This window comes from Pholis gunnellus (genome assembly GCF_910591455.1).
Source record: "Pholis gunnellus genome assembly, chromosome: 23".
Lineage (NCBI taxonomy): Eukaryota > Metazoa > Chordata > Actinopteri > Perciformes > Pholidae > Pholis > Pholis gunnellus.
The window spans coordinates 12162798-12226138 of NC_136550.1; the positions used below are offsets into that span (position 1 = coordinate 12162798).

Below are 63341 nucleotides of genomic sequence, written 5' to 3' on the forward strand. Positions count from 1 at the left end.
GGTTAGATTTATAGATGAATGCAATATGGGGACAAATGGTGTGTTCTCACCCACTTTGTCACACACCCCCCCCCCTTACAATGTTACTCCTCAGAGTCACGGGACAGGAAGTCAGCGATGACATTCTTGTGTCCTGGTCTATACCGAATCTGAAAACAGTAAGGCTGGAGAGACAAGTACCATCTGGTAATTCTAGCATTAGTGTCTTTCATTCTGTGGATCCACTGCAATGCACGATGGTCCGACTCAAGCACAAACTCTTTGCCAATCAGGTAGTATTTCAAGGTGTCCAATGCCCATTTAATAGCTAGACCTTCCTTTTCCACTGTTGAATACCTCATTTCCCTTGGGAAGAGTTTCCGGCTGATGTACTGCACAGGCAACTGGTTTCCATCCTGCCCTTGCAATAACACTGCTCCGAGACCTACTCCAGAAGCATCTGTCTGGACAGTAAAGGGAAGAGTGAAATCTGGACACTGCAAAACCGGTTCTTGACACACAGTTTTTCAAGTCCTTGAAAGCATCCTCACTTTCTTGAGTCCATTTAACCTTCATTGGGCTGGATTTGCGAGTCATGTCAGTTAGTACTGCAGATCTTGATGAAAAGTTCGGAATAAGTCTGCGATACCAACCTACTAACCCCAAGAATGATCGTAGCCTCCTCTTGGTGTTAGGTGGTTGTGAAGCTGCAATCGCCTCAACCTTTCCTACCTGAGGACGGATGCCTCCACCTCCAATCACATAACCAAGGTACTGGACCTCTGGCTTAGCAATGTGACACTTCTCAGCATTGATGACCAAACCAGCACTGTGGATGCGGTGAAAGACATCAGCAAGATGTTGAACATGCTCCTCCCAGGTCCGGCTGAAGATAACTATGTCATCAATGTACGCTGCTGCGTAGTCGTCCGCTCCTCTTAAAACTTCATCAACCAATCTTTGAAATGTTGCTGGTGCACCGTGTAAACCAAAGGGCATCATTCTGAATCTGAACAGGCCACTAGGAACCCTGAATGTTGTTAAGTCCTTCGAAGATTCCGTTAAGGGCACTTGCCAGTACCCTTTACACAGGTCAAGGGTTGTTAGGAAGTTGGCATTTCCTAAGCGCTCAATCAGTTCATCAACCCTTGGCATTGGATAGGAATCAAAGGCAGACACAGCATTTAACTTTGAAAAGTTAACACAGAATCTCAGCTTAGGGTCATTTTTCTTTGGAACCAACACCACAGGGCTACACCACTCACTACGCGAAGGCTCGATGATTCCTGTAGCCAGCATCTCCTCCACGTCTTGCTTCAGTCCTGGAACAAGTCTGGCTGGAATGCGGCAGGTGGTGTCCCTGATTGGCTGCTGTTCTGGTGAATGCAGACGAATTTGATGGTCAATGAGGTTTGTACAACCTGGCTTTAGACTGAAGAGCCCTTTTTGCATGTGGGCCTGGAGTTCCCAGCGCTTTTCTGCCGTAAGATGACTCAGATCTGGAAACACTGGAGTGTCAGTTGAAGTGGGAAAATACTGCTCCTGAAGTTCTTCCTCATCAACAACTGTGCGTGCCCACATGGTTAAAGACTGCTCTGATTGGTCTACCCACTCTTTTAGAAGGTTTACGTGAAAGACTTGATGCTTTTTCCGACGGTCTGGCAACAAGAGTTCATACGTAACAGGGCCAGCCTTTTTTGTAATCTTGTACGGCCCCTGCCACTTGGCAAGGAGCCCACTGTCAGACGTTGGCAGCAACAAAAGAACTTTCTGGCCCTCCTGGAAAACTCTCCTCTTAGAAGCTTTATCATAACTCTTCTTTTGTCGCTGCTGTGCTTGAGCCAGATTACCATTGGCAAGCTCCTGAAATTGGTCCAGTTTGTCTCTCATCTTCAGGACATATGAGAGCTCACTGCACTGCTGTCGTGGCATCGGACCCTCCCAGGCATCCTTCAAGACATCCATTGGACCCCTCACTGAATGTCCATAGAGCAGCTGGAAAAGTGAAAACCCTGTAGATGCTTGTGGGACCTCTCTGTATGCAAACAGCAAGAATGGCAGCCATCGGTCCCAGTCTGACCCTGAGTCATTCACAAACTTCTTCAGCATAGACTTGAGGGTTTTGTTAAAGCGCTCCACGAGGCCATCCGTTTGTGGATGGTAGGGGCTGGTCTTTACACCCTGAATTCCCAGCAGGCTGTACACCTCTTTTAGTAGGTGCGAGGTGAAGTTGGTGCCTTGGTCTGTGATGATCTCCTTTGGGATTCCGACTCTGGAAAACAGCTGAATGAGGCAGTTGACAATTTGGCGAGCCTTGATCTTCTTCAAGGGAAAGGCTTCAGGATATCTTGTGGCATAATCGCAGACTACCAGTATGTACTTGTGGCCTGCACTACTCCTTTCTAGAGGACCTACAATGTCCATGGCAATGCGTGAAAAGGGTGCATCAATGATGGGCATGCTAATGAGGGGAGCCCTATCTCCATTCTTGCCTGGAGCAGTTAACTGACACTTTGGACAAGACTGGCAACATTTCACTGTGTCAGCGTACTGCTGGGGCCAATAGAAACGGGTAACCATCCTCGCAAATGTTTTTGCCTGTCCCAGGTGTCCTGCCCATGGGATAGAGTGGCTCAGGTTAAGGATTGTGGGCCTTAAACTCTGGGGAATGACTAACTGGTCACCAATCTGGCTACGGCGATACAACATATCTCCCTTAACCACAAATGCTTCCTTTCCCCTATCCCTCACTTGGGCTGACTCGGGCACACATTTAGCAAACAACGTTGCAAGTGTGGGGTCCTCTCGCTGTAGCTTAGCAATGTCGCTAGGAATAGCAAAATGATCAAATTCTAAAGGCTTCGACACCTGTTCAGCAACTTTTGTTCCCCTTACTCTGTCCCGTCTCCTCTGTCTTTTGCTTTTCCTTTCCTTACACAATTTGGTGCGCTCAACACTAGGCACTTCCTCGTTTGCAAACGGTAACTCCTGCCACTCCGCTGTTGACCTAGCTTGTTCTTGCTTGGTTTTTGACCTAGTGACAGCTAGCAAACTTCCACTGGTGCAGCTAGCTCTAGCCTCACAAGACTGCTTGGCTATCAGTTCAGCAAGGATAGGGAGATCAGAGCCTAACACAACCTGATAGGGCAGTTGTTTAAATACTCCTACTGAAAGCAAGTAGTGTTGACCGTCAACCTGGATAGCTACCTCAGCTATGGGGTAACTTACTTTGTCACCGTGAACACAGAAAATATCAACTGTCCCTCCACAAAAAATGACATCCCTCGGGAGACTGTCCTGTCCGACTAGGGTTCGATCACTTCCTGAATCTAGGAGAGCTACACAGGGTCTGTCTTCAATTAACACAGCCATTGTAAGTTCTTCACATTGACATTCCGAGCCACTATTCCTCTCTAACTCACTGACACGTAACTGGGGAGCAAAACACATGTAATTTTTACTAACACGTACATTAGGACACTCTGCTTTAAAATGACCCTTCTGGCCACATGAATGACATGCTAAGAGGGCTTTGCTTCTCGGCTCGTATGTAGCTGCGTTTGAAGGGACGAAACTATGTCTTGTATTAGCTCTAAATTCATTACCAAACGCCTTACTCGATGGGGTGGGTGGGCGGGACTTGGCTGGAAGGTACTCTTTTGCTGGACGGCGAGCAGCTAAAAAAAACTTCAGCCAGTTCTGCTGCTTCTTTGGAGGTCTTTGGGTTTCGCTCTTTAATCCAGGTACACAGGCCTGGACTCAGGATTTTGAGAAACTGCTCCATGATGACAGTGTCTCCAATTTGTTCCTTTGTCTTAGCTTCAGGAGCCATCCACTTGCCGTACAAGTCCTTAAGGCGGACCTGCAGCTCTTTAGGAGTCTCCTCTTCTCCTGGCACAGTGGAACGGAACCTTATTCGATAGGTCTCCGCACTGATTTCAAATTTCTGCAACACAGCACACTTCACTTTTGCATAGTCCGTGGTGTCATCAATGTCCATAGCTACATAGGCATACCGTGCTTTACCAGTTAGCAATGGAGCTAGGTGAAGAGCCCATTCATCCTGAGGCCACTGACAGGCATGAGCAATTCTTTCGAAGGTGATTAAATAATGTCCTATGTCCTCACCTTCTTTGTAGGGCTGCATTTTGGGGCTTTTCCAGCCAGGAAATCTCACCAGACTGGAATTCTGTCCTCCATTAGCCAACTGCAATAGATCATCTGCAGGCCTGTCTCGGATGACCGGGACTTGAGGTAGATCGGTTGTCAGTTCTATGGAGTGGGTGGATGAGGCTGCTGCACCTTCCTGCGGCGGCTGACGATCCTGACGGTCCTGTGTTACCTCTTGTTGGAGCTGTATAAATTGGTGTTGGATTCGCTTCCATCTCTCCTCCTGTCGCTTACGCTCCTGCTCTGTTCTGCTATCGCGGTCAGCCTGCTGTTCCATCAAGGATCGCATAAGTCTCGACAGTTCAGTCATACTTTCTTGCTCCTCGGGTTGGCCACCTGCTGCCCCCGGTTCGTCACCGACATCTTGGGACTCTTTCTGTTTCCTTGGTCTGGTTAACATTTTTCTTCACTGCCTCCTACTGGCCTGGATCCCACCACTGCCACCAAATGTGGTGAAGCCTGACCGGAGTGGCTTCTGAAGTGGTAGGAGGCAGACACGAGAGACTTTGTTCCAATAACAAAAGGTGTTTTATTTACAAAAAGTGCACTGCTACACGTGTAACCAAACATATATCAAACAAAACAAACGGTTAACTTGGCGGAACTGAATAAACTCAACTCATCATAAACTAACATAATCACGTGCACACAGCTACACACTGATCTTCTCCTCCCCGTTCAGTCACAGTCATCTCCTTTATATAGAGCCTCCTATCAGCAGGATCTAATTCAGTGCAGGTGACACCAATTACCTACACATACTCTACTCCCCCCCCCCCCCCCCATACTTGGTCTGACCCAATGACATCACGGATGACATCATCCAGTGTATAAATAGAGGCAATGGTTGGGTGCCTTCCCCTTTAGCCTCTGGAACACATGGTGGGTATGATAAACAAACAATTGTCAAGCATGGTTAGATTTATAGATGAATGCAATATGGGGACAAATGGTGTGTTCTCACCCACTTTGTCACAACCTGCACAACGGATCAAGAAGACAGAGGGATCAGACCTGGAGTGAATGTGTGTACTACAGCGTGAAGTAGTAGAACTGGACGTATTATATTTGTACTTTTGAGCAAGACAGTGTTTTCTCTTTTAAAGTTTAATGGAGATTTATATCTAAGTTGAACATAAATAGGATTTGATATCGTCTTCGTAGTCTGCAGCCAGTATTAAATCTTTCTATCCTTCACTAATGTGCATGTTTAGGATACTCATGTGTTGTCTGTGTGGTCTGAAGCAGGTTATCTTTAAACCATGTATCTTGTTCATTTTTACAAATAAATGTTTTTTATGTCTTAACCAGTATATTTAGAAGCTCAGATTCACCAACTCTGTAAAAGTGACTCAAATGCTTCTAGCTTTAAGATCAACTTATACTTGTTGTGTTCATCCTCATTGTTGTTTTCTATAACCAAATCACATGTGGGTTTTTGTAAGTGAAATTCATGTCATCAATGATAAAAAATAAACATATTTGACATTTGGAGCATTTTGAGCTTGAAACTATTTGTGTGCACAATTAAGAGGCTTCTTCAAACATGTTTAGCAGAGAATGAGGTTGACCTCACCCACACCAACAAGTTGTGAAACTCAATTGTTCCGGCACAAGAAGGTGTTTCTTGTAGTGACCTAAAAGCATGATGCTGTACTTTATGATCTTAAGTTAGGAATTGGGAGTAATACAGGCTCAGTGAAGTTTTTCCAACTCCAAACTCCAGCAGGTGAAAAGAACCTGCTTTGGTTCCTGAAGGCTCAGACTGTGTTACTGTCAGAGTCCTGTATGATCCCGTAGTTCACCTTGACCATAGATCTGCTGTGGCTTCACAACAGCCCTGTTCTCATTAAACTGTCAAGTGAATTTGAAATGAACTTTTGAAATGATGCAAAAAATAAATGTGAATTAGGCGGATTTCCATCAACTGGTTTGGAGCGATAAACTGGGCTGTGTAGTTTTGTCAACTTGACAAAAATTAAGAGAGGTCCTCAGGAATTACTTTTAATTCCTCAGGTTTGAATCGTCCATGTCGACTGGTGTTGGCCATGTTTCATGTTTGGCGACAAAGACAATATAAATATACATCCATAAAGACGCTGACAGAAGAAACAGCTGTCAGTCATGTGAGTTAATGTTCACGACATCAGAACATATTTGGCAAAGGTGTTTCCATATCTATGTCAGTTTACAGTAAAAGACCTGCTGCCTCTCTGAACGCTGGAGTCAAACAGCAGCTGAAAGACAACACATCATGAAAACTCTCTTGTTCAGTGCTTGTGCAAATATATTTGGGTATCTGGAGTATGAAACAAGACATCCAGTCAGTTTTTTGTCGGCCGTCCAGATCAGAAAACATGTGATTCAACAAGCCATTTAGATTTGGCTCCACCTCCTCTTTAATGTAGCACACAGTACAGTGTTATGTCTCCCTACTGCAGCTTGAAAAGAGAGCTGAGTATATCAGTATAGTATCAAGTATGGATGCTTGGATTGAACTGCTCAAAATACTGTTTTGTTACCTTTCTATTAAACACAGTGATTATAACTGTATATTTTATTCAAATGTAAGTTATCTTTCAGTGATATAAACCGTTATGTTCCTCATATATCTCTAAAGATGTGAACCTGTTGCTCAAAAAACTAATTTGACTCTATAGGTGGCAGTGAGCATGTGATCAAGTCTCCTAAATAGGATGTAGTGTCACTTTTTGCTGGCCAATCAAACAGTCTTGTGAGTGAAACGTGTAGAAGGGATCTACGTTTGTCTCATTCAACACAACAATTTGAACACGATGACATCTCCAAAGTTTGTCTTCTATCTGACATGTTTGTTCTTGGAGAAAATGGGTGAGTTGTGTTTTTTGTGATGCAGTTTGGATCTTTTAAAGTGTGGCCACTCCTCATGGCATTGCTTCTGATGTGTTGATTCATGTTATCATGAAGTGTATTTGCTTCGTCTCTCCTATCACTACAGTTCAGACGACCGATCTGAATTTCTCCTCATCTGTTCATCAAGAGAATAGTTTTCTATCAGTTCAAACTGGGGACAACTTGACGTTGCAATGTTTCTATGAAGACGCTTTTGCAGTAAGTGTTTACTGGTACAAACAGATTATTGGACAGAAACCGCGGCACATTTCTACCTTCTACAAGTACGACACAAAAGGAACTTTTCATGCTGAATTCAAGAATCCACGCTTCACATTTGACGCTGCAGTCGGTAAAAATCACTTGAGGATAACAGATCTGCAAATTTCGGACTCAGCTACTTACTACTGCGCAAGTAGCTATTCAGTCTACATGGATTTCAAGAAGGGCACTTTTGTCAGTGTACAGGGTTCAGGTTTGAACATCCCAACTTTGGTCCACCAATCACCACCTGAGACCATCCAGCCAGGAGGCTCTGTGACTCTGAACTGTACAGTTCAAACTGGGACCTGTGATGGACAACACAGTGTTTACTGGTTCAAAGAGTCTGAAGAATCTCATCCAGGACTCATTTACACTGATGGAGGCAGGAATGATCAGTGTGAGAGGAAACCAGACACACAAACACACACCTGTGTCTACAACCTGCCGATGAAGAGCCTGAATCTGTCTCATGCTGGGACCTACTACTGTGCTGTGGCCTCGTGTGGACACATACTGTTTGGAGACGGGACCAAGCTGGACTTTGAGGGTGAGTGACTTTAGAGGTTTTGATATTTATTCATATTCATACAGTCCGTATGATACTTCCACAGGCAATATACAATATATGTAAAAGTATATATTGTCTTATTGTAAGTAATCAACTCGAGAAGATTCATGTTGATATATCTATTAGTTAACTTTTACACTATTCACCTGTTGAATCTCCCCTTAAGACTTCAGCTCTGTAATGTCACCTGGTGTCTGTCTCTCTACAGATGAGGAGGACTCTCTTGTCTTGGTGTATTTCTTGAGTGGAGCTTTAGCATTCACTATCATCCTGAGTGTCTTACTGCTTTTCTTACTTTGCATGATGAACAAGAGAAACCGCTGTGAATGTACAGGTACTGTAAATACTATTCTTTGTGGCTGACAGTGTGTGCTCACTTAACATGGTTTTATAGTGTGGGGCACTTTTTATTCTTTTACAGAGTCTCATGCAAGATGTTCAGCTCCCACCACAACAAATGCAGAGGTATTATCTACTGTTTTACCATTCAAACATTCAGACACAGCAATGTTTCTGGACACAGTTTTTATATGTCTCTCGAGTACAATATTGTGGTTTATATTTTGTTTCCAGGGTGAACGAAATGAAGAAAACATCCATTACGCGGTTGTAAAGGAACACAAGGTCAACAGATCTAGAAGACAAAGGAACAACAGAGAGACTGAATGCACGTACTCAAGTATAAAGCAGTAGATGTGAACATGCTTCAAAGTGTTTCCAAGCAAGCCCATGAGACACTGAAGTCGTCTTATCATTATGTCTTTCTTGTGACTGTAAGGTGAAGCAGCCAGTGTTACTTCTTTCCTAAAAGATGTGTTTTTAAACTGTTACTTTAGGGCTTTGCTTTGCGTTGGCTTGGACTGAATTAACTGTATTGAACGAGAAAAAGTTTATAATGTTTAGTTCTCCAACAAAGTCATGTTTTAGCAAATTAGATAAATTCACAACATATGCTTCATGTTCATGCTTGTATGAAAGAGAGAACTGTATGAATGCACGCTGTTTCATGAAGGAAAAGAAGAAACAGAAAGGAAAAGACAGAGAGACGTTATGACGGAGAGAGGACATTTACAGGACAAAAATCAGAAAACTGACCAGAGTCAAGGCAATTTAAAGCCTTAACGTCGTCTCATTGGCACAACAACCTTTAAGACAACCTTTTTGTTGCGTAAGTAAACCAAAAGACATTGGATGCATGCAAAGAGCGGAACCTGACACGTCATCCTTGACACGTCCAAAACCGATGCTGGAGGGGTGTCTAGAGTGATTGAGAGAACTTGTTGTCAAGACATTTATCACCAAAATCGAATAGAAAAAAAACTGGACTGCTTCCAACATGCATTGGCTTTAAGATAAACTGAATCTTTAAGTGGATACATTGGCTTCAGCATTTGAAGGCTCTTTTGTTAACCAGCGTGCTGCTATGAGCAGTCGAATCCTCGACAAACTCTGAAAAAGTTACAACAGTTTCAGTTATTTCACATCGTCTGTTCTCTTCTCAGTGGTTTGAAGTGGGCGGGGCTCAGATGGAAAAAAATGATGACACGTATGCAATACTTGAATCAAAATATGATGCAGTTGTGGGCGAATGTGTTCAAACCCCCCCCCCCCCCCCCCCCCCCCCCCCCACACACACACACACACACACACACACACACACACACACACACACACACACACACACACACACACACACACACACTCCCGATGAAGCAGATCAGCTGAGTTTTTTGAGTGTTAAACATGTAAATGATTCTGATGTAAAAATAATTTTGGACATAATGTTACATTATATGAAGAAATGCTGCCAGTTGCTTCAAGTGTGGTGTAATAACTTGTATGAATGTTGTGCAGTGGTAATAAATGCAGATGATTAAAAAGCAAAACTTTCTGCCTGTGAGCCTTACTATATATAAAAGAATTTTTATACACAAAACTTTCTGGGATGTCATGAGGTGATGTCATCTTCTGTATGTGTTGAGAAGAGATGCGGTGCATCCATTGACTGTAGATAAGAGGTGACATCACCCACAGGTTTGAGCTCAGCATTTGGTCATCGCCATCTTGGTTTTTGGCCGTCCCCATCTTGTTGTTTTTAGGAGATCAAAATGTTCCAATTAACTTTCATCAGCTGAAAACACATTATGAAAGGGTTAAAGTTGTAAGACAAAAACACAGACAACACCGTGGTAGCGACCTGTCAATCACAAGGTAGCCATGCCCTAAAGCACACTCTAATTGCTTTGTATTACATCATTTACTGAATGAACATCATGCTGAATTGAAGAAGACTTGAAACTAGAGATTGTGAGAAGTGGAGTCATTTTATCATAGACTTCTATACACTCAGACTTTTTTTGCAACCAGAGGAGCCCTTCCCTGATGGCCATTCGAAAGAATGCAAGTTCAGGGTATTTTCGCAATCGCTTCATGTTTCAGAACCGAAAGGTTGCCGCCTGGGTGCAGCCCTCAACACAACATCCTTAAAACCACAAGACGGCGTCCTGCATTGATTGTTTCCCTGGTTCACTTGTTTTGAAGGAGAAGAAATTCAGAATCCGGAGCCAAATAACAAGCTTCTTCTGTACTGGTCAATGCTCTACACAGGAGTCAGCAAGTTGCGTTCTCTCAACTCCACTTACCTAACTACAGAAATCACATCTCAATCAAAGTAATAATCAGGACACCTGCCATTTTTCTCAGTGTAAGGCTGTAGAGCTGGACATGATTCATTTCTATAAATATTTCTTTGTGAAACGTAATTTAGTTTACACCTGTTACCATGTTGAGAAGTGATGTAGATATTTGTTAAAACAAACACAGTTTTGTCAACATCCATCCATCCATTTTCCTCCGCTTATCCGGGGTCGGGTCGTGGTGGCAGCAGGCCAAGCAGGCTGACCCAGACTTCCCTCTCGCCCGCAACATTTTCCAGCTCATAGGCGTTCCCAGGCCAGCTGGGAGATATAATCCCTCCAGCGTGTTCTGGGTCTTCCCCGGGTCTCCTCCCAGTTGGATGTGGCCAGAAAACCTCCAGTGGGAGGCGTCCAGGAGGCATCCTAATTAGATGCCCGAATCACCTCAGCTGACTCCTTTCGACGCGAAGGAGTAGCGGCTCGACTCCAAGTTCCCTCCTGATGTCCGAGCTCCTTACCCTATCTCTAAGACTGAGCCCGGCCACCCTACGGAGAAAACTCATTTCGGCCGCTTGTACCCACGACCTTGTCCTTTCGGTCACGACCCAGAGTTCGTGACCATAGGTGAGGGTAGGAACGTAGACCGACCGGTAAATTGCGAGCTTTGCCTTCCGGCTCAGCTCTCTCTTCACCAAGATGGTCCGGTGCTTTACTGCTGCAGCCACACCGATCCGCCTGTCGATCTCCCGCTCCATCTTACCCTCACTCGTGAACAAGATCCCGAGATACTTAAACTCCTGCACTTCGTCCCCACCTGGAGGGAGCAATCCACCGGTTTCCGGCAGAGCACCATGGCCTCAGATTTGGAGGTGCTAACTCTCATCCCCGCCGCTTCACACTCGGCTGCAAACTGCCCCAATGAATGCTGGAGGTCACGATCCGAGGAGGCCAACAGGACCACATCATCTGCAAACAGCAGAGAGGTGATCCCGAGACCCCTGAACCTGACGTTCTCCACCCCCCGGCTGCGCCTAAAAATCCTGTCCATGAAAGTCACAAACAGAACCGGTGACGAAGGGCAGCCCTGGCGGAGGCCAACACCCACCGGGAACATGTCTGACTTATTGCCGAGAATGCGGACGCAGCTCCTACTGCAGTCGTACAGAGACCGGATCGGCCGTTGTAACGGGTCCGAAACCCCATACTCCTGCAGCAACCCCCACAAGAACCCCAGAGGTACCCGGTCGAAAGCCTTCTCCAAGTCCACAAAACACATGTAGACTGGTTGGGCAAACTCCCAGAACCCCTCCAGTAGTCTTGCGAGGGTAAAGAGCTGGTCCACTGTTCCACGGCTGGGACGGAATCCGCACTGCTCCTCTTGAATCCGAGGTTCGACAAACGGTCAGAGCCTCCTTTCCAGCACCCTGGCATAAGCTTTCCCCGGGAGGCTGAGTAGTGTGATACCCGGATAATTTGAGCACACTCTCCGGTCCCTCTTTTTGAAAATGGGAACCACCACCCCGGTCTGCCAGTCCATGGGCACTGATCCCGACCCCCATGCGACACTGAAGAGGCGTGTCAGCCAAGACAGCCCAACAGTGTCCAGCGCCTTCAGCATCTCAGGGTGGATCTCATCCACCCCCGGCACCTTGCCACCAAGGAGCTTTTTGACTACCTTAGCGACCTCTGCCAGGGATATGGGTGAGCCCCCCCTGCACGTCTTCAGGCGCTGCCTCCGCAGGTGTCCTCCTGCTGAGGACATGTTGGTCAGGTTTAGTAGTTCCTCAAAGTGCTCTTTCCACCGCCCGACGATGTCCCCTGTCCGGGTCAAAAGTCCCCCCCCCCCCCCCCCCCCCCGCTGAGAACAGCCTGGGGTAGGCCCTGCTTTCCCTTCCTGAGCTGTCGGATGGATTTGCCAGAACCTCCTTGAGGCCAACCAAAAGTCCTTCTCCATGGCCTCCCCGAACTCCTCCCATGCCCGAGTTTTAGCATCCACGACCACCGCAGCTGCAGCCCTTCTCTACCCAGCCCTACCTCTCAGCTGCTTCAGGAGACCCCTGGGCCAGCCAGGCCCTGAAGGTCTCCTTCTCTAGTTTGACGGCTTCCCTCACCTCCGGTGTCCACCACCGGGTTCTCGGGTTGCCGCCACGACAGGCACCGATGACCTTCCGGCCACAGCTCCTAGTGGCCACGTCCACAATAGAGGCTTTGAACATGGTCCATTCGGATTCCATGTCCCCAACCTTCCTCGGGATGTGTGAGAAGTTCTTCTGGAGGTGGGAGTTAAAGACCTCCCGGACAGGATCCTCCACCAGATGTTCCCAGTTCACCCTCACTATACGTTTGGGCTTGCCAGGTCTTTCCAACCGGTTCCCCTGCCATCTGATCCAACTCACCACCAGGTGGTGATCAGTTGACAGCTCTGCTCCTCTCTTCACCCGAGTGTCCAAGACATACGGCCGCAGATCAGATGATACGATTTCAAAGTCGATCATTGATCTCCGGCCTGAGGTGTTCTGGTACCAGGTACACTTGTGAGCCACCTTATGTTCGAACATGGTGTTCGTTATGGCCAAACCATGGCTAGCACAGAAGTCCAATAACGAGACACCACTCGGGTTCAGATCGGGCAAGCCGTTCCTCCCAATCACCCCCCGCCAGGTTTCTCCGTCATTGCCCACGTGAGCGTTGAAGTCCCCCAGGAGAACTATGGAGTCGGCAGGCGGCGCCCTTTCCAGGACCCTTCCCACCAACTCCAAGAAGGCTGGATACTCCGAACTGCTGTTTGGTGCATAAGCACAAACCACAGTCAGAGCCTTGCTCCCCGCAACCCGTAGGCGCATGGAGGCGACCCTCTCGTTCTCCGGGGAGAACTCCAACACAGCGGCGCTCAGCCAGGGGCTCGTGAGTATCCCCACTCCCGCCCGGCGCCTCTCACATTGGGCAACTCCGGAAAAGGACAAAGTCCAACCCTTCTCCAGGAGCTTGGTTCCAGAGCCAGTACTGTGTGTGGAGGTGAGTCCAACTATATCTAGCTGGTATCGCTCCACCTCCTGCACCAGCTCCGGCTCTTTCCCCGCTAGCGAGGTGACGTTCCAAGTCCCTAGAGCTAGTCTATGCTGCCGGCGATCGGCTCGCCCAGGCCTCCAGCCTGACCCGCCGCCCGGTCTGCATTGCACCCGACCACGATGCTTGTCCCTGCGGGTGGTGGGTCCACAGGGTGGCTGCTCCATGTTGTTTCTTCGGGCTGAGCCCGACCGGGCCCCATGGGCGAAGGCCCGGCCACCAGACGCTCACCGACGAGCTCCCCTCCTGGGTCTGGCTCCGGGAGGGTGCCCCGGTTTCCCTGGTCCGGGCGAGGTGGCTGAAGACCGTGGGCTGCTTATCATTGGGGTTATATTGAACCGCTCTTAGTCTGGGCTCTCCCCTGAAACCTGTTTGCCTTGAGAGACCCAACCAGGGGCTACTGCCCCGGACAACATTGCTCCCAGGATCACTGAGCCACTCAAACTCCTCCAACATCATGTACATATAATGGAGGTAAAGCCTTGGGTGGCAGTAATCTACTTCACCTACTGTGCAATGACAGTTCAGCTGTGATGGCAAACGTGCCATATTTCGACTATCACTATACCCGTTGTATCGGTCTCTCATGAGATGAGCAAAACCTTAACCGTTGACCATGTGTACATATGTTTGTAAAACATATTTTCTACACTTCTCTGGTCTGAGAAATATTGTATGCCATTAGGCCTTTATACAAAAGGGGCGTATAAAAAAATAACAAACACTAAAATTAGAAATTCTCAGCTGTGAATATTATATGTCCAGGGCTTTTATTGTGAAAAGTAAGAATGGAGGGAGAGGATCTGGTCTATACTGCCATTATCAAAAATGAAGGGAGAAATACAGTTTGCCATCTTGGTTCAGATGGAACCTCGGTATTGTTGTTTCAAAAATATAGGCGCAACCCAACCTGTTTCGTCCAATTGACTGGTCGATGATTTTATTCACAGAGCAAAAGCACAGAGAAAAATCATTGTTCCGGACAAAAAAATATTTCGCTTTTCGCGAAGTGTTCATCAAGAAAACAACATTTCCACAAAATAAACTGAGGTGCGACTTATTCCCCCCAAAAAATGCCTTCAGTCTTTAGTTGTTTTTGTGCATGTTGCAACAAACACACTGATGCAAAAATCTTTGTATAGCCTCCCTGTGGTTTGCAGTCAACAGATGAGATCTATGTGCTTTGAGAAGACCGGACATATGCATCTTTACGAACCTATGCGCTCTTTGTTTTTGTGTTAAGCAGGAAGTCTTCACATTGTAACTTAGTTTTCATTTATTTAACTGTTTTGTGTCTTAATGTTTTTCTAAAGTCCATTGTTTTCAACCAAATGCTACGGTTAATGTTCATTTTGTGGACAGTGCAGTTGTGTAGTCTCTATATGACCCTAAGTGTGTATCGCTCCACCTGGAAAACTGTGGACAGGAAGAGGAGGGTCAGAACATGGATGTAAATATAACAGCTGGAAGAAAAAAAGCCTTGTGAGAACAATACAAATGTGGAGGAGGAATCACAGAGATGGTGAGAAGGAACAAATATATAGTGTATGCGCCCCCTGTTCAGACAAAAACACTGTTCAGTCTGCTCGTTGGAACCGGATTCAAAGACGAAGGAAAATAAATATGTATTTTTAGAAGAACATTTATAGACATAACATATTCAGAGAACCTTCACCATCTCTAGAATAGAGAATAACTGGCAATAAACTTACTTTATTATGACATGTAGATTTATTAATGACAGACCTGATCAGTTTATTGATTAGCATGTAATGCTACCAAAATACTAATAACTTTACATAGTGTTAGACTAATTAAAGACACTAATGAAAACATAGTCACAATTACCATATTCCATTTCTGTTAATAGATCCCCTGAAATGCCACGCACTGTACCTTTAAGTCCCCCTCCTGCAAAGCCCAGTCTGCTCTGATTGGCTCATGAGGAAAATATGCAGCACTGTTGCAAAGGTAGTTCTCAAGCCGTGGGTGGAGATACTCTGATAGGGGAGTTTATTCTGAGGAACCTGCATGTTGAGGTGGAGCCAAATCTAAATGGCTTGTTGAATCACATGTTTTCTGATCTAGACGGCCCACAAAGAACTGACTGGATGTCTTGTTTCATACTTCAGATACCCAAATATATTTGAACAAGCACTGAACAAGAGAGTTTTTGTGATGTGTTGTAATTCAGCTGCTGTTTGACTCCAGCGTTCAAAGAGGCAGCAGATCTTTTACTGTAGACTGACATAGATATGGAAACACCTTTGCCAAATACATTCTGACGTTGCGAACATTAACTCACATGACTGATCAGCTGTTTCTTCTGTCAGCGTCTTTATGGATGTATATTTATATCGTTTTTGTCGTCAAACCACATGAAACAAGGCCAACATAAGTCGATATGAAGGACGATTCAAACCTGAGAAATTAAAAGTAATTCCTGAGGACCTCTCTTAATTTTTGTCAAGTTGACAAAAATACACAGCCCAGTTTATCGCTCCAAACCAGTTGATGGAAATCTGCCTAATTAGCATTTATTTTATGCACCATTTCAAAAGTTAATTTCAAATTCACTTGACAGTGAGAACAGGGCTGTTGTGAAGCCACAGCAGATCTATGGTCAAGGTGAACTATGGGATCATACAGGACTCTGACAGTAACACAGTCTGAGCCTTCAGGAACCAAAGCAGGTTCTTTTCACCTGCTGGAGTTTGGAGTTGGAAAAACTTCACTGAGCCTGTATTACTCCCAATTCCTAACTTAAGATCATAAAGTACAGCATCATGCTTTTAGGTCAATACAAGAAACACCTTCTTGTGCCGGAACAATTGAGTTTCACAACTTGTTGGTGTGGGTGAGGTCAACCACATTCTCTGCTAAACATGTTTGAAGAAGCCTCTTAATTGTGCACACAAATAGTTTCAAGCTCAAAATGATCCAAATGTCAAATATGTTTATTTTTTATCATTGAAGACATGAATTTCACATACAAAAACCCACATGTGATTTGGTTATAGAAAACAACAATGAGGATGAACACAAAAAGTATAAGTTGATCTTAAAGCTAGAAGCATTTGAGTCACTTTTACAGAGTCGGTGAATCTGAGCTTCTAAATATACTGGTTAAGACATAAAAAACATTTATTTGTAAGAATGAACAAGATACATGGTTTAAAGATAACCTGGTTCAGACCACAAAGACAACACATGAGAATCCTAAACATGCACATTAGTGAAGGATAGAAAGATTTAATACTGGCTGCAGACTACGAAGACGATATAAAATCCTATTTATGTTCAACTTAGATATAAATCTCCATTAAACTTTAAAAAAGAAAACACTGTCTTGCTCAAAAGTACAAATATAATACGTCCAGTTCTACTGCTTCACGCTGTAGTACACACATTCACTCCAGGTCTGATCCCTCTGTCTTCTCGATCCGTTGTGCAGTTGGACACTTAAAGCCGCATAATACAGGATTTCTGCATGTTGGTAGCCCTGGTAACAGATCATATATAATTTGATCATTATTAGATTTAACAATATCCAGGAAACAATGCATCGTCCAAATAAAAAACGTTTGTGAATGGTGATTCATCAGTTCATGTAATTACATCTGTATTTACCTTTGCGTTTGCTGTGGAGGGAGGTGGGAATCTTGCGTGAGACTCTGGTTGTAAAACAGAAAAAGATTTTTCAGTCAAAAGCCAAATTCAGTGAACACAAGCTGCCAGATACAAACAGCGCTAGTTACCTGTGCTTTGGCAGCTGTTTCTCTTGTTCATCATGCACACTGAGAGAGCCAGTAAAACACTCAGGATGGTGGTGAACGTCAAAGCTCCACTCAAGAGATACAGAGAGACGAGAGAGTCCAGCTCATCTGTAGAGAGACAGAGAGCAGAAACATGTCGCTTTTAAGCACCAATGAGACGCAACAACCTCGGCTAAACAAGTCACTCACCCTCAAAGTCCAGCTTGGTCCCGTCTCCAAACAGTATGTGTCCACACGAGGCCACAGCACAGTAGTAGGTCCCAGCATGAGACAGATTCAGGCTCTTCATCGGCAGGTTGTAGACACAGGTGTGTGTTTGTGTGTCTGGTTTCCTCTCACACTGATCATTCCTGCCTCCATCAGTGTAAATGAGTCCTGGATGAGATGCTTCAGACTCTTTAAACCAGTAAACACTGTGTTGTCCATCACAGGTCCCAGTGTGAACTGTACAGTTCAGAGTCACAGAGCCTCCTGGCTGGATGGTCTCAGATGCTGACTGATGGACAGAAGTTGGGATTTTCAAACCTGAACCCTGTACACTGACAGTAGTGCCCTCTGCAAAAGTCAACATAAATGTGGTGCTACTTGCGCAGTAGTAAGTTGCGGAGTCGGAAATGTGCAAATCAAAAATGTTCAAGTGATTTTGACCGTTTTCCGTTTCCAGTTTGAAGCGTGAATTGTTCTTGAATTCATGATAAAAAGTGACTTTGTTATCGTACACATAGACGGAGGAGATCAGCTTTAGTTTCTGTCCCAGCTTTTGCTTGTACCAGTAAAGCCATGCTGGATCATCACTCTTATAGACACATCGCAAAGTCATTCTGTCTCCAACATGAACTGATACAAAACCACTCTCTTGATGCACAGATGAGGACAATTTCTGATCAGTCGCATGAGCTGAAGTGAAATGAGAGACAAAGTAAATACACAATTATTTATTATACATTATATATATTGTGTGTATATAAATATATATATATATATATATATATATATATATATATATATATATAATGTGTGTATAATTAAAGATAAGCATTTCAATGAAAAGTTAGAAACACAAAAACACAACTCACCCATTTTCCACAACAACAAACATGTCACATAGGAGGCAAACCTTGGAGATGTCATCGTGTTCAAATTCTTGTGTTGAATGAAGAGAATCTTATACTTTTTCCACTCTTTAGAGACAAGACTGTGTTTGATTGGCCAACCTGATGTGACACTGTGCTGTACGTCCTACTTAGGAAACCTGATCACACGCTCACTTCCATCTATAGAGTCAAGTTTGGTTTGCGAAAAGATTCACATGTTGAGAGAGGTACATGTTGATCATTTATCTAGTGTTATTGTTTTAATAATGGTATTTCAGCTGATAACTATGATATTGAATGAAAGATGCCACAAAGCTGTTGATCAGTTTACAGTAAAAGACCTGCTGCCTCTCTGAACGCTGGAGTCAAACAGCAGCTGAAAGACAACACATCATAAAAACTCTCTTGTTCAGTGCTTGTGCAAATATATTTGGGTATCTGGAGTATGAAACAAGACATCCAGTCAGTTCTTTGTGGGCCGTCCAGATCAGAAAACATGTGATTCAACAAGCCATTTAGATTTGGCTCCACCTCAACATGCAGGTTCCTCAGAATAAACTCCCCCATCAGAGTATCTCCACCCACGGCTTGAGAACTACCTTTGCAACAGTGCTGCATATTTTCTTCCTGAGCCAATCAGATCAGACTGGGCTTTGCAGGAGGGGGACTTAAAGGTACAGTGCGTGGCATTTCAGGGGATCTATTAACAGAAATGGAATATGGTAATTATGACTATGTTTTCATTAATGTCTTTAATTAGTCTAACACTATGTAAAGTTATTAGTATTTTGGTAGCATTACATGCTAATCAATAAACTGATCAGGTCTGTCATTAATAAATCTACATGTCAATATAATAAAGTAAGGTTATTGCCAGTTATCCTCTATTCTAGAGATGGTGAAGGTTCTCTGAATATGTTATGTCTACAAATGTTGTTCTAAAAATACACATTTATTTTCCTTCGTCTTTGAATCTGGTTCAAACCAGCAGACTGAACAGTGTTTTTCTCTGAACAGGGGGCGCATACACTATATATTTGTTCCTTCTCACCATCTCTGGGATTCCTCCTTCACATTTGTATTGTTCTTTCAATGCTTTTTTTTCTTCCAGCTGTTATATTTACATCCATGTTCTGACCCTCCTCTTCCTGTCCACAGTTTGCCAGGTGGAGCGATACACACTTAGAGTCATATAGAGAGGCCTGATTGACATTTTATTTTAATTATTCGTGCAGCCTTAGATGAATACATTTTTTATTATGATTAATATTAAGAAAATAATCCTCTTTAATGTAGCACACAGTACAGTGTTATGTCTCCCTACTGCAGCTTGAAGAGAGAGCTGAGTATATCAGTATAGTATCAAGTATGGATGCTTGGATTGAACTGCTCAAAATACTGTTTTGTTACCTTTCTATTAAACACAGTGATTATAACTGTATATTTTATTCAAATGTAAGTTATCTTTCAGTGATATAAACCGTTATGTTCCTCATATATCTCTAAAGATGTGAACCTGTTGCTCAAAAAACTAATTTGACTCTATAGGTGGCAGTGAGCATGTGATCAAGTCTCCTAAATAGGATGTAGTGTCACTTTTTGCTGGCCAATCAAACAGTCTTGTGAGTGAAACGTGTAGAAGGGATCTACGTTTGTCTCATTCAACACAACAATTTGAACACGATGACATCTCCAAAGTTTGTCTTCTATCTGACATGTTTGTTCTTGGAGAAAATGGGTGAGTTGTGTTTTTTGTGATGCAGTTTGGATCTTTTAAAGTGTGGCCACTCCTCATGGCATTGCTTCTGATGTGTTGATTCATGTTATCATAAAGTGTATTTGCTTCGTCTCTCCTATCACTACAGTTCAGACGACCGATCTGAATTTCTCCTCATCTGTTCATCAAAAGAAGAGTTTTCTATCAGTTCAAACTGGGGACAACTTGACGTTGCACTGTTTCTATGAAGACGTTTCTGCAGTCAGGCTTTACTGGTACAAACAGATTATTGGACAGAAACCACGGCACATTTCTACCTTCTACAAGTATGAAACAAAAGCAACTTTTTATGCTGAATTCAAAAATCCACGCTTCACAATTGACGCTGCAGTCGGTAAAAATCACTTGAGGATAACAGATCTGCAAATTTCGGACTCAGCTACTTACTACTGTGCAGGTAGCTATTCAGTCTACTTGGATTTCGATAAGGGCACTTTTGTCAGTGTAAAGGGTTCAGGTTTGAACATCCCAACTTTGGTCCACCAATCACCACCTGAGACCATCCAGCCAGGAGGCTCTGTGACTCTGAACTGTACAGTTTACACTGGGACCTGTGATGGTCAACACAGTGTTTACTGGTTCAAAGAGTCTGAAGAATCTCATCCAGGGCTCATTTACACTGATGGAGGCAGGAATGATCAGTGTGAGAGGAAACCCAACACACAAACACACACCTGTGTCTACAACCTGCCGATGAAGAGCCTGAATCTGTCTCATGCTGGGACCTACTACTGTGCTGTGGCCTCGTGTGGACACATACTGTTTGGAGACGGGACCAAGCTGGACTTTGAGGGTGAGTGACTTTAGAGGTTTTGATATTTATTCATATTCATACAGTCCGTATGATACTTCCACAGGCAATATACAATATATGTAAAAGTATATATTGTCTTATTGTAAGTAATCAACTCGAGAAGATTCATGTTGATATATCTATTAGTTAACTTTTACACTATTCACCTGTTGAATCTCCCCTTAAGACTTCAGCTCTGTAATGTCACCTGGTGTCTGTCTCTCTACAGATGAGGAGGACTCTCTTGTCTTGGTGTATTTCTTGAGTGGAGCTTTAGCATTCACTATCATCCTGAGTGTCTTACTGCTTTTCTTACTTTGCATGATGAACAAGAGAAACCGCTGTGAATGTACAGGTACTGTAAATACTATTCTTTGTGGCTGACAGTGTGTGCTCACTTAACATGGTTTTATAGTGTGGGGCACTTTTTATTCTTTTACAGAGTCTCATGCAAGATGTTCAGCTCCCACCACAACAAATGCAGAGGTATTATCTACTGTTTTACCATTCAAACATTCAGACACAGCAATGTTTCTGGACACAGTTTTTATATGTCTCTCGAGTACAATATTGTGGTTTATATTTTGTTTCCAGGGTGAACGAAATGAAGAAAACATCCATTACGCGGTTGTAAAGGAACACAAGGTCAACAGATCTAGAAGACAAAGGAACAACAGAGAGACTGAATGCACGTACTCAAGTATAAAGCAGTAGATGTGAACATGCTTCAAAGTGTTTCCAAGCAAGCCCATGAGACACTGAAGTCGTCTTATCATTATGTCTTTCTTGTGACTGTAAGGTGAAGCAGCCAGTGTTACTTCTTTCCTAAAAGATGTGTTTTTAAACTGTTACTTTAGGGCTTTGCTTTGCGTTGGCTTGGACTGAATTAACTGTATTGAACGAGAAAAAGTTTATCATGTTTAGTTCTCCAACAAAGTCATGTTTTAGCAAATTAGATAAATTCACAACATATGCTTCATGTTCATGCTTGTATGAAAGAGAGAACTGTATGAATGCACGCTGTTTCATAAAGGAAAAGAAGAAACAGAAAGGAAAAGACAGAGAGACGTTATGACGGAGAGAGGACATTTACAGGACAAAAATCAGAAAACTGACCAGAGTCAAGGCAATTTAAAGCCTTAACGTCGTCTCATTGGCACAACAACCTTTAAGACAACCTTTTTGTTGCGTAAGTAAACCAAAAGACATTGGATGCATGCAAAGAGCGGAACCTGACACGTCATCCTTGACACGTCCAAAACCGATGCTGGAGGGGTGTCTAGAGTGATTGAGAGAACTTGTTGTCAAGACATTTATCACCAAAATCGAATAGAAAAAAAACTGGACTGCTTCCAACATGCATTGGCTTTAAGATAAACTGAATCTTTAAGTGGATACATTGGCTTCAGCATTTGAAGGCTCTTTTGTTAACCAGCTTGCTGCTATGAGCAGTCGAATCCTCGACAAACTCTGAAAAAGTTACAACAGTTTCAGTTATTTCACATCGTCTGTTCTCTCTCAGTGGTTTGAAGTGGGCGGGGCTCAGATGGAAAAAAATGATGACACGTATGCAATACTTGAATCAAAATATGATGCAGTTGTGGGCGAATGTGTTCAAACCCCCCCCCCCCCACACACACACACACACACACACACACACACACACACACACACACACACACACACACTCCCGATGAAGCAGATCAGCTGAGTTTTTTGAGTGTTAAACATGTAAATGATTCTGATATAAAAATAATTTTGGACATAATGTTACATTATATGAAGAAATGCTGCCAGTTGCTTCAAGTGTGGTGTAATAACTTGTATGAATGTTGTGCAGTGGTAATAAATGCAGATGATTAAAAAGCAAAACTTTCTGCCTGTGAGCCTTACTATATATAAAAGAATTTTTATACACAAAACTTTCTGGGATGTCATGAGGTGATGTCATCTTCTGTATGTGTTGAGAAGAGATGCGGTGCATCCATTGACTGTAGATAAGAGGTGACATCACCCACAGGTTTGAGCTCAGCATTTGGTCATCGCCATCTTGGTTTTTGGCCGTCCCCATCTTGTTGTTTTTAGGAGATCAAAATGTTCCAATTAACTTTCATCAGCTGAAAACACATTATGAAAGGGTTAAAGTTGTAAGACAAAAACACAGACAACACCGTGGTAGCGACCTGTCAATCACAAGGTAGCCATGCCCTAAAGCACACTCTAATTGCTTTGTATTACATCATTTACTGAATGAACATCATGCTGAATTGAAGAAGACTTGAAACTAGAGATTGTGAGAAGTGGAGTCATTTTATCATAGACTTCTATACACTCAGACTTTTTTTGCAACCAGAGGAGCCCTTCCCTGATGGCCATTCGAAAGAATGCAAGTTCAGGGTATTTCCGCAATCGCTTCATGTTTCAGAACCGAAAGGTTGCCGCCTGGGTGCAGCCCTCAACACAACATCCTTAAAACCACAAGACGGCGTCCTGCATTGATTGTTTCCCTGGTTCACTTGTTTTGAAGGAGAAGAAATTCAGAATCCGGAGCCAAATAACAAGCTTCTTCTGTACTGGTCAATGCTCTACACAGGAGTCAGCAAGTTGCGTTCTCTCAACTCCACTTACCTAACTACAGAAATCACATCTCAATCAAAGTAATAATCAGGACACCTGCCATTTTTCTCAGTGTAAGGCTGTAGAGCTGGACATGATTCATTTCTATAAATATTTCTTTGTGAAACGTAATTTAGTTTACACCTGTTACCATGTTGAGAAGTGATGTAGATATTTGTTAAAACAAACACAGTTTTGTCAACATCCATCCATCCATTTTCCTCCGCTTATCCGGGGTCGGGTCGTGGTGGCAGCAGGCCAAGCAGGCTGACCCAGACTTCCCTCTCGCCCGCAACATTTTCCAGCTCATAGGCGTTCCCAGGCCAGCTGGGAGATATAATCCCTCCAGCGTGTTCTGGGTCTTCCCCAGGGTCTCCTCCCAGTTGGATGTGGCCAGAAAACCTCCAGTGGGAGGCGTCCAGGAGGCATCCTAATTAGATGCCCGAATCACCTCAGCTGACTCCTTTCGACGCGAAGGAGTAGCGGCTCGACTCCAAGTTCCCTCCTGATGTCCGAGCTCCTTACCCTATCTCTAAGACTGAGCCCGGCCACCCTACGGAGAAAACTCATTTCGGCCGCTTGTACCCACGACCTTGTCCTTTCGGTCACGACCCAGAGTTCGTGACCATAGGTGAGGGTAGGAACGTAGACCGACCGGTAAATTGCGAGCTTTGCCTTCCGGCTCAGCTCTCTCTTCACCAAGATGGTCCGGTGCTTTACTGCTGCAGCCACACCGATCCGCCTGTCGATCTCCCGCTCCATCTTACCCTCACTCGTGAACAAGATCCCGAGATACTTAAACTCCTGCACTTCGTCCCCACCTGGAGGGAGCAATCCACCGGTTTCCGGCAGAGCACCATGGCCTCAGATTTGGAGGTGCTAACTCTCATCCCCGCCGCTTCACACTCGGCTGCAAACTGCCCCAATGAATGCTGGAGGTCACGATCCGAGGAGGCCAACAGGACCACATCATCTGCAAACAGCAGAGAGGTGATCCCGAGACCCCTGAACCTGACGTTCTCCACCCCCCGGCTGCGCCTAAAAATCCTGTCCATGAAAGTCACAAACAGAACCGGTGACAAAGGGCAGCCCTGGCGGAGGCCAACACCCACCGGGAACATGTCTGACTTATTGCCGAGAATGCGGACGCAGCTCCTACTGCAGTCGTACAGAGACCGGATCGGCCGTTGTAACGGGTCCGAAACCCCATACTCCTGCAGCACCCCCCACAAGAACCCCAGAGGTACCCGGTCGAAAGCCTTCTCCAAGTCCACAAAACACATGTAGACTGGTTGGGCAAACTCCCAGAACCCCTCCAGTAGTCTTGCGAGGGTAAAGAGCTGGTCCACTGTTCCACGGCTGGGACGGAATCCGCACTGCTCCTCTTGAATCCGAGGTTCGACAAACGGTCAGAGCCTCCTTTCCAGCACCCTGGCATAAGCTTTCCCCGGGAGGCTGAGTAGTGTGATACCCGGATAATTTGAGCACACTCTCCGGTCCCTCTTTTTGAAAATGGGAACCACCACCCCGGTCTGCCAGTCCATGGGCACTGATCCCGACCCCCATGCGACACTGAAGAGGCGTGTCAGCCAAGACAGCCCAACAGTGTCCAGCGCCTTCAGCATCTCAGGGTGGATCTCATCCACCCCCGGCACCTTGCCACCAAGGAGCTTTTTGACTACCTTAGCGACCTCTGCCAGGGATATGGGTGAGCCCCCCCTGCACGTCTTCAGGCGCTGCCTCCGCAGGTGTCCTCCTGCTGAGGACATGTTGGTCAGGTTTAGTAGTTCCTCAAAGTGCTCTTTCCACCGCCCGACGATGTCCCCTGTCCGGGTCAACAGTCCCCCCCCCCCCCCCCCCCCCCCCCCGCTGAGAACAGCCTGGGGTAGGCCCTGCCTTCCCTTCCTGAGCTGTCGGATGGATTTGCCAGAACCTCCTTGAGGCCAACCAAAAGTCCTTCTCCATGGCCTCCCCGAACTCCTCCCATGCCCGAGTTTTAGCATCCACGACCACCGCAGCTGCAGCCCTTCTCTACCCAGCCCTACCTCTCAGCTGCTTCAGGAGACCCCTGGGCCAGCCAGGCCCTGAAGGTCTCCTTCTCTAGTTTGACGGCTTCCCTCACCTCCGGTGTCCACCACCGGGTTCTCGGGTTGCCGCCACGACAGGCACCGATGACCTTCCGGCCACAGCTCCTAGTGGCCACGTCCACAATAGAGGCTTTGAACATGGTCCATTCGGATTCCATGTCCCCAACCTTCCTCGGGATGTGTGAGAAGTTCTTCTGGAGGTGGGAGTTAAAGACCTCCCGGACAGGATCCTCCGCCAGATGTTCCCAGTTCACCCTCACTATACGTTTGGGCTTGCCGGGTCTTTCCAACCGGTTCCCCTGCCATCTGATCCAACTCACCACCAGGTGGTGATCAGTTGACAGCTCTGCTCCTCTCTTCACCCGAGTGTCCAAGACATACGGCCGCAGATCAGATGATACGATTTCAAAGTCGATCATTGATCTCCGGCCTGAGGTGTTCTGGTACCAGGTACACTTGTGAGCCACCTTATGTTCGAACATGGTGTTTGTTATGGCCAAACCATGGCTAGCACAGAAGTCCAATAACGAGACACCACTCGGGTTCAGATCGGGCAAGCCGTTCCTCCCAATCACCCCCCGCCAGGTTTCTCCGTCATTGCCCACGTGAGCGTTGAAGTCCCCCAGGAGAACTATGGAGTCGGCAGGCGGCGCCCTTTCCAGGACCCTTCCCACCAACTCCAAGAAGGCTGGATACTCCGAACTGCTGTTTGGTGCATAAGCACAAACCACAGTCAGAGCCTTGCTCCCCGCAACCCGTGGGCGCATGGAGGTGACCCTCTCGTTCTCCGGGGAGAACTCCAACACAGCGGCGCTCAGCCAGGGGCTCGTGAGTATCCCCACTCCCGCCCGGCGCCTCTCACATTGGGCAACTCCGGAAAAGGACAAAGTCCAACCCTTCTCCAGGAGCTTGGTTCCAGAGCCAGTACTGTGTGTGGAGGTGAGTCCAACTATATCTAGCTGGTATCGCTCCACCTCCTGCACCAGCTCCGGCTCTTTCCCCGCTAGCGAGGTGACGTTCCAAGTCCCTAGAGCTAGTCTATGCTGCCGGCGATCGGCTCGCCCAGGCCTCCAGCCTGACCCGCCGCCCGGTCTGCATTGCACCCGACCACGATGCTTGTCCCTGCGGGTGGTGGGTCCACAGGGTGGCTGCTCCATGTTGTTTCTTCGGGCTGAGCCCGACCGGGCCCCATGGGCGAAGGCCCGGCCACCAGACGCTCACCGACGAGCTCCCCTCCTGGGTCTGGCTCCGGGAGGGTGCCCCGGTTTCCCTGGTCCGGGCGAGGTGGCTGAAGACCGTGGGCTGCTTATCATTGGGGTTATATTGAACCGCTCTTAGTCTGGGCTCTCCCCTGAAACCTGTTTGCCTTGAGAGACCCAACCAGGGGCTACTGCCCCGGACAACATTGCTCCCAGGATCACTGAGCCACTCAAACTCCTCCAACATCATGTACATATAATGGAGGTAAAGCCTTGGGTGGCAGTAATCTACTTCACCTACTGTGCAATGACAGTTCAGCTGTGATGGCAAACGTGCCATATTTCGACTATCACTATACCCGTTGTATCGGTCTCTCATGAGATGAGCAAAACCTTAACCGTTGACCATGTGTACATATGTTTGTAAAACATATTTTCTACACTTCTCTGGTCTGAGAAATATTGTATGCCATTAGGCCTTTATACAAAAGGGGCGTATAAAAAAATAACAAACACTAAAATTAGAAATTCTCAGCTGTGAATATTATATGTCCAGGGCTTTTATTGTGAAAAGTAAGAATGGAGGGAGAGGATCTGGTCTATACTGCCATTATCAAAAATGAAGGGAGAAATACAGTTTGCCATCTTGGTTCAGATGGAACCTCGGTATTGTTGTTTCAAAAATATAGGCGCAACCCAACCTGTTTCGTCCAATTGACTGGTCGATGATTTTATTCACAGAGCAAAAGCACAGAGAAAAATCATTGTTCCGGACAAAAAAATATTTCGCTTTTCGCGAAGTGTTCATCAAGAAAACAACATTTCCACAAAATAAACTGAGGTGCGACTTATTCCCCCCAAAAAATGCCTTCAGTCTTTAGTTGTTTTTGTGCATGTTGCAACAAACACACTGATGCAAAAATCTTTGTATAGCCTCCCTGTGGTTTGCAGTCAACAGATGAGATCTATGTGCTTTGAGAAGACCGGACATATGCATCTTTACGAACCTATGCGCTCTTTGTTTTTGTGTTAAGCAGGAAGTCTTCACATTGTAACTTAGTTTTCATTTATTTAACTGTTTTGTGTCTTAATGTTTTTCTAAAGTCCATTGTTTTCAACCAAATGCTACGGTTAATGTTCATTTTGTGGACAGTGCAGTTGTGTAGTCTCTATATGACCCTAAGTGTGTATCGCTCCACCTGGAAAACTGTGGACAGGAAGAGGAGGGTCAGAACATGGATGTAAATATAACAGCTGGAAGAAAAAAAGCCTTGTGAGAACAATACAAATGTGGAGGAGGAATCACAGAGATGGTGAGAAGGAACAAATATATAGTGTATGCGCCCCCTGTTCAGACAAAAACACTGTTCAGTCTGCTCGTTGGAACCGGATTCAAAGACGAAGGAAAATAAATATGTATTTTTAGAAGAACATTTGTAGACATAACATATTCAGAGAACCTTCACCATCTCTAGAATAGAGAATAACTGGCAATAAACTTACTTTATTATGACATGTAGATTTATTAATGACAGACCTGATCAGTTTATTGATTAGCATGTAATGCTACCAAAATACTCATAACTTTACATAGTGTTAGACTAATTAAAGACACTAATGAAAACATAGTCACAATTACCATATTCCATTTCTGTTAATAGATCCCCTGAAATGCCACGCACTGTACCTTTAAGTCCCCCTCCTGCAAAGCCCAGTCTGCTCTGATTGGCTCATGAGGAAAATATGCAGCACTGTTGCAAAGGTAGTTCTCAAGCCGTGGGTGGAGATACTCTGATAGGGGAGTTTATTCTGAGGAACCTGCATGTTGAGGTGGAGCCAAATCTAAATGGCTTGTTGAATCACATGTTTTCTGATCTAGACGGCCCACAAAGAACTGACTGGATGTCTTGTTTCATACTTCAGATACCCAAATATATTTGAACAAGCACTGAACAAGAGAGTTTTTGTGATGTGTTGTAATTCAGCTGCTGTTTGACTCCAGCGTTCAAAGAGGCAGCAGATCTTTTACTGTAGACTGACATAGATATGGAAACACCTTTGCCAAATACATTCTGACGTTGCGAACATTAACTCACATGACTGATCAGCTGTTTCTTCTGTCAGCGTCTTTATGGATGTATATTTATATCGTTTTTGTCGTCAAACCACATGAAACAAGGCCAACATAAGTCGATATGAAGGACGATTCAAACCTGAGAAATTAAAAGTAATTCCTGAGGACCTCTCTTAATTTTTGTCAAGTTGACAAAAATACACAGCCCAGTTTATCGCTCCAAACCAGTTGATGGAAATCTGCCTAATTAGCATTTATTTTATGCACCATTTCAAAAGTTAATTTCAAATTCACTTGACAGTGAAAACAGGGCTGTTGTGAAGCCACAGCAGATCTATGGTCAAGGTGAACTATGGGATCATACAGGACTCTGACAGTAACACAGTCTGAGCCTTCAGGAACCAAAGCAGGTTCTTTTCACCTGCTGGAGTTTGGAGTTGGAAAAACTTCACTGAGCCTGTATTACTCCCAATTCCTAACTTAAGATCATAAAGTACAGCATCATGCTTTTAGGTCAATACAAGAAACACCTTCTTGTGCCGGAACAATTGAGTTTCACAACTTGTTGGTGTGGGTGAGGTCAACCACATTCTCTGCTAAACATGTTTGAAGAAGCCTCTTAATTGTGCACACAAATAGTTTCAAGCTCAAAATGATCCAAATGTCAAATATGTTTATTTTTTATCATTGATGACATGAATTTCACATACAAAAACCCACATGTGATTTGGTTATAGAAAACAACAATGAGGATGAACACAAAAAGTATAAGTTGATCTTAAAGCTAGAAGCATTTGAGTCACTTTTACAGAGTCGGTGAATCTGAGCTTCTAAATATACTGGTTAAGACATAAAAAACATTTATTTGTAAAAATGAACAAGATACATGGTTTAAAGATAACCTGGTTCAGACCACACAGACAACACATGAGTATCCTAAACATGCACATTAGTGAAGGATATAAAGATTTAATATTGGCTGCAGACTACGAAGACGATATAAAATCCTATTTATGTTCAACTTAGATATAAATCTCCATTAAACTTTAAAAAAGAAAACACTGTCTTGCTCAAAAGTACAAATATAATACGTCCAGTTCTACTGCTTCACGCTGTAGTACACACATTCACTCCAGGTCTGATCCCTCTGTCTTCTCGATCCGTTGTGCAGTTGGACACTTAAAGCCGCATAATACAGGATTTCTGCATGTTGGTAGCCCTGGTAACAGATCATATATAATTTGATCATTATTAGATTTAACAATATCCAGGAAACAATGCATCGTCCAAATAAAAAACGTTTGTGAATGGTGATTCATCAGTTCATGTAATTACATCTGTATTTACCTTTGCGTTTGCTGTGGAGGGAGGTGGGAATCTTGCGTGAGACTCTGGTTGTAAAACAGAAAAAGATTTTTCAGTCAAAAGCCAAATTCAGTGAACACAAGCTGCCAGATACAAACAGCGCTAGTTACCTGTGCTTTGGCAGCTGTTTCTCTTGTTCATCATGCACACTGAGAGAGCCAGTAAAACACTCAGGATGGTGGTGAACGTCAAAGCTCCACTCAAGAGATACAGAGAGACGAGAGAGTCCAGCTCATCTGTAGAGAGACAGAGAGCAGAAACATGTCGCTTTTAAGCACCAATGAGACGCAACAACCTCGGCTAAACAAGTCACTCACCCTCAAAGTCCAGCTTGGTCCCGTCTCCAAACAGTATGTGTCCACACGAGGCCACAGCACAGTAGTAGGTCCCAGCATGAGACAGATTCAGGCTCTTCATCGGCAGGTTGTAGACACAGGTGTGTGTTTGTGTGTCTGGTTTCCTCTCACACTGATCATTCCTGCCTCCATCAGTGTAAATGAGTCCTGGATGAGATGCTTCAGACTCTTTAAACCAGTAAACACTGTGTTGTCCATCACAGGTCCCAGTGTGAACTGTACAGTTCAGAGTCACAGAGCCTCCTGGCTGGATGGTCTCAGATGCTGACTGATGGACAGAAGTTGGGATTTTCAAACCTGAACCCTGTACACTGACAGTAGTGCCCTCTGCAAAAGTCAACACAAATGTGGTGCTACTTGCGCAGTAGTAAGTTGCGGAGTCGGAAATGTGCAAATCAAAAATGTTCAAGTGATTTTGACCGTTTTCCGTTTCCAGTTTGAAGCGTGAATTGTTCTTGAATTCATGATAAAAAGTGACTTTGTTATCGTACACATAGACGGAGGAGATCAGCTTTAGTTTCTGTCCCAGCTTTTGCTTGTACCAGTAAAGATATGCTGGATCATCACTCTTATAGACACATCGCAAAGTCATTCTGTCTCCAACATGAACTGATACAAAACCACTCTCTTGATGCACAGATGAGGACAATTTCTGATCAGTCGCATGAGCTGAAGTGAAATGAGAGACAAAGTAAATACACAATTATTTATTATACATTATATATATTGTGTGTATATAAATATATATATATATATATATATATATATATATAATGTGTGTATAATTAAAGACAAGCATTTCTATGAAAAGTTAGAAACACAAAAACACAACTCACCCATTTTCCACAACAACAACCATGTCACATAGGAGGCAAACCTTGGAGATGTCATCGTGTTCAAATTCTTGTGTTGAATGAAGAGAATCTTATACTTTTTCCACTCTTTAGAGACATGACTGTGTTTGATTGGCCAACCTGATGTGACACTGTGCTGTACGTCCTACTTAGGAAACCTGATCACACGCTCACTTCCATCTATAGAGTCAAGTTTGGTTTGCGAAAAGATTCACATGTTGAGAGAGGTACATGTTGATCATTTATCTAGTGTTATTGTTTTAATAATGGTATTTCAGCTGATAACTATGATATTGAATGAAAGATGCCACAAAGCTGTTGATCAGTTTACAGTAAAAGACCTGCTGCCTCTCTAAACGCTGGAGTCAAACAGCAGCTGAAAGACAACACATCATAAAAACTCTCTTGTTCAGTGCTTGTGCAAATATATTTGGGTATCTGGAGTATGAAACAAGACATCCAGTCAGTTCTTTGTGGGCCGTCCAGATCAGAAAACATGTGATTCAACAAGCCATTTAGATTTAGCTCCACCTCAACATGCAGGTTCCTCAGAATAAACTCCCCCATCAGAGTATCTCCACCCACGGCTTGAGAACTACCTTTGCAACAGTGCTGCATATTTTCTTCCTGAGCCAATCAGATCAGACTGGGCTTTGCAGGAGGGGGACTTAAAGGTACAGTGCGTGGCATTTCAGGGGATCTATTAACAGAAATGGAATATGGTAATTATGACTATGTTTTCATTAATGTCTTTAATTAGTCTAACACTATGTAAAGTTATTAGTATTTTGGTAGCATTACATGCTAATCAATAAACTGATCACGTCTGTCATTAATAAATCTACATGTCATAATAAAGTAAGTTTATTGCCAGTTATCCTCTATTCTAGAGATGGTGAAGGTTCTCTGAATATGTTATGTCTACAAATGTTGTTCAAAAAAATCAACATTTATTTTCCTTCGTCTTTGAATCTGGTTCAAACCAGCAGACTGAACAGTGTTTTTCTCTGAACAGGGGGCGCATACACTATATATTTGTTCCTTCTCACCATCTCTGGGATTCCTCCTTCACATTTGAATTGTTCTTTCAATGCTTTTTTTTCTTCCAGCTGTTATATTTACATCCATGTTCTGACCCTCCTCTGTCCACAGTTTGCCAGGTGGAGCGATACACACATAGAGTCATATAGAGAGGCCTGATTGACATTTTATTTTAATTATTCGTGCAGCCTTAGATGAATACATTTTTTATTATGATTGATATTAAGAAAATAATCCTCTTTAATGTAGCACACAGTACAGTGTTATGTCTCCCTACTGCAGCTTGAAGAGAGAGCTGAGTATATCAGTATAGTATCAAGTATGGATGCTTGGATTGAACTGCTCAAAATACTGTTTTGTTACCTTTCTATTAAACACAGTGATTATAACTGTATATTTTATTCAAATGTAAGTTATCTTTCAGTGATTTAAACCGTTATGTTCCTCATATATCTCTAAAGATGTGAACCTGTTGCTCAAAAAACTAATTTGACTCTATAGGTGGCAGTGAGCATGTGATCAAGTCTCCTAAATAGGATGTAGTGTCACTTTTTGCTGGCCAATCAAACAGTCTTGTGAGTGAAACGTGTAGAAGGGATCTACGTTTGTCTCATTCAACACAAGAATTTGAACACGATGACATCTCCAAAGTTTGTCTTCTATGTGACATGTTTGTTCTTGGAGAAAATTGGTGAGTTGTGTTTTTTGTGATGCAGTTTGGATCTTTTAAAGTGTGGCCACTCCTCATGGCATTGCTTCTGATGTGTTGATTCATGTTATCATGAAGTGTATTTGCTTCGTCTCTCCTATCACTACAGTTCAGACGACCGATCTGAATTTCTCCTCATCTGTTGGTCAAGAGAATAGTTTTCTATCAGTTCAAACTGGGGACAACTTGACGTTGCACTGTTTCTATGAAGACGTTTTTGCAGTCAGGCTTTACTGGTACAAACAGATTATTGGACAGAAACCGCGGCTCATTTCTACCTTCTACAAGTACGACACAAAAGCAACTTTTCATGCTGAATTCAATAATCCACGCTTCACAATTGACGCTGCAGTCGGTAAAAATCACTTGAGGATAACAGATCTGCAAATTTCGGACTCAGCTACTTACTACTGTGCAGGTATCAATACAATCTACTTGTATTTCAAGAAGGGCACTACTGTCAGTGTACAGGGTTCAGGTTTGAACGTCCCAGCTTTGGTCCATCAGTCACCACCTGAGACCATCCAGCCAGGAGGCTCTGTGACTCTAAACTGTACAGTTCACACTGGGACCTGTGATGGACAACACAGTGTTTACTGGTTCAAAGACTCTGAAGAATCTCATCCAGGACTCATTTACACTGATGGAGGCAGGAATGATCAGTGTGAGAGGAAACCCAACACACAAACACACACCTGTGTCTACAACCTGCCGATGAAGAGCCTGAATCTGTCTCATGCTGGGACCTACTACTGTGCTGTGGCCTCGTGTGGACACATACTGTTTGGAGACGGGACCAAACTGGACTTTGAGGGTGAGTGACTTGTTTAGCCGAGGTTGTTGCGTCTCATTGGTGCTTAAAAGCGACATGTTTCTGCTCTCTGTCTCTTTAGATGAGCTGGACTCTCTCGTCTCTCTGTATCTCTTGAGTGGAGCTTTGACGTTCACCACCATCCTGAGTGTTTTACTGGCTCTCTCAGTGTGCATGATGAACAAGAGAAACAGCTGCCAAAGCACAGGTAACTAGCGCTGTTTGTATCTGGCAGCTTGTGTTCACTGAATTTGGCTTTTGACTGAAAAATCTTTTTCTGTTTTACAACCAGAGTCTCACGCAAGATTCCCACCTCCCTCCACAGCAAACGCAAAGGTAAATACAGATGTAATTACATTAACTGATGAATCACCATTCAGACACATTTTTTTATTTGACGATGCATTGTTTCCTGGATATTGTTAAATCTACTAATGATGAAATTATATATGATCTGTTACCAGGGTTACCAACATGCAGAAATCCTGTATTATGCGGCTTTAAGTGTCCAACTGCACAACGGATCAAGAAGACAGAGGGATCAGACCTGGAGTGAATGTGTGTACTACAGCGTGAAGCAGTAGAACTGGACGTATTATATTTGTACTTTAGAGCAAGACAGTGTTTTCTCTTTTAAAGTTTAATGGAGATTTATTTCTAAGTTGAACATAAATAGGATTTTATATCGTCTTCGTAGTCTGCAGCCAATATTAAATCTTTCTATCCTTCACTAATGTGCATGTTTAGGATTCTCATTTGTTGTCTTTGTGGTCTGAAGCAGGTTATCTTTAAACCATGTATCTTGTTCATTTTTACAAATAAATGTTTTTTTTGTCTTAACCAGTATATTTAGAAGCTCAGATTCACCAACTCTGTAAAAGTCACTCAAATGCTTCTAGCTTTAAGATCAACTTATACTTGTTGTGTTCATCCTCATTGTTGTTTTCTATAACCAAATCACATGTGGGTTTTTGTAAGTGAAATTCATGTCATCAATGATAAAAAATAAACATGTTTGACATTTGGATCATTTTAAGCTTGAAACTATTTGTGTGCACAATTAAGGGGCTTCTTCAAACATGTTTAGCAGAGAATGTGGTTGACCTCACCCACACCAACAAGTTGTGAAACTCAATTGTTCCAGCACAAGAAGGTGTTTCTTGTATTGACCTAAAAGCATGATGCTGAACTTTATGATCTTAAGTTAGGAATTGGGAGTAATACAGGCTCAGTGAAGTTGTCTTTTCTGTCCCACAAGAGGAAATTCTCTTTGCAGCATGAAATCATTATCATGCAAATGCATTTTTCCAACTCCAAACTCCAGCAGGTGAAAAGAACTTGGCTTTAAGATAAACAAAAGTAGCTTGCGAAGCTTAAAGCTGCTCGCTCGCGAAACTTTAACTTGCTCGCTCGTGAGTCTTTTTTCTGCTCGCTCTCGAGTAGTTTTTATTTTTGACAGTAAGTGGGCGGACCCAGTCTCCATTGTATCTCTACATCTAATTGGTTACAATCCTCGTCTTTGGAGGAAAAAGACTCACGAGCGCGCAAGTTAAAGTTTCGCGAGCGAGCAGCATTAAGCTTCGCAAGCAACTTTTGCTCGCGCGAGAGTGAATTTCGCTCTCGCGAGAGAGAATTTTGCTCGCGGAGTGATCTAAAAGCGCTTGTGAAAGTAAAATACACGTGCGGCTGTTTGATTTTCGCACGCGCATGGATCTCATTTGCGCTCTCGGATTTTGACAGTGATTTGCCTTCATAGGCAGGGCTCAGATGGAAAAAAATGATGACACGTATTTCTGTCCACCGATCAAGCAATTTTGCAATACTTGAATCAAAATATGATGCAGTTGTGGACAAATGTGTTGAAAAACCACACACACACACACACACACACACACACACACGTTCTTCATGAAGCAGATCAGCTGAGTTTTTTGAGTTACATTCTATGAAGAAATACTGCCAGTTGCTTCAAGTGTGGTGTAATAACTTGTTACATGTTGTGCAGTGGTAATAAATGCAGATGATTAAAAAGTAAAACTTTCTGCCTGTGAGCCTTACTATATATAACGTTTTTTTTATACACAAAACTTTCTGGCATGTCATGAGGTGATGTCATCTTCTGTATGTGTTGAGAAGAGATGCGGTGCATCCACTGACTGTAGATAAGAGGTGACATCACCCACAGGTTTGAGCTCAGCATTTGGTCATCGCCATCTTGGTTTTTGGCCGTCGCATTATGATTTCACATTATGAAAGGGTTAAAGTTGTAACACCAAAACACAGACAACACCGTGGTAGCAACCTGTCAATCACAAGGTAGTCATGTCCTACAGCATACTCTAATTGCTTTAAATTACAACATCATTTTGTTTGTCCGGTTTTGCAATTTCTGTATCTAAGTACTCTGCCTGCGTAATGATTTAAAAAAAAATCAACAGAAGCATTCATTTCCAGAAATAGTGTCCATGTTACAGGCTTAGGCGGAACTACTTTCTACTAAAGAAATAGTCCCTCTTATAAGCTGGGATCACTGTTTTGGGATAGCGAGGCTGTGGTTGAGGTTTCTTAATCTTCTAAAATGCACCCGCTTCACTTTATTCAGGTCAGTGCAACCAAGTGTTATCATACAGCTGTTCTTGGATCTGTTACCCTCACCCACTTCTTTTTTTCTTACCAGCCTTTTGCATGTAGACACACTTTCAGTTCGAGAACTCCGCTGTTCTTCTGGAAAGTATGCATCTAAAATGCAGTTTCCATGTCAAAATAGGCCAAGGTTTGATTCTTTTTGTTTGCCTCAATGTCATCCAGCCAACCATGTTCTGCAAGGTGAGGATGACGAACCAATCAGACCTGAAGGATGTGGCAGAATGTAGGACAAGTGATGAAGTTGTTGTCTGCTGTTGCTTCAGTCAGAACTGCTGTGGAGAAGAAGCCGTACTGCTGAGGACAGACAGCGCTGACAAGATGATGCTGCACTTTGTGAATGTTTTCCTGCTCTGGTCTTTGAGTAAGTAAGAAAAATCCACTCCTTTTCATGAGTGCCGGCAGACACAGAGCTGATCACATCTCCCTCTGTATATTTCAGGTGTGGCACAGCTAAGTGACATCTCTCAGCCTGCTGCGTTCCAAACAGTGAAGCTCGGAGACTCGGCGACCATTGAATGTCACATAAAGAGTGAACTGAAAAAAAGAGTGTGGTACAAATTCACTCCAGGCGAGGGACTACAGCTTGTGGCGGCATTCAATTATTTCTACAACCAGACAGTATTTGCTGATGAATCTCATTTCCGTTATTCAGTGAAGTTTGACAGAATCAACAGTCATCTGAGCATATCTGCAACAACATGGGAAGACGCTGGAACATACTTCTGCGGAGTCTTGCAGTTCAAAGACGTTCAATTTGGATCAGGAACCTTGTTGATGCTGAAAGGTATTCATTCTCTGTATTGTAGTTAACGCACCTTAATTGCTAAAGGTAATGTGAACGTAATGCTAATGATCAAAAATTCTTTGATTTCTTCTCCAAGGTGCAAACGTGATGAGTGACTCTAAATCAGTCCAGCCAGGAGACTCTGTGTCTCTCAGCTGTTCCGTTCACACTGGCCGCTGTGCAGCAGAACACACTAGTCATCACTCGGCTCCGCAATTGATTTACTCCTCTGGAGAGAAGACCGTTCAGAGTGAAGGGACTACCTGCCTGTACAGCCATCTCATGAGAAACCTTAGCTCCGATGACGCTGGAACCTACTTCTGTATTGTGACTTCATGTGGACAGACACTGTTTGGAAATGGGACCAGGATTGATATTCACAGTAAGACAGAAACGGTCACTATACACGTACAGTTTTAGTCCATAGTGCTTCCAATTCATAGCAAATAACAGAAATCATAAACCGATTCTATTTAGCTTAGTATCAAGAAATGCTTTCAAACCCAAGATTAAGTCCAAAGCCAGCTGGAGCTGAAAGGATTAGTTGATTGTTACTGAAGTCAATCAACGAAAAAATATGATAATTGACTAATTGGTCATTGTCATATTTCAATCAAAGACTCGAGACAACATGTGTCACTGTTTTCTGATGTTTTATAGACTGAATCATAAAAAAGTAATGAGCAGATTCATAAAAAAACAAAGAGAGGAATCGCTATTTGTAGCCGTAAAGCCAACGTTTTCAAGTTTCTGCATTCTTTGTATTGGGTGGTGACAGATATCCTAAATAAACCAAAACTATTTGTATGGCTAGATACGATACGTTAACTCTGCTTGTACAGCTAGTTATTTGTAAAATGATATCAATCACTGATGGTTTAATTTCTTCTCCAGACAATGCTGTCACCAAACCAGCTGAGCTGAGTCCAGCGGTTATTGCTCTGATGCTGTCAAACATCATTCTGGGGATTGTGACACTCATCCTTATATGGACACTATGCAAGAGTCGGAGAAAATATTCCCCAGGTATTTAAAACCATATTGATCGGCTGTATGGTCTGCAGCAGAGTCAGATCCATATTCTGTCACATGTTGCTGTAACTGGAGTTGCCTGAAGTTATCTCTTTGTTTCTTCAGAGGCAACTGATGGGTCTTCTGAAGGCCACCAGGTAAGAGTTCATCTCAGCACCTACAGCGTCATTTTTAAGCTGGATATGATTTTTCTGTTTTTTATCCTATGGCCATCTTTGAGAACAAGCCTTATTCATTTTAATCCCAATTCTCACAGACGGGTGATGCACTTATCTATGCACCTGTGTGTTTGGCCCCCAGAAGCCTTCCCCCCACTCAAGCTTCAGTGAAATACGGTGGAGACTCTGTAATTTATTCTGACATCAGACACTGTCAAAGGAACCGAAAAGTTTCATCTCTGCAAAGCAGGCAAACCAGGGATATTGAAGACTGATGGAGTAGGAACTGCTGCTATCAAATGCATATCTACGGAGCTGTACATAAACAAGAAAAACACAAAGACACGACCACCAAGGAGCTCTGTCTCAATGTACTGTATATGAACAAGTCAGCTTAGCACTTCCTCATGTCTGCAATGTAAGGCCAGTCAGTGGACTATTGTCCATACTATCTTCACATGGAAATAATAAAGTGCTTTCATACATTTATTGGTGGGGCTGCTTCCTCTGTACAAATAACTGAAAGGCTTTACTGAATTTGTCTGGCGTGAATAAGTGATGTTGCTTTGAATTTACGCATTTGATTCGTCTCAGTTCTCTTTGACCTGCTTTTCTCTGTCATCAATGGGTAAACTATTTGGCAACATTACAAGTCAAGTGACCACCGGGTGTTGGAGGCAGCTGTAGTCCGGTACTGGCCAGGAGTGAAATGAGGCCCTCACAAGGCTGCCAGAGTTGGCTAGGTGACGGGAGGCTGCCACCAGTCCAGTATGGAGTGAGTGTACTATATAATATATATATATTAATCACAATATACAGCATTGGATGCAGACATAAGCAGAACATGCTCGAAAATCCCCTCTGGTCTGTTAACTTATTCTAAGCGGGGGGTGTAACCGTCAAACTAGCCAGCTCTCTGCATTCTCTTTCTCTTGTTCTGACTGCTGTGGTAAATAAGGTGTGAACTGCTGTGAAGCAGTTTCCGCTGGTGGAAACTTCAGTCCTCGCTTGAGAACAGGAAGACTGGCCCAGTCAGAAACCAAGAACAAAGAGAAGTCATGTTATGAGGGCAGCTCTGTAAAATGAGGGTCATGTCTTCAATGTAAATTTAGGAAATGCAATCTCACTGAACAAACTGCAATAATGCAGTGGGGGGTATCATCTTAGGCTCCGGTGCCTATTATGCAGTGGCGGGCCATGGATTTTATACCTGGGCCTTCAGTGCTGTTCGACACTTCTAATAACCTCATTATGACGTCACAGCTACGGGTTATTATTTGTTTCGTGTAAAAGCCGCATATTCACATAACACTGCAACATTTGACAAATGAAATAAAATGTTACATGAAGTTCAACACCTAGCATACAAAACACGAAATGCAGAGTGCAGATACATGAATACGAGCATGACGGGACGCTGCGTCATTAACGGACAATACAGTCCAAATCAATGTAACACAATGACAAACTCACAAAAGCAGTCGTATATATTCGTATGACAACAAAGCAACAAATCAATCCAGCAGACCTGCAGCGGATCCACGCATTCCACCACACGAGCACGAGCCATTCAAATATTATTCATAAAAACGCCACGATTGACAAATGAACAGTAGTAACTGTAGAGGTAAACAAACAAACTTCACAAACCAAATGCTGTCTATCCTCCTTTCTTTGTTGACAAAGAGTTGAATCCCAGTACATCAGTTCCAGTAAGAAGACCTTCTCGATTCATCGATGCCAGTCGAGCCTCCACAGTTGTATTTCGCCGGTCGTCGTCGGTCTTCCGCCGCCGGTCGGTTGTCCGTCTTCCGCTGCCGTTCGGTCTTCGTTTTTGACCGCCGTTCGGTGGTCGTCTTCGGCCGTGGACCGGCCGTGGACCGGCCGTGGACCGGCGAAGGACGGGCCGCGGTTGTGGAGCTGTTTCCCTGCGAACGTGGTCGTTGAGTTGTAGATCCACTTGAGTCTCTCCAAAAGTACCGACGCTCAGTTAAAATGAAACACATTCCCAGCCATAACATGTGCAACGCTTCTCCGACGCTGCATACAAATCCTTTTCCTGGCTGGTCAGGGCTGCTAGCTGTGGGGTCGTTTCTTACTGTCCAGTTTGTTCAGAAATGTCCTTCTTGAGAAAAGCGTTCCCAGTAACTCTGCCACTAAATCCGTTTCTCCTCCTTCCGCCATTTCATATTAAAAAAACAAAGCTAGGTAAAATGTCTTTCAAATATTTCCACTTGAACTCTGTCTGCTACAACCAAAGCTCTGCTAGCAAGCATTATGTTTCGCGGGCACATAGTCACGTGCCCGCCCACTGACCAATCACAGCACACTCTGCACCTCGCGGCAGAGAGGCATCTGGACTCTGAGCTGACGTAATGCTGACGTAACACTAGGCCTGCAAACCGCTCTGGTGCATCCATGAATCTCAAACTAAGGATCTGATTGGTTGAAGACTATGTCAATCAACAATATCGTCCCCATTCAACTTAAACTGCACATGGAAACACTGGGTGAGTCTGCAGGCCTGGGCCTCTCTTCTTACTAGAGACACAGAGGTGAAATCTGATTGGATAAAAGCTCTACTTAAAACAAGCTGCACTGGAAGCAGAGCAACTGAGGAGCACAGTAGCTGTGCAATGACAAAACAAGATAATGGGGACAATATTTTTATAAATTATAATACATATAAGAAAAAATTAAATGTATTTAAGAAAAAATATTAAATTATAAAATAGCTATAACTTTGTGATTCTGTTTAGGCCAGCAGAGAAGGCTTTGCAGGCCCTGACGGCTCGCCACTGCAATTATGTAATAAAACAACTCAAATAATGGAGTGGTTTCAGACAGTGTTGCATGAGCCATAAACTACTCATCTATCAACCAGTCAGCATCCGTGTGATTTTAAATCCCCAAGGAAACCACTGCAAGCAACTTGGGATGAACATCATGCGCCTTTATGCATTTGCCAGTTCATAATCTCTATAAACAGAATCTGCACAGTCTGTATGCAGCTGGGCAAGATTTTGGTATCGGAAGCATTCTGGTTTCTGTTTGTAGTATTGACCAATCTTGCAAGAGCAGGTTTTAGTTGAATATAGGTAAACACTCTATGTTGAGAGCAAAAGAGGCAGATCACATTGGCTGAAATGCAATCTGGTAACCCGCCAGCTATCATCCGACAATGATTTCACTTTTTATTTGTTTAAAATGAACTCGTAAGCTTGTTACTTGTGAAACAAACGTATATGTCACATCTCAACTCCAACTCAAGTGTTGCTAATCGGAGTGGAAACAACGAGCAGATCACAGAAAATGAAGTCTTGGCCCGGATATCCTCTGGCTACACCGGAAGCCCAGAGATACATCTCCTTGCCACCAGAGGCCTCTCCGTCACCAATAGCCAAGGGTTCTGAGATCCAGTTTATTATTGATCACTCATTCTGCACACATTTAATTTTGCGTATTGCTTTAGTCGATTTTATTTTTCATTTGCCAGATTTGTAGGGCAAAGGTATTGGTCATTTTCTGTGCGTTCTCCTAAGAGTGACCAGCAACACGAGCGGGCCCCTGCAGTGCAGAACCTGTCTAGGCAACAAAACCACTTGGTTAGCTGTAGGAAAAGATCGTGGTTTGGTTCAAGAATAGCTTGTTACGTACGTTGCATAATTAACATAACAAAAGTAAGGTAAAAGTGATCTCCTCTGGTGAGAGTCCTGTGCTTGTTTGACCCATGTGTCTACCCCGACCTCCTCCTCACATGGACTTTGTTGCTCTTTTTAAACTGCGTCACCTGACTTCACAGAAGCAGCCCTGCCTGTTGCTGTCTACTTCTAGTTGTATGTGACCATCAATACCTTCAGTTACTGCTAAAAATTTTGTCTTACGACACCACAGATAACTCTCTCGGTGTTTGGATTAAAGGAAAAGTCATTCATGTCCTTAACTGTGGATCAAACAGCAGAACGCCAAAGCAACAACATTTGAAAGTGGTAAATGTTCTTGAATGTTTCTGATCTCGAAAATGATTCCTTCCAAGCCGTTTGTCTACATGCTTATGTGGCAAGTAGCTATAAAATAATCAATGCTTCGCAGTTACAACTGTGGTTAGTATTCTGCACACATGCTGGGGACGAGTCTCTTCTTAAGGACCAACAAAGCCGAAGTAGGGCCGCTGAACACGTGTTCACTGTTTGTCAAGATAGGACATCCAATCTGATTGGCCGATCAAACACAGTCTGCTCTGTGAAGAGGGAGGAACATACAGAGATACACTTCATTCATCAGAGCATTTGAAGCACAATGACACCTTCAAACTTGGCGTTGTACATCACATGTCTGTTCTTGACGAATATGGGTAAGTTGTGTTTTGTTATTTCCTGTTTGCTTTAAACTGTGTTTGCTTGTGACATGTTTTCATCTTTACGCACTAGCATTAAATTACTTGTGTATTTGCTTGCCTCCTCAGCTGCTATGGGAACTTTAAATCAATCCTTGTTATATTTTCAATCGGATGATGTTGGGGGAAATGTGACTCTGCCGTGCGTCTGTGATGATGGAGCGGTGGTTTTTCACTGGTATAAGCAAACTCTGGGACAGAAACTAAAGCTGATTGCTACATTCTATCCGTATAACCATAATGGCTCCTTCCACGGTGAATTTAAGAACAATCTACGTTTCTCACTGCATACTGAAAGTGGTAAAAGTCACATGAAGATTTCAGATCTGCAAATTTCGGACTCAGCTACTTACTACTGCATAGGGACCAATTTGTTTGACTTTAAATTTTGCGACGGTGCTACTGTCAGTGTAAAGGGTTCAGGTTTGAAAATCCCAGCTTCTGTCCACCAGTCACCATCTGAGACCATCCAGCCAGGAGGCTCTGTGACTCTGAACTGTACAGTTCACACTGGGACCTGTGATGGACAACACAGTGTTTACTGGATCAAACACTCTGAAGAATCTCATCCAGGAATCATTTACACTGACGGAGGCAGGAATGATCAGTGTGAGAGGAAACCAGACACACAAACACACACCTGTGTCTACAACCTGCAGATGAAGAGCCTGAAACTGTCTCATGCTGGGACCTACTACTGTGCTGTGGCCTCGTGTGGACACATACTGTTTGGAAACGGGACCAAGCTGGACTTTGAGGGTTAGTAACACTAGCAAAGACTGTCTCACTTAATACATTGTGATCATAACTGCTGAAAGAATAGAAGTCTGCCTAAATACGATACTCACTTGCCAATAGTAGATACTGGTCACTGTAATCATTTATTTTGTCAACTGGCCATAAAGTGATTCCTCCGCTGTGGGAGGCAGTAAACAAAATCTACAGTCCTTGTATCATCAATATGTAGCCAAAGCTAAAATGGGGCTTCAGCATTCTGAGTTAGCCAGGTCAAGTGCATATCTTTGTTCCAACAGTTGCATGTAAGTATATTGCTTTCCTCTACCAAGTATCTCTACGCCACAGGTCAGCATGGAAATAAACTCCATGGAAACACAAAAATGACTAATACCAAAATCTAACAGGGTATTTTCTGCCCTAGTTTGTTACAGCAGTCGTGTTTTCACTGGACGTGAAACGTTGACCAATGTGTCTTTCAATTGGCATGTGGTGTCTGAGTATTGTGTTTGGAGGCAACCCAGTCACCAAAACAAAACGATGGCATTGTACGTTTCTGCAAAGCAAAAATACGTTCATACAAACAAGACTAAATACTTGTGTTTTGGAACTAAAAACATGTTTAATATTAACATTTCTAGATACGCCTTTTTCAAAACTAAAAATAGTAATTTGGGAGAAATGTTTGCTTCCTAGAAAGGTTATCGACAATGCATTTCGGGATATGGGAGTATAACTCTTCTTCTGGAAGATACCAATTTGATGTGTCCAACTCAGACTGCTGAAGCCTTGTGTCAATCACATTACTTAAATTGAAAAAGCTTTAGGAAGGAATATTCTACTATGACCAATAATCCTTTCAGTTGTACAAATGGGCATGTCAGTATTCATTTTTCAGATATACTTGAGAACATAAAAAAAACAAAAACACTCCAAACATCCCTATAATGTCTCCTGATATGTGTTTCTGTTCAGGTGACGGGGACTCTCTGGTTTTGGTGTATTTCTTGAGTGGAGCTTGGGCACTAACCACCATGCTGGTTGTTTTACTGGCTTTCTCCCTGTATAAGAACAACCAAAGAAACAACCAAAGTGCAGGTAACTGCTACTCTTTGAATACGACAGTAGGTATTGAGTACATATTCCATTTGAATAACATGGCTTTCATTTTGTGTGTCACAACCAGAGAGTAATGTAACGTGTTCAGAAAGTTCTACTCCGAATACAGCCGTAAGTATCACTATTTTTAATCATGCAGCAATATCTTTATATTCTTTACATGTTGGCTGCTGCTATAACGTACGTGCAACATACACTTAGCAAGTTGTCAATATAATTTATATTGACAACTTGAAAATTATGTTTTCTTGACAAATGTTTAATTCAAGAGCATTAATATGATTTGTTTTCCGCATGTCTCTCTTGTGCTATATTGTTTATTATAGCGATTGATAATTTATTTTATATTTTGTTACCAGTTATGTGTGGACGCAGAGAACCTCCATTACGCTGCTTTCAGGGATCACAACTGCAACAGATCAAGAAGACAGAGGGCCGACACCCAGCATGACTGTGTGTACTCCAGCGTGAGGCCGTAGGGCCAGACATGATTCTGTGTACCAAGACATCTGTTATTGTTTCTGACACACGAACACTTATGATTTCACACATTAAATAAATATAAGGGCTTGCCTTGGAAGAAAAGATGTTCCACTGACAAAAACACTGCAAGACTGATTATTACAATTGTTAAAGAACTACACTCACAGGTCTGCTGGTGTTGTTATCTACTCTGAAAGTTTCCACAATTCTAACCAGCCCTTCATCTCTGACATCACATACTCAGTGAGGACAAAGCCACCACACAACATTCTTTGCAGGTTGTTTATTGTGCATGCTGCCACAAAGCCGGGTGTGTGTAAGAAGCTTTTCGCTGTTCAGAGTAAAGAGGAGATTTCAAAGCATCTTGTGTCTTTGTCTCTGTGGTTACAGGCAGGATGTCTCATCATTTTTTCTCCCTATATGCTAAGGTGGGCCTGTTGCATGACAAGACAAGCACTGCTGCATAATATCACGGTTTTCTTTTGCTCTGACGTGATAGAATTAGATGGAAAAAGAGCTTTGAATCTTAACTATAGATCCTATGCGGATCTCATTTAAGCAGGTCTTTGACATGAAAGGTGTTTAGGTCCTTTGCCAAGTTAGAAGCAGAGATGCCACAATGTTAGTGTAAGTATTGCATTTACAGGGGAACACGTGAAGATGAGTGAGATCGAGAGCAGTACTAATCAGCCTGATTTACCAGGTAGTCTGGGTCTAAAGAAAAGATGCTATTGAGTTGCAACGTGGGAGATGTAGGAGCCGGATATACAGTGTTGACTGACGTCTCATCTTCACAGGAGGCGTTTTGTCCGTGTTGTAGCTTGACTTTACCCCAAATACTTAAAAGTACGAGTTGCGCACCAGAGATGAGAATAACAATTATTATAAACAGGTGGGAGAGATAACACCAATAGCTACAAACATGCCCAATACTCAAAACTAATGCAAAGCAATTAAAATAAATGGTTACGGTTCATCAAACCCAAAAGTCTCTCACTCACAACATTTCCATTTCATCAAACATCAATCAAATTCAGAGTCCGATGTGAAAACCAAATGACCCTCGATTAAATAAATGAATTAAGGATTTCAAGCTTTCTCTTCGGGAGTTGGTGTGTCAGAGTGTGGGGTGGGCGGAGACTTTTTTTGACATGAGAAGGTCCAACAAAAACAAAGAAGTCCACAGCCAAACCCACTCCATCAGCACACTTCCAGCAGCATATTGTTGCCCAGGGAACTCAAGGTAATCCAGTCGATTCTTGGAACAACTTCCACTCTGTTTACTTTTATATATGGCACTATCGGTCTCTTTGTAGCAAAGATTTCCAGAACCTGGATTACATTTTTGTGATCCTTTAGCCACTCGCCCTCCTCTTTCTGTTCTCCTCCATAGTTTCTTTCCCCCTACTCCCCCAGTTCACAGGTGTGTCCCATTCATCACTTTCCTCACCTTCCCTCCCTGTCAAGGTTTAAAAGGGCTATTCCGTACTTCTTTTTTTCACCCTGTCACTTTAAGTTCACACACACAACTGCGGCCCAAAGCGGGGTTTAGTCTTCAGCACTCTTAGTTTTTAACTAGATAAACTTAAATTGAACCTGCTACAGCACCTGAGTCAGGGTCTGTGTTCACTGACACAGGTCTGATGTCTGCGTGTCAATATGTCTATAATAATATTACCTCAGTGGATCCAAGGATTAGATATTTAACTTGGTACGTCACAATCCCCACATATTTTTGAAATTCAGAAGTCGTATAAAATATGTTCTCTGAAATGAAAATTACTTTTAGGGGTTTGATTCACACATTAAAAGATGAATAAGATCTTCTATCTGTCGCCCACTTGGGTAGAGAATGATTTATTGGAGATTAAATAGGACTTTTTGACGATATTCATCCTTAGAACATTATTATTGCGTCACTTTACAACTATGGCTACTTGTTAATTGATAGCACATCATGCTGCTGGTGTTGATTATTCTCCGTTCTATTAGGATGTGTGAGGACCTCGAACAGAGACGGAAAAGTATGTTTTACATAGTGCTTTCTTATCAACCTCTTCCCCTTCCTTTGTACAGTACACACTACAGGGGGCTATAAGAAAAACAGGAGGAAAGAGAGTTTCAAATGATAGACACTGACCCAAGGAAAGACTAGAACTACAGCTAAGACAGTAGTGTCCATTTCTCTGTGGTTAGTGAGGCTATCTGCTCAAATTTTATGGAACCCATTGAGACCCGATCGCCTTTTACACTACTGTCTTGAGGGTAGGTTTAAAATATTGGTGTCATATGAAACTAGATGACAGAAGGCATGCATTGGTACCAACCATGTCCTAGCTTATCGGGGAAGTGGGTTAAATAACGCTACACTGTTTGGAAAAACTGCCATGACCATATTCCCACGGGTCCCTTGACCTCTCACCTCAAGATATGTGAATGAAAATGGATTATATCCAAGAGTCTCCCCTTTACAGACTTGCCCACTTTATGCTAATCCTATGCAGTTTTTGCATGATGAATATTGTGTTATTTTGACCTATTGTACAAATGATTTGAATATGTTTGCATAGTGGGGTCCCACCAGAACTATACCATAGGTATGTCAAATTATGTAAGCAGCAAAAGCAGCAAAAGCTGATATGTTTTTAGAAGCAGCAGTTCAGTGATGTTCCACAACAGTGTGATTCTCTGTGTTTAACCACACACAGGTTGTGAGTAAAAAGCACAGAGGTTATGTTGCGCTGTGGTTAGAAAAACCTGAACAAAGTTTAAGAGTTAATAAGACAATAGATTCAAAGTATTTTCACTGCTGGGTCTGTGCAGCTAATTTGCAGTTCACCGTGTGACGCCTCATGCTGACTGTTTAACTGTTTAACTATTCCTGCTGTGCGTTTAATTCCATTAGCTGTTAGCTCTGTTAGCCAAACACACTGTAGGATTCCAACCAGCTGCTAACAGCTAACTAGCTCTCCTCCTACCGGCATAATAAGAAAAGAAATGTCATAAGAAAAGTAGGGAGGAGTCAGCAGTAGTCAATAAAATATATTTTCAAAAAGTGTGAATCACCACAACCACACGAGGTCCATGAGCATTCAGTCATAAATGAGCACAAAGAATATTAGGCTGAGGGGTCGAGCAGTATAAAAATGTTTGCTGTGGACAGAAACAAAGATGCTTAATCTCCACCTACAAACAGTAGCTTTGTCAAAGTTGTTTTATTTAGAAAATTGTAATACAGTCAAACAACAAAATGTGTGTAAAACCTTTTTTTTTGTGATTACATTACATTACATTACAGTCATTTAGCAGACGCTTTTATCCAAAGCGACTTACAATAAGTATTCACATCGGTATTCAAGAGAACTACTAGTCACCAGAAGTCATAAGTACATCTGCTTTGTTAAACAAGTATCTAAGAGCATACATTTTACAAAGATTCTGAGCTGAATATTTTGAGCCAAACTCTTTAAGACTTCACCAGCTCTTACCGATGTAAACCAGGAGACAAATAGTTACTAAGAACAAGAGAATCACAGTTCTAATGATGGAGAGCCAGACTAAGGTTGTCACCTGTGCCATTTGGTGTTTTCCATCAACTCTGACGAGCAGCTCGCTTCCATTACCGAACAGCACCTCCCCGCAGGAGGCCACAGCACAGTAATAGGTTCCAGCATCTGAGGAGCTCAGGTTCACCTTCTGCAAATGGTAGACGCAGCTCTGTGAAGGATACCCTGGAGGTGTGGAGACGTGTTTGCACTGATCCCCGCGTGTCTGAAGGACGCCTTGGCGAAATCCGTGTCGGAACCAGTAAACACTGGTTAACACTCCATCACAGGTCCCAGAGTGTATGGTACAGTTGAAAGTCACAGTGCCTCCTGGCTGGATGGTCTCAGATACTGGCCACTGGACTATTTCTTTGAGATTGGCTCCTACAATCCACAGAAAATGAGGCTTTAGTTTGTATTACATTTTTGGAGACATAAAGTGTAAGTAGGGCCTTTAACTTTTCTTTTTCTTTTTTAAAAAGGGGTTTAATATGAGAATTAGCCTCTTTTTTATCCAGCTATGTTTCTTTGAAAATATATGAAAACTTCTAAGGAATAGTATATTTTAATGTTGATTGGAAAGACAAATATCAATTGTTACATGATGATATGTTACATATGATGCATATTTGCTTCTATATAAGTGTAAGCAAATGAACAGTGACAATTTAGCAAATACATGAGGTGATTGAAAAAAACTTAAATCAGATGATTTGCTACCGCTGCCTTTTATCTACAGTAAAAGAATAAAAAATAACAGCACGATACCTTTGACGCTTAGAAAGACCCCGTCTCCAAATTCCGCCATGTTGGAGTGTGTGCTTCCACAGAAGTATGTGGCTGAATCTGATAAGTGGACGTCAGAGATGTTTAAATGATTCATCCCTTCCTTCCTTTGCACAGAGAAACGAGGGTTCTTCTCCAACCAGTGGAAGACTTTGGATGGTTCATCATACTTGTAAAAATTAGACAGGAGCTCAGGTCCACTTCCTAAGGTCTGTCGGTACCAGGAGAAGTGCATTGCCACTTGGGTATTGTAGAAACAATGTAAAATTACATTGTCCCCGATGCTGGCAAATACAACCCCAGTGTCCTGTTTCACTGCTGCCGACTGGATCCCTGCCGACAGGTGAACTAGGTCAAAAAAGAGACAATGTTATAGAAGCATAAGCTCACATTTAATTTTTGGCCTTAATTAGACACTCATACACTGAAGATATTTCATACGAAGAGACTTACAGACTCCACAGACGATCATATACAGGTGCATCCCTCAGGTCTCAAGAACGAAAAGGTTTTGATCGACAGAGCAGAAACCAGCTTAGAATGGGGCTACGTTTGATTGGTTGCTAAGAGGGTCAAACTGTGTGACACTTAAAAACACCCGTCTTGACGTCAGTTGAAAATGAACGAACATATTAGGATTGCAAAACATGTGAAATGCAGTTCTCAGCTTCTCTTCAACGCAGGTTTGACAGTTTACAGAAAGTGAGATTAGAAATTATAACTTCTTCTGAAGCCACGCTTGATGATATTGTCTATAATATAGTCAAATATGTTTATGCACTCTTGTATAATTCTAAAGTTTATCCCAAAATCTTTAGATTCTCTTGTTATATTTCACTTTGAGCCACCCACCAAAAAAGCACCATTTGAGGATATCTCTTCCTATTACGAGAATATTTGTCATTTGTATAAAAAGGTAATTTTAGTTTTTTCCCTTTTTTTAACATTAAGACTGTTGAGTGGCTATGAGGTTTCATAAAACAGTAAATACCTGCTTATTATTTATTTCTTGTTTTCTTTATTCCGTTTAAAATCAGACTAAATCAAACAGGTTCACCAGAACCACATTCACACTCCAGCGAGGCCTCCGGCAGAAAACCAGCCCAGCTGCAGACCGACACAGATACGGCTTTGCTGCCACTCTCGACCTGCTGTCCTCTGCTCCCAGTAACAGCGTCTCCTTCTCTGGCCAGGAGCAGAGCTTTACTACGCTGCTCCACAGTTCCCTGCTGGGAGCTGACACCAGGCCATATTGCTGGGCATATTGCTGGGGGGGGGGGGGCAGACTGTCAGGCCCTCCTGTGGTCAAATGAGAAGTTTTCTAAATGGACGCTAGTGCTTAGAAACACGGTCACTTTTGACCAGAGGGAACGCCGAAATCAACACAATATGAAAGTTCCTCATAGTGGCTTCAAAAGAAATCTAAGGTGAGCACAAAGGAACTTCCCTCCTACGGCAGATGAATGTGAAAACAACCTCTTGTGTCAAAATCTGCACATACGTCCTTCTGCAAACATCTAACTGAAATAACATTAGCCAAAATAGGGCTCAGAGTGTTTATTTCTATGGGGAAGAAAGAGCAGGCCATCTTGGTAGACAGAGACCTGTAGTGCCACCTCGAGGGTACAAGTTGAACTTATGTGGTGAGAGAATGGTAGAGTGCACATGAGCTCCTCTGAACTGATAAAAGCAGCTGTGGATACTTAACATGCTGTCTGTGTCTGTTCGTTCTACCCATCTTGTCCACACTTCCTCGGCCACTTCTTGAATTTGACAGAGACAACACATTGTGGCAATAGGCTACATCTCTGGCTCCATCCTGCTGATCCTTGGTGCAACACATTCTCACTCCTTGCTCGTCAAATACCGACGGCTTGGTCAGGGTTACATGCATAGTGTCTTTTCAAAATAAATGTTTACCCATTTTTTTAGGTTTACATGCTTAGGTGTAGGCAACAAAACTATGGTTGTTACGTAACTTACATGCGTGGCGTTAGTTAAGCGTGTAAGCTACATAAAAACATGGCATTCATTTGGTATCACACGAGACACATAGGACGGTCTCCTGGGTGAAAGTCCTGTGTTTGTTCAAATCAAACATGCACGCCCTGAGTCTGACCGTCTGAGTTGCCGCATCAGACTGCTCACATTGCCTCTGGTACAGATATCAGGTGGTGAAAGATTTGAGCTTCCTTGCATGAGCTATTCGTTACCCCGCCCCTTTCCAATGAAAGCACAGTGATATAATGGGTACATGCTGTGACAAGGTTAAACGCACAATTGAGAGCTTCACCTTAATAACAGCTTTGCTTCTCAGCAGCCTTAGTAAGTACTGATATTGAATTATTCTGAGCAGCAAATACTATTTCAAATACTCTATTTTCCAGAAACCCATCTTTATTTTCTTTTGTAATTGCAAATTGGTGGTATTGATCTGATTTTGGTGTTTTGATTTTTCATAGCTGAGGACTAAATCTGTTGTTGTCTCTGCTGTCTGTTTTCAGGCTGGATCTCTGTCTCAGTATCTTATGGGTACTTTATAGGCGTACTATTGAAGATGTATAACCCAAGTAGAATAATATAACAACTATGACTGACATAATATAACATGCTTAACGAAATAAGAAATAAGTAGAAATAAGTAGCATGAGATTGCTGATACACACGCCAACATGTGAATAAAGGGACTACTGGCACTTTTTTCACCTTCCAGCACTCCCTTCTTCCTAAAAGTGATTTAGTTCTTTTTAAAGATTGTTCTGCCATGTTGTTGAGTACAGTTAAGAACAACAAACAAGGTGGTCAAAATTTAAATATAACCATTGTAGGTTGTAGCAATTGTAGTTCTGTCAATGACATACAATGTGGCCTATATCCTCATGTTGTTTGAACAAGCTCAGTTTCAATCAGTAAACTGATTTCTTCTTTGTTTTAATCTCAATTCTGCAACACAGGATTTAATTTACTCAGATTGTGTGTGTTTGATACATTGTGTGACTCTTATTTACAGGATCTGGGCTCAGATGACCTGAACTACATAGCTCTAAGTATGAAACCAAATAGAAGCCGCAGGCCTGCATGTGAGGGAGAGCTGGAGCCAAATGTTGTGTATGCTGCCACCAGATAGACTAAGGTGACGACTGGAACTTGTGCTTTGTCACATTAATCAAATGTGGGTATTAGGTGGAAGGAGCCAGTGTCAACAAATACATTTTGAATAATGATTCTGTATTTTCACGCTCGTGTTTCTTTCTGTCTCTCAGTCAAAGAGATCAATGTTTGATGGAGGAGGAGTCAGAAAGGACACTGACTTGGTTGGTGGAGGGATGGACATAAACATCACTTGTTTGACAGGAAGAGACAGAACAATGTGGTTTGATAACCACTGAGGTTATAATCATCTGAAGTCACACCTCTGTGGAAACCATGAGGGGAAGCTGAGAAAACTGGCCAACTTGTTAAAAACAAAATGAAATTAGCTACAGCATTTAGACTTTTGTGAGAAATAGTGGAGAAAGAAAGATAACAATGGAATAATCCAGCCACGGTTGCCAAACACTGTCAAGTTTACATGCACAAAATATTCTGGTTTCTGCCATTATTCTGACAAATATTCCTACTAAACTGTTTCCATGGCTAAAGAAAATGAAAAGTCCACTAATATATCCGTTTACATGCAGCTGTGCATACTCAGATTAACGGAAAACGCCCCTATGACATTTTATTACGATATGCACATATCTAAAAACCTATTTCGTGGGGTTTTTTGGGCATGCATCTCTACCTCAGCCCTGCAAACTGTTTGCTAGTTGGTTTGTGTACAACGCACACAGCTGGCCTGGAATAAACAGGCAAGAGGCAGAGTCTCGCAAACCGACTGAAACAATACAGCGCATTGTTTTTTTTAAATGTCCAAAGATATCAGCATACCCCACATCTTAATCTGAGAATCCTATATTCAAAATAAGGCCTAATTCGAAAAGCTATATGCTGTTTACATGACCCTCATCCAATGCTTTGTGCATTTAAATGTAGTCAATAGTCATGTTTTCATTCAATTGTCAAGCAACTAGTATTTCAAAAACATTCATGAGAGTGACATTTCCAATTACTGGTTTGTAGAGAATAAACTCGTTTGGTCAGAAGTTGGCGGCATGGGCTACGATTTATGCATGTCTCTAATCCGCCAGTAAATAGAGGAAGGCGTTGCTGTGAACTAGTATTCACCAGTATGGATTCTGTGCTGGCTTCTGCTAAACGTAGTTACGGTGTGTGAGATACAGTATGTGACTGTAAATACTTTATTGATTTACAGGATCTGAGCTGTGAGGACCTGAACTCTGCAGAGCTGAGGTTCCTTCCAAAGTCAATAAGAAGCAGGAGGCCTGCATCCGAGAGAGAAGTGAAGACTCGTGTTATTTATGCTGCCAGCAAATAGACTCTGGAAGACTCTGTAACTGTAGAGCTGATGCTTTATCATGGTAATCTATTTATTGCGCTCATGGTCAGATTGCATTGTGTTCCTTGTGTGTCTTTCTGTCTTGTTCTCTGCAAAAAGTGTCTGTCTCGATCAGATCTGACTTACTCATATGGAGAGTGAGATACCGGTCATCACGTCACAGGAAGAGACAGCCGAGTGTGGTCTGAGCACAACTAACACAAATGGCAGGAGGCCTCTAAAGTCAAAGCGTAGCAGCAAAGTATAAAAAGAGAAAACTGCTTGTTTTAAGAAATAAAACCAGCTAATGTATTTGTACAGAGGAAATGAGTCAAAAACTAAAAAAGTCTCCATCACAGGAAAGCTTCAGTCAAGACAAAAGAACTTCAAATGACTTTCTGTTTCCAAAGACCAACAATAAGAGTGTAGTGTTTGTGGCAAAGGTTGTGTAGCCTGCATTAGACTTAAGCTTAAAGGATAACTGCTGTTCATGTCATTACTTTCAGTTCCATCAGTACTGATTCATATCCAGCGACCACAGAAATGAGATGCTATGTCTGCTGAAGAAGTGAGGCCTCCAAGAGCAACTGCATACATCTCTGCTACAGTAGATATGCAGTGTAATCAGCCTAGGGAATTAAGGTCACTTTGTCTAAGATCTAATAAAAACATTTTTTAAAAAGATTAAATATTTAAGTAATTGTATTATTACAATTGTACACTGTATTTTTCTGAAATTGACAGGATATACTGACTTTTAAAGATTTTAGACTCTATTGCGAACTGAAAGTGTACATGAAAAACACAGAGGGGTAGCTTTCTGCCCTGGCTGTGTTTGCATGCACATTTGGGCAACAACAAGTCTTGTGGTCCCCCCCCCCCCCCCCCCCCTGTCATTTTCCACTGCGGTGAACACCTTGTGTATCAGCGAAAGCCACAGGAAGACTGGCCTTCAGCTCTCGGCAATAAAACCACAAGCAAACAAAAGTTGTAAAACTTTCTTTAAAAATGTGAACAGACTTTTAGAATCAGACAGCATCTCAATCTCTTCTCAAACTGTCCCCTTCTTTGCCGACGACACTGACCAATTTCCTCACGCTCATTGTGTTCTTTCACCCATGCACATCAGCATCCTGCTTGCAGAAAAAGTTCCTTGAGCAGCCTCATACTTGCAGGGCCAGATGACAGTGTCATCCTCATTTAGCTGAGACGCCTACAAATGTACTTCACAGCTCAGCAGATACTCAATCTGAAAAAATAAATCTGAGTTTTTTTGGGGGGCATTTTGTGGATGGTCTCCACTTTAATCAAATAATATAACATGTTGTAGTGATGTGTATTTGTTTTCACTTGAGTCCCTGCTGAACCAGCAGCTGTAAAGGTTTAAATGGACGCCATTCAAAACACAGCTTACACTGTTAGGGCCCACAAATGACCGTGTGCCATTCATCCATTTGGACGTGGGTTTCTCCCCTTGCATTTGGTGATTCCCAAACAGCTCAGTGAGTCTTTCTCAACAGAAACAGTCTGGAAGAAGGTGATACAGCAAGAGCCTCATCAAAGTAGAGTAAAGACAGAAACTCACAGGATCAGAGCAGGACTTCAGGTCTTCAATTTATCAAGTTTAGTCAAATGGGATCAATGTTAAAATGGGATCCATGTCTCTATAAGCCTGCTTCGAATAAAAGCCTGGTTCTCTATTCAGTTTATGATACTGTGATGAGTTCCCCTTCCTGTATTTTTGACACTCTGTATTAAGATGAAGATCTATGTTAATTTAATCCGCGTTCATGGTCCACAACATATGACAACGCTTTGGAAAAACACTTGGTTCTTCGCTGTAACCCAGTAGCATCTGTTATCGGTTTGCATCAATCCGCCTACATCTTCACCAACGAGCACTAAAATATCAAGCAGACAGGTGAAGAACACCTCGGGGTCAAGGTCAAATCGCAGCTTGTGCTGACTTTAGTGCTGTGTACTATGTTTGGTTAATGTGTGGTCAGTGATTAGCAAGATGAACATAGAAAAACCCGCCTTCCTCTTCAACCCTCCTTCCTGGAGCTAAGCGCGTTTAAGCTCCATCGCAGTAAGACAATGATACGCACAATGATGAGCTTCACTATAACAACAGCTACACTTCTCTGCAGCCTAAGTAAGTACTGACATTGAATTACACTTTTACAGCATAACTTGTGTTTAGTTTAATACTGAATGTACAGTAGCTGTTACCACAGTAAGGGCCTTATTATCCGTTTGTTGCATTATCAGCTGAGAACTAAATCTCTTTGCTTTTTGTCCCAGGCTGGATCTCGATCTCAGTCTCACACTGCTGTGCTCTAACTTCTCCAGTTCTCCCACCATGATAATCCGGTTCACACTTGTCAGCAGCACACAGGCCTGCTGCATCTCCTCCATGTGCAGTTCCATTGAGCCCGCTTCATTCTATGGGGTTGAAAGTGGCGAATAGGAAATGACATCCAACATCTCCGCTGTCTTTCTCAAAATCATGCATGTGGATTTGTCTGACTCTGGGCTGTATTTTTTGTTAATTTCACATCAACAGATACACAGTAATTATCAGAGCGACATCTTTAAATGTTTAAGGTAAGAATGTTGTTAAGTGTTATTTAGCTACTAATACAAAGAAAACATGTGTATCTTGTCAAAATAAGAGAAATAGGGTGAATAATTTTGCCATCATCGTGTGTAAAGGCAGTGGTGAACCTCGTCTTTTAACTTACTGGGGTTCACAGAACATTGAGCTGACAAATCTGCTACCTTTGAATCCATGCCTCAATAAACTGGGCTGCTCCAACTGCAAATCAAGGATTATAATAGATGTCTTTATGGAATAGCATTGTAGTAGTAGTAGTAGTACTAGTAGTAGACCAACCCCCCATGACAATGTAAGAGCGGCGATACTGATCATTGTTCAATAGAATCATATTGAATCATCTTTCTTGCAGAAGAGGCTGGCGAAACAAACCTGACGACGGTGATCCTGAGCGCTGTGACTGTTCTCACTTAGCTCATCATTTGCCTTGTTGTCAGAATGATGAGATCGACCTTTTTACTGCAACCGTCCTGACAGCGATACCTGGGCTTTGTGTCCCAAATTCTAATCCAATACCAGTGTTTAATCAACTGGCTGCATGCCTCACTGTCTGGAAGTGACTGGGATGTATGTATGTGTAAGGCAACATCAGGCTTGACTTAAACATTGCTTTTCTAACTTTGTCAAATTAAATGTAACAAATAAATACTTAGATACAAATGGGCTCAATTGTTATTTATCAAAATATAATGGTATCAGGCCTATTGTCACGATACCCGATCCAGCTATTTGAGTCAGTATCAAACCGAGATCCGTTATCCATATCAGTATCAGTGCATCTCTAGTTCAAATCACCAATAACATGAGCTGAGGTGATGGACACTGCATGGAAGGACCATATGTCCACTTAGAAGTTTAGATTCCGATGAAAGTATTCTAGCTTTTGGCTTCAAAGCATCAAAACAGATTTAATATTTGCACATAATTATTTATGAAATATATCTCCACATCCTCATTCTGTTCATCTCATTGTAGTTTAATGAACTGTCTGAACCTCAAGACAGAGCGGCGACTACAGAATAGAGCGATCGCTTTTCAATAATTTGCAGTAAATGAAAGCACTAGTTGTACAAATCAAAGTTCTATGTTGCAAATACAACGGGAATTTCATCTTGTGGCCATCGACATTGATATGAATCAATTTGTAGAAACATGACTGACGCACAGACATCTCCATCATGACTTCCAGAATATTAACGAGCAACTTCGGGGAGAAGAAATATCTGTTCCCATCGCATTATTTTTGCTTTCCTGAATAACGCTTCGGATACGTCCCTAGTCTTGTTGCTTCTTTAATTGCTCCGTTCATTTGACAAACTCTTTCCATCGCCTTGTCTTTTGGACATGGTGAAGGAATGAGTGAGGTAGATGTCACATGTCTGACAGGAAGAAGAGGTGTCTGAAGAAGACTGAGGTAAGAATGAAGCCTAAAGAGAACAGATAAACATAAGAGTACAACACCTGGCATTGGTCATAAAGGAAAGATGAAGACAACGTGTAGATGCTAACCAGCAAGCAACAATAGCAACAGTAAAGCCTCAGCCACCTCAATTTGTCACTGGTTTTCAGCCATAACCACACACATCAAAGGCCTGGCGGTTTCTAAACATTAAGAATGATGCTATTTAATACGTTTCCAATATATATCTCAACCCATTATGTCACTAATCCACTCAAATGGACTAATTGACCTTCATGAGACATGTCAACAGCTGCTTTCGGACTTGTAAAAATATACAAACTCACACTTGCACAACCACATATGAGAGCATTTACTCATCGCCTGAAAAATAGACAGGGGAAAAAGACAGTAAAGCTGCATTTTGGTACTCAGACTGGTTGACACTGAATTAACCCTTTAACCCTTTAAAAACATTTGTATGTGGGAGCTGGGCTTTGGAGGATTATTGGAGGATATGTGTAATGCAGTGGCCCCAGTGCACACTAGTTACTAGTTAAGAAGCACACACACAGATTTTGCTACGAAACTAGTTACCGTACTACTGTATACAACAACGTCAACATACATACTAGCCAGCAGTTATCATTGCATGTCAGTATATGACAAAATACCAAAGAAAACAAGAACTTATTCATTTAATTGAAAAGATGTTAGTTCATTTCTAGTGTTATAATTGAATTAGAATAAGCAAATCATTTTGTCATAGATTGCTACAGACGGTTACCCAAAAAAGAAAACCATGACAGAGATGGGAATGCCTTTTCAAGGAAATATATCATTTAAAGACAGAACAATATTACCGGGTGGCATTCTGAATCAATGGCAAAGGCTGATTGCACTATTTATTGCCCCAACACAACTGCACAATGTCTCCTTGTCTTTATGACCCTGGTGTAATTGATGAACTATAACATGTAATCACCAGTCCATAGAACAACACTGACCATTATATACTATAACACCATAATACACACCTAGTTCATCCATCCACGGCCAAATAAGCAGGGTACTTTCAACAATGGCATGGCCGCTGTAGCATCGCAAGCACCATCCGCAAATGTTTCTAGGGAATATCAGCATCCAAACACAGCATTCACAGAGCGCAGCGTCCATTACTAAAGCATGACATGTGGCCTCTACAGGATCCTCGCCAAATCCCAGCCACAGTGTGTGGCAGCTACTTTCAGGGGCTCAGGTGGACTGTGCTTCCAATTCATCATCTGGCTTGACTACAGCACATACTGTACATATTCCCTTCAGTGGGAAATAACATCATCCATCTAAATACTGCCAGGCATTAACATGTTAACTTGTTATTTCCTCAAAGAGTGTCGAGATGCTCTGAAGCATTACCTTTGACACATCTCAGCTTTTAGATGAGGTTGTGTGAATCCTTGATCTTATCTATATCACTATATTTTATGTAATTTGGTGTGAAGATATTTAGGATGTCATGACATTTTGTGACATTTTCGTTTGCATCAACACTATTTTCCTGAAAGCATTAATGTGGTCAGTTTGATCAGCAGGATGGAAAACTAAAAGACACGCCCCGCCTCTTTACGTTGAAAGCAGCCTTACTGGAGAACAGTTCAGTTGCAGATGTTGCAGAGCTTCAGTCACACGCACCATGAAGAACTTTACCTTGATAACAGCTTTAAGTCTCTGCAGCTTCAGTGAGTACAACTGCATTTATAACGTTGGTAACTTTATACCACCGGAATTGAGACTATTAACCTATTCAAAAGTGTATTTAAAGGAAATGTTCCTGTTCCTTGTGTTTAATTGAGAGTAAATCTCTTGTTGTCTCAGTGTCACAGTGTCAGACTGTGGAGGTCCAGGCTGGTGGAGAAGTCACACTGCTGTCTGCCAACATTTCCACATATGATTCTATGACATTCTGGTTCAGACTGGTGAACAGATCCAAGGCCAGCTGCATCTCTGTTATGTTCACCTCTCTTACCAAAGCTTTCTACTGTGAGGGATTTGGAAATGAAAAATTTGAAATGACAACCAACATCACCACTCTCTCTCTCACAATCAAAGAAGTGGATTTATCTGACTCTGGACTGTATTTCTGTGGATTTTATACTGCTGGGCATCTAACTTTCAATGTGATACATTTAAATGTTGAAGGTAAGGTCATTCTAAAGTTGTTTGCATCTTTTGATAGCCGTTGTTTGGTTCAGTCTTTTTCTGCTTATATTCCAAAATGTTTAAAAAGAATTTTCATGTAAATCTGACACATTAGAGCCTGATCTCTTCATCCCATTAACAGGCAGTGGAGAGCCACACGATGACGGGGACAGCATGTGTAAAAGTAAGATTCTCTTAAAGAGTTTTATCGTTGTGCAAACTATCAAATGTTTAAAGGTAAAACTGTTGAGCTAAATTCTGTTAGGAGCATTTTGATTGTAACCAGGTCTCGATCCTTTAAAGGGAAAATAGAGACTAACTGAATGATCTTTCTTGTTGAAGCGACAAAGCTGACGAATGCGATCCTGGCCGGTCTGACTGTTCTCCTTGTAATGGTCGTCATCGGTCTGGTTGTTAGAAACAGGAAGCTTCAGAAAGGTACTCTTTGTTAGGTTTTGTTGCAACTGAAAATTCTCTTTAAGCTGAGTCAATACGCTGGAAAATGTCTAAACTCCTGGTTCAACAAAGACAATGAAATGAGCAGATGTTTTGTTTCTGTCTCTCAGCTAATGAAGAAGAACAGAATCCAGAGCAACGAGAGGTGAATACAATACTTTTTTATTTTTTTTCAAATGAACCTAATCGAAAAACAGCCGGGACTTTATTGTATCGGCTAATATTAGCTTATCCCTAAAATAATGGTGTATTTGTATATAGTTGTATGGGCCCATAAGTATAACAAGAAGTGGCATTGCAGAAATGCTAAATTTAGGTTTGAAGTATTTTATTAGCTGTTTCGCTTTTATAGTTTGTGATAGCACCAACAAATGTAGCTTTCAGCTGTGAAATGTCCTCATACATCGTCACAATCCTTTAAAGAATACATCTAAGGGAGTCTTATCAACAGCCTGTTATTCATATCTTTTCATAAAATTATATTGTTTAACTATCAAAATGGGTATCGGCCTCAAAAATCCAGCATCTGTGAGCTATATTGTGGAAATTAGAATCATGTCAAGTCACCACATTAACACAGTAAATACTTTTCTCACAGAATCTGGGCTCTGATGACCTGAACTACGCAGCAGTGACTTTTCAAACAAAAGAAAAAAGAAAAAGAAGAGCGCCAGAGCCGAATGTGATTTATGCTGCCACCAGATAAGACTCTGGACGCAACTGGAACTGATATATCACATGAACATGCTTTGGAGCTTTTGTATGGCTTGTTGGTGAGAGGAATAAACACTCTTGCCCAAAATATATGATTTTGCAATAAAGAGCTGTTAATTACCTCTTTCTATATGTTTAGTTTTGTACGGAGCAGCAGCGTGTCCCGAGTCTCTTATAGCGGGAGTTAGATGGAGGTCTGCAACAGTGGCGGAGGGAGTGAGGTACGCATCACTTGTTTGCAGGAAGACAGGAGGTAGAGAGCTCAGCGCCCTGCAGCAGTGTCTCCTTCTCCGGCCATGAAAAGAGCGTCGCCTCACTGCTCCGCCTGCCCAACACCGACACCACACTGCTGGAGACCCAGGCCGTATTGCTGGGCCCACTGCAGGGAAGGGAGGCCACGTCTCCATTAACGGCTCCGGATAAAACAATGAGCTTTATTCTTTTTTGCAAGATTTACTAGCCCGACGTGACATTTGACTTGCCCCCTCGGCAAGTGGGCAACCCTTACTGTTGAGCTGAGGTTCCACATCTCTGCTGCAGTGTCTAGTACAGATCATCTGATTCAGAGTGGAATCCCTCCTGCCTTAGACAGGGGATGTGGTTAGGAGAAGCCACAATCAGTCGATTGGGGGCCCTGAGGTTATTCTTGGGCCTTTCCCCCATGCTGCCCGAGACGTTACTGTCACGTAGATCCACACATTGGGGAAAGTTTACCTGGCCGAGTGTAGGAGAGTCTTCAAGGTGTACTGCAGGAGAGAAGTATTTCCTTGAGCTTGTTTTGTAACTATAAAGCAAGGAATCGCTGTCTGTCTGTCTGCCTGTCTGAGGGTAAGTGTGAGGATCGTTCTTATCTACTTCACACTTGGCAGGGAAATTGTTGGGGGTCCAACGATGAACAGTGGTGAATTTGGTGCAATTTGGACACTTCCAATATTAAGAAACTTTGAATGAGCAAGCGGACTGTGCAGCAGCGGGGGCGGGACTAGTGGAGGATGTCGTTGACAGGGCGGGGGCCAGGGGAGGGGCCAAGAAAACGGCCACGCCACGAACGCGCACTGAACTGAACAACAGGATGACTACTATAAGCGACGTTGGCGTCTTATATCTCAAGATGTGGTCAGCGTCTGCCAAGTTTGGCCCTGGACAACTATGCAGTCCTATAGGCAGGCAGCAAGTTGAAAGGGTCAGACTTGTGATTCTTGGTCTGAAGCTTGGCATTGTACAGGAAATTCAGGGTCCAACAGCATCAAAGGCTAAGTGGCTGTTTTTAGAAATGGTGGGTTCACACTAGCAGGAAGTGACACCTTTTTTTAAATTGCGAGCAGCGTCTGCCTGTGGTTGAAGGAAGGAACTTTAAACCTGCTGGGGAGGCAGAAGTTTCCCTCTAGATTGGATGTGTAACTACACACAGATAATTGTATTCTTTCACCATAACGATGTTGACCATTACCTCAGTATTTGTAGCTTGCATGCTGTTTTTCAGTAGATGCTGTGCAGACAATATTTATCGCATTACAATTATCGACAACCTCAGAGCTATTGTACGGTTGAGGTCCATTCTAAGGTCAAGACTAATAACAGTAGTGTGCGTCTTCAATCTTGGGTGAAGGGATTGGATTTGACACTTGGTCTGAAGGATAACATAATAATAATATTAATAGCCAACATTGTTTGATTTCCTGAAAGCATTAATGTGGTCAGTTTGATCAGCAGGATGGAAAACTAAAA

At 42.8% G+C, this 63341-nt stretch overlaps 7 protein-coding genes across 7 annotated transcripts; 5 read left to right on the top strand and 2 right to left on the bottom strand.

The window, feature by feature from the left end:
* The first annotated feature begins 6948 nt into the window (after positions 1-6948).
* Positions 6949-8696, top strand: LOC306714949 (immunoglobulin alpha-2 heavy chain-like). The gene is made up of 5 exons (XM_079185144.1): positions 6949-6999; positions 7127-7831; positions 8061-8186; positions 8274-8317; positions 8426-8696. The coding sequence occupies exons 1-5, from the start codon at positions 6996-6998 to the stop codon at positions 8543-8545; spliced, it is 999 nt and encodes a 332-aa protein (XP_079041270.1). The 5' UTR covers positions 6949-6995; the 3' UTR covers positions 8546-8696.
* Positions 8697-16682: 7986 nt separating this feature from the next.
* Positions 16683-18150, bottom strand: LOC306714587 (uncharacterized protein; the record flags this gene model as incomplete). The annotated part of the gene is made up of 1 exon (XM_079184633.1): positions 16683-18150. The coding sequence occupies one exon, from the start codon at positions 18148-18150 to the stop codon at positions 17512-17514; it is 639 nt and encodes a 212-aa protein (XP_079040759.1). The 3' UTR covers positions 16683-17511.
* A 2008-nt stretch (positions 18151-20158) lies between these two features.
* Positions 20159-21708, top strand: LOC306714588 (uncharacterized protein; the record flags this gene model as incomplete). Its single annotated transcript, XM_079184634.1, has 5 exons — positions 20159-20162; positions 20290-20994; positions 21224-21349; positions 21437-21480; positions 21589-21708. The coding sequence occupies 5 exons, from the start codon at positions 20159-20161 to the stop codon at positions 21706-21708; spliced, it is 999 nt and encodes a 332-aa protein (XP_079040760.1).
* Positions 21709-30127: 8419 nt separating this feature from the next.
* Positions 30128-31582, bottom strand: LOC306714382 (uncharacterized protein; the record flags this gene model as incomplete). The annotated part of the gene is made up of 3 exons (XM_079184401.1): positions 30128-30571; positions 30653-31360; positions 31528-31582. 3 exons carry the CDS (start codon positions 31580-31582, stop codon positions 30438-30440), a joined length of 897 nt encoding a protein of 298 aa, XP_079040527.1. The 3' UTR covers positions 30128-30437.
* A 1640-nt stretch (positions 31583-33222) lies between these two features.
* On the top strand, positions 33223-35131 carry LOC306714589 (uncharacterized protein; the record flags this gene model as incomplete). The annotated part of the gene is made up of 4 exons (XM_079184635.1): positions 33223-33277; positions 33405-34109; positions 34189-34442; positions 34571-35131. The coding sequence occupies 3 exons, from the start codon at positions 33223-33225 to the stop codon at positions 34320-34322; spliced, it is 894 nt and encodes a 297-aa protein (XP_079040761.1). The 3' UTR covers positions 34323-34442; positions 34571-35131.
* A 1789-nt stretch (positions 35132-36920) lies between these two features.
* On the top strand, positions 36921-38570 carry LOC306714590 (signal-regulatory protein beta-2-like; the record flags this gene model as incomplete). Its single annotated transcript, XM_079184636.1, has 4 exons — positions 36921-36975; positions 37192-37554; positions 37634-37918; positions 38431-38570. 4 exons carry the CDS (start codon positions 36921-36923, stop codon positions 38568-38570), a joined length of 843 nt encoding a protein of 280 aa, XP_079040762.1.
* A 4851-nt stretch (positions 38571-43421) lies between these two features.
* Positions 43422-45804, top strand: LOC306714383 (uncharacterized protein). Its single transcript, XM_079184402.1, has 4 exons — positions 43422-43881; positions 44833-44955; positions 45044-45087; positions 45336-45804. Exons 1-4 carry the CDS (start codon positions 43434-43436, stop codon positions 45453-45455), a joined length of 735 nt encoding a protein of 244 aa, XP_079040528.1. The 5' UTR covers positions 43422-43433; the 3' UTR covers positions 45456-45804.
* The last annotated feature ends 17537 nt before the right edge of the window (positions 45805-63341 follow it).

What these genes read in the sequence shown, in the direction of transcription:
- LOC306714949 (XM_079185144.1), top strand. An exon ending in GACCAAGCTGGACTTTGAGG is followed by an intron (nt 7,832 to 8,060) that starts GTGAGTGACTTT and finishes GTCTCTCTACAG; the next exon opens with ATGAGGAGGACTCTCTTGTC. An exon ending in CCACCACAACAAATGCAGAG is followed by an intron (nt 8,318 to 8,425) that starts GTATTATCTACT and finishes TTTTGTTTCCAG; the next exon opens with GGTGAACGAAATGAAGAAAA.
- LOC306714383 (XM_079184402.1), top strand. Translation starts at nt 43,434, where the DNA reads ATGAAGATTTCAGATCTGCAAATTTCGGACTCAGCTACTTACTACTGC. An exon ending in AAGAAACAACCAAAGTGCAG is followed by an intron (nt 44,956 to 45,043) that starts GTAACTGCTACT and finishes TGTCACAACCAG; the next exon opens with AGAGTAATGTAACGTGTTCA. An exon ending in GTTCTACTCCGAATACAGCC is followed by an intron (nt 45,088 to 45,335) that starts GTAAGTATCACT and finishes TTTTGTTACCAG; the next exon opens with TTATGTGTGGACGCAGAGAA.